Source organism: Trachemys scripta, chromosome 8 (assembly GCF_013100865.1).
Source record: "Trachemys scripta elegans isolate TJP31775 chromosome 8, CAS_Tse_1.0, whole genome shotgun sequence".
Taxonomy (NCBI): Eukaryota; Metazoa; Chordata; order Testudines; family Emydidae; genus Trachemys; species Trachemys scripta.
The window spans coordinates 14,859,358-14,931,446 of NC_048305.1; the positions used below are offsets into that span (position 1 = coordinate 14,859,358).

A 72,089-nucleotide genomic window follows, 5' to 3' on the forward strand; every position below is an offset into this window, starting at 1 on the left:
ATCTAAACCAAAAATAAGATTTTCATTACAAAATAATTTAAAGGAGTGTCTATAATCCACACCATAATCAAAGAATCTTTGCTCTGCTTTCTTAAATTACACACTACATACTTTTTTTTGGCCTGGTCCCCACTAAGTCCCCACTTCGGACTAAGGTACGCAAATTCAGCTACGTTAATAACGTAGCTGAATTTGAAGTACCTTAGTCCGAACTTACCGCGGGTCCAGACGCGGCAGGGAGGCTCCCCCGTCGATGCTGCATACTCCTCTCGCCGAGCTGGAGTACCGGCATCGACGGCGGCACTTCCGGGATCGATCCCAGAACATCGATTGCCTGCCACCGGACCCTCCGGTAAGTGTAGACGTACCCTTTGATAGTACAAGATTTTTGGGGAGAAATGGGATAATGTTTGTTACCTAAATCATCACTGAATGTAACTGTTTATTTTGTAGGCTTTTGAAAATTAATTTTTGAGATTCAGAAAAGAAGAAAAATATCCTGCAGAAATGTCTAAGATTGATAAGATGAGCATCCTTGGAGTGAGGAGTTTCGGGGTAGAGGACAAAGACAAACAAGTCATCACTTTCTTTAGTCCTTTAACCATTTTGGTGGGGCCAAATGGTGCAGGAAAAACGGTAAGACTTTTGTACAGTGCAAACAAGCTTCATGTCATTATAAATAATTACAAACCCATACAAATGAGTGATCGTTTATATGAATTTATAATTAATGAAATTATAAAACCTTAAACAGTTTGCATTTTGTGACACTTGCATAATTTGTGCTCCACTTTCAGGCTTGCATTCTGCAACGAGCTCTGTGTAGGCCCAGGATTCTGCCTGCATTGTGCTCCTTGCAAGATCAGACCCTTAGTTGTTTTACAAATACCTGTTTATGCACTAGGTATTAGAGCCATAGAAGTTAGAGATGAGAAAGATCTGTTTAGTGTTTCTCAATGGCCAGTCTGTGGACCAGTGCCAGTCCCTGAGATCTCCCTGACACAGTTTATGAAGGCAGCAAGTCAGTCCCTGGTATCCAAAAGGTTGAGAAACACTACATTAGATCATCTAATCGATCTCCTTGCCAATGCAGAATTATGCCATGTTGTACATGTACTAGTGTTTTGTCAAATCTAATTTTTATCCTCTTATTGATTGGACTATCTCCACTTGAGGGGCTGTTCCACAAGCTAAGTAGAGCTATTGTCATGAAGCTTTTCCCAATACTCAGAAAGAATACTTAGCTTGATTTCATCCCATTATGTCTCTCCTTTCTTGGTTCTCCGGTATTTACAGACTGTTACTCTCTTCCCTCTTTAGTTCATCTTTTTACTTGCTCTAAATTGATATTACTGATACCTATTTATTTCCATTTCTGTAGACTATCATTGAATGCCTTAAATATATTTCCACTGGAGATTTCCCTCCAGGCACCAAAGGACACTCATTTGTTCATGATCCAAAGGTACGAGTCATGATGGCTAGCTTGTATGTCTAACTGGTAGTTGATACGACAAAATATTTAATGAACACTGGAGTGTGCCAGAAATGGGGGGAGTCCAATAAAAGTTAATTATTTAAATCACCCATTTTAATGTAATACAAAAGCAAGGATTGAAGTTGCGAGGGAGAAATTACAAGAAGTGAGTTGTCAACCTTAAATTTCTTGGTTGTCCTTTTTCTCACAATCGTAACATTACAAACTAGATTATTTTGTAGTTAAATTTACCTTTTAATTTAACTTTATGAAAGATTAATTTACCTTTTAATTTTACTTTATGTACAGTATCTGATATGCTAAATTGTTTAAATCTTTCAAAAAAAAAAAAAAGCCTAATTCATGTTAGCAACTGTATTTAGTTTCAGTGTGAAAAATATCTGTTTCATTATTCTCTGGCTATATGTTTTATAAGTTTTAGTTGCCAGAAATACTTATACAAGAATAAGTAACATGTGACCTGATCACTTTTTATATTGTCTTTTGGTACAGAAAGTCTGTTAAATAGCTGTTTGGTATTTGGTATTTTCTTAGTCAGTATTGGTAAATTGATAGTTTTAACTGAAATGTATTGAACATGGACTATTTCTTCCCAGTTACTGATACACTAAATAACTAAGATTTTATGGGAGTAAAATGTGGACATGTTGCATATGAGTTAACCTACAGTATAGAGCACTGCTCTCTGCATGATTTAGGCCCGGATCCTACAATGATTTGCACACTATGAGTAGTCCCATTGACAGAAATGAATGTTTGGTGTCAGACTTTGAGGAGATTATTTTTCTGTTCTGTTTACTTGAGGGAAAGCTCTCTGATGATAACCATTTATCAGATGGGTGTGGGGGATAGCCAAAGTGCGAGGTATGCATAAGAATCCTGGATAATAACCTCTAGGCCAAAAAAGATTTTGGGTGAGATTCTAGCCTCATTGAAGTCAATGGCAAAACTCCTATTGATTTCAGTGGAGCCAAGATTTCACTTATGGCTTTGGAACATATGTTTGGATGACAACAAAAGTTTTCTTTGTTAAATAAGTTTTCATATTTTTTTTTCCTGCCAAAGGTTGCTAATGAAACAGATGTCAGAGCTCAGATTCGACTGCAGTTTCGTGATGTTACTGGAGAGCTTATAGCTGTCCAGCGATCCATGGTTTGTACTCAGAAAGGCAAGAAAACAGAATTTAAAACTCTTGAAGGTATCATTACCAGAACAAAGTAAGTTGTATGTTTTTAAATATTGCCTCTTAGTTTGAGTGTCCATTTGTTTTGTCTGTATCTTTTCATGTAAGAAAAGAGATAAGTGGACAATTTATTCATTCAAACCTCTACCTACTCTTTCAGATTAAACTAAGTCTAACAAAAAGTTACATGTAGTCCCACTGCATTGTCTATTTGTTTTATATGTTACAAGAAATCCCTAGATTTAATGGGAAAAACCTTCAAAATGGCCAGAGTCTCATTGGTTTTCCGTGGACATAGGCACCTGAGTCACTCAGTGATAGTTTAGTTCTGATGGTGGTGTTTATGCATTCACTTTATGTCCTGTTGGCACTGAAAAAGTCAAAGTAATTTGGTGGGGAAATAGTCCCATTGCAACTCATTCCAAGTATCTATCTGTTTATTTGACTCTCATCTCTGACTTTTTTTTTTAAAAAGAGCATTTGTTTTGCACTGATCACTATGATTTTTGCTCCCTCTGCTGGCTATGCAGTCATAGTTAGCAAATTGATACTGTATACATGGCTAACATGACATTAAGTTACAGAAAGATGGCTTGAAATCAGAGGAGTGCTGTATCAAAATCCATTTAGTTGGAAATGAGGTATTCGGAGTTAAAGAGGAAGAGGAGTGAGAGAAGAATGAGGGGCAAAAAACATATACTGTTGTAAAAATAATAATTTGTGACTTAGCATCAAAACAGGTTGAGTTAAAATGTTGGAATTATACAGAATGTTATTTACTTTAGAAAAAAATAACTGTACAGCAACCAATAGTCATCTTATTGTTATGCATTTTCTTAATCTATGTACACAGGCATGGGGAAAAGGTCAGTCTCAGTTCCAAGTGTGCAGAAATTGATCGAGAAATGATCAGCGCCCTTGGTGTTTCCAAATCTGTGATTAACAATGTCATTTTCTGTCATCAAGAAGAATCCAACTGGCCCTTAAGTGAGGGAAGGGCCCTGAAACAAAAATTTGATGAGATCTTCTCAGCAACAAGGTTTATTTCTTTCCATACCTAACATAATTACAGTAAAGTACTCCTTTCATTTAATTATAATTGTTTAGATGCTCACTAAAAATGTTCATTCATAAAGCTGCATGTGCCAATAGAATTTGAAATTTACACATGGTTTTCTTTTTGGAAGGTATATTAAAGCATTGGAAACTCTTCGTCAGGTACGTCAGAAGCAAAGCTTGCGGGTAAAAGAGTGTCAGACGGAATTGAAATATCTAAAACAGAATAAAGAAAAAGCACGTGAAATTCAAGATCATCTTAGTAATAGGGAAGCCCAACTGGCTGCTTCTAAGGAAAATGTAAAATCTATTGAGAATCAACTTGATCCTCTAAAGGTAATTTTGTTTGTATGATCATGTAATTCAAAATTTTATTGTAATACTGTACATATTCACTAGGAGAGGGAGAGTAAAGGTTGCTTACTATGGGAATTTCCTGACTTTTGTGCGATTAAAATCTCTCCAGTTTAATGTTGTATTATCAGGGGGATTTTTTTTTTTTTTTGTTTAACCATAAAATTCGGAGCAGAATTTAAAGGCCATTTTCATCATGACAAATAATGAAATTGTATGAGTAGAATTTATATTCAAAGATGTGGTGGAAATTATCTTATCTTTACACCATCTTGGACCAATTTATTTTTTCTTATATTTAAATTAATTTACCTCCAATTGGGGATTTTCAGGCCAAACCTTGAAAGCCACGTGTATCTTTCCTCTCTTAAGCTGTCTGGTTTAATTAGAAAACTTTTGGGAAAATGCAATTTTCAGCATTTATTCAACAGCTGATTTTGGAAGATTGATTATACAACCTGCTTAGTTTCACAGGGTGGCATATTTTCTTATCTATTACCTTCCCCTCAGATAATATATTAATACTTGAATATATTGTCAGCAAAGCGGAGAAAAGCACCTATACAAAACCCTCTCCCTGCCTTTAAGTAAATAATACCTTGAGCCTGTATTTACCATGATGACATGACACATTCCAGAGTTACAACCAATATAGATAAATGATAGCAATTCTTGTCTCTGTACCTCTTCCATTAGTAGTACTGGGCATGTTTTTCTGGGATACCCTAGTGCAGAAGTTTTTAACCACAGTATGCAGAGAACTGAGTGCTAGCTATCTTTAAAATAAGTTAAAATACATTGTTTATCTATTGTGTTGATTCTACATAGACAGTCAAGTCAAGTGTGTTTGTCTAAGCACCTTAACCATTCAATAGCTGAGGGAAGGTCGTTATTTTCTTACGCAAATCCATGAGGGAACCAAGTATCCCTTGCCAATGGGTGCAGCCTGTAAGTATGTGGCCTACATATTCTAACTGGTCACAGAAGCAAAGGAGGGAGTTACAGAAGCCTTACTTATCGTCATTAGCAGCACATCTGATCACTCCACATCTAAAGTGATTGAGCTTTATCCAAAGATGGTGTAGAAGGTCAAAACTAGATGGCTGGTCTGTTGGATGTGTCATAAGATAGTCATTGGCTATGTTTGAGGCTTGTTCTTACCCCCAGTATGCCACCTGGATGTGATATTGAGGATCCTTAGGGGAATTGTCCAAGCAGGGTGCCAGGAGCTGAGATGGTGGCTCGGTGGATTAAACAAATCTTTAAATGGGTAGATATGGCATGTCTTGCACCTTAGGGAGCAGATTCTGCAAGGCTACTTGTTGCCTGATGTTAGGAGGACAATGTTGTCTTATGGTGCTTGTTATATGCATGGTTTCATTCAGCTGAGTGTCTTGTAGTCCTGTGTGAAGTGAGATGAGACACACCAGGGAGCAATACTCTGTTACAGAATAGCACAAGGTAAGCCCAGGGTTTCTGAGTGTTTTACTTCTGGGGGAATTCTGTACCAAAAATCCAAAAATCTGCACCAAAAAATGTACAATTCTGCATATTTTATTTGTCAAAATAATGCAAAATAATTACACCAGTTTCACTTATTTTGGTAATTTTTTTTAAACTACCATGCAGAAAAAAATCACAATAACTGTTCAGTATTTCCTAAGCACATGAAAGTTAAATTACAAATACTTGGTAATCAATACCTTGCATTCCAGTTATAATCCTGAATTTTCATTTAAATTACATTACTTTTATTTTGATGTTCTGTAAAGTAGAATGTCGCTTTAAATTGCTCACTTTCACACTTGAAAGTCCATACAGTTTTGCTAACCATTGTCCTGCTTTTTTTTTTTTTAAATGGATAAGTAAAATAGATCCTGAGCTGTAATCTTACCCCGTTATGCCTCTCTGGCCAGTAGACCAGCCCTTAGTTGTTACATTTATGCTCTGCCTCAGGGACAGAGCCTGCTTCACACAGCCCTACGCCTCCAAGCCCGGGACGCAGCAACAGTGAGCAAGAGGGACAGAGTGAGTCTCTCTCACTCGTTCGCATGCAGGCACGCACCCAGCCCCACCCCCTTAATGTCTCTCCCAAGCACACGCACACCAGCCTCCGTCCTTCCCCCTCCACAGTAATCTGCCCTCTTCTGCTGGCTGCTCCCAGCAGACGCGCCTGGGCTGCCACGGAAGGGGCATGTGTTCCCCACAGATTTTTTTGCTTCCCCATTTTTCTGTGGGGGAGTCAAGAAATCAGCAGAAGTTATGAATTCTGCGCCCCTCCAGGAGTAGTGTTTGTGCATTGGGTTCCCAGGTAGAACCAGCTAATTTTCTGATCAGTCTGTTGTCTTTATTTTCAGCAATGTTTTGGTAAGGTGTTCCTTGAAAATCAATGTACAGCCCAGTGTAACAGCTAGATATACAGGCTTTGGGTCATAGTCCAGCCTTTATCCATTCAGGAGGCTGTTGAGCAGTTTGTTGGCTTTTATGTGGTATAGATGGTAGGAGCTGGAAACTGTCTTTTCGGTACTAGGTTTAAGTCTCCATCTTTTACAATAGTAGGCCATCTCTTTCATGTCAACATTCAGCACTTCTAGGTGGCTGGAATCTGGCACTGTACTACCAGACGTGTCATGGCATAGATAAAATGCTTGGCAGTGGTATTGGGAAAGTCATTTGTGAAGAGATTGAAAAGTGTTGGTGTTAGAATTGAGCCATAAGGTAAAACATTGTTTTGGGACCTCTAGGAGCATAATTTGAAATTAGCAACTTCTCGGCAACAGTTCAACAGCCATGACAGCCCGCTTCGGTGGGACCAGTGACAGTTTGTATAATAGGCCTGTATACCAGATCATGTCATATGCAACAGTAATGTCTAGGAATACTGAACCTGTCTTTGGCCTTCAGAGCAGGCAGTTCCCAGTGTGGGTGGTGAGTGCAGCACTTGATCACAGGCACTGAGGTTTGGTCTGAAACCTGCATGATCTGCACTCAGGATATCATCAACGGTGGGGGAAATTCTCTGAAGAATAAGCTTTCAAATAGTTTGCTAATATTACTTTTCCATTTAAGTAATTACTGTAGTTGCTGCAGGGATGTTGTTTAATCAGGAAGGGGAGGTGATCCGCAAGGTGGTGTCTTGATTAATATGTGGGCATGAAAAGATTTGAGAACCCTTGTGTTAGTGTCTAAAACGCCTTATGAACTTGTAGGTGCTGGAAATGACCCATTTTTAAAATGCAATATATTTAAATAGCAAATTTGATTATAAGATCCATAAAATGTAGTGAAGCCAATTTACTTAAGCATTCTTTCCTTTTCAGAACCGTCTCGCAGAAATTGAACAGAATCTTGCAAAAGTAGTGAGACTTGACAACGAGATTAAAGCTCTGGACAGCAGGAAAAGGCAGATGGAAAAAGATAACCAGGATTTGCAACAGAAGATGGAGAAGGTTTGCTTTTTTAAATTCTATGTGTCACCATCCTTCATCCTAAAAAATCAGAAGCAATCGTATATTTACTATAGAATGAACCATAAATTTTAAAAAACTTGTGTACCCATAGCCAGAACAGTGTATTTTTGTTCTGTTGGTTTTATTTTCCAAGCTTTTTTGGCCACAATTGTTGTAAAACTGAATGCAGAAAGGTGTGAATGTTTTTAGTGTACTCAATGAAGTATTCTTCAGTAAATACATAATATAATTTTTTTTTAAATCCCCCCCACTAGTAAAGTCTCAATCCAGGAAAATGCTTAAAAATATGAACAGTCCCATTCAGTTCAGTGGGACTACTCACATTCATAAGTGTTTTTTCTGGATCGTGGGCAAAGTTTATAAAAACTCAGTAAAATAAAGTGCAAAGAAACTATGAAAGATGGTGGCTGTGGTTTTAAAATATACAGTTTGCTAGGAGTATTAAGTGGTTAAGTGTGGCTGACCTTCCTAATCAGTACTGTTTTTATTATCAGTCACCAGCATTGGTTGATGTCTTCAAGCATGCAAGATGCAATAGGTTGTTGTATAATGTAGTTAGGTTGTAATACAGATATCCATAAATATTATTCTGCGTGTATGATTTCTGAGCAATTTACAATGGCACTACAAAGTGAATTTTCAGTATGCTGTGGCTCTCACAGTGAAGAGCAACCAGACAGCCACGAGTATTAAGGAGTGGCCACTATCAGCAAAATAGCCCCTAAAATAAATGGTTTAAATATCACAAATAGCTGGTAGGATACAGTGTCATGAAGATGTATTTCTTTTTGATTTAGTAGGGAGAGGGGGATTAAAACTTATTACCTTTCCCTCCAAGATCTATGGAGTAGAATGAACTGCTCAGTGTGGTGAACAATGGAGTCAGCGATTTTATAGAGTAGTAATGACTTGTCATGACCATATGTAAATGGCATTAACTGGCAATGGACAGCAGAGCAACCCAAACTTGACCTATAAGTACAAGGACATCTCTTCTCATTAACATCACAAATCTTCTTGTTTTCTCTCCCCTTTAAAATAGCCAGTAAAAAAGTTAGTGGTTTTCGTTATGTGTGTGCTGAATATATGAAATTATTTTGACAACTAGAAAGAATTTGTCCAGGGCATGTATCACAAAAAATATGTATCATATTGTTTTATCAGTATGAAAAAGGGGAATCCCTTTATTGGACCCAAATAATTTTACTTAGTTCTTGTGGCTTAACTCCTGCAATAAGAAGTTTATTCAAGCTAACCCAAAATACCTTTTACCACTCCCGTTTGAGTGGTCTTATGGTAAAAATTACAAATCGGATGATATTTTATCTTTTTTTATTTTATTCTGTGTTTAACTTTTGGAAAACGCATTATATAGTTTATAAGCATGGGCAAAGTATTTTGTTATAAATCAGTTTAAAAAGCTAACTTTTTAATGCTGCAGTATACTCTGACTGCATAGGTTTTTCAAGGAACAGATGACCAACTAAGAGATATGTACCAGAACCATCAGAGAACAGTAAAAGAGAAGGAAAGGAGATTAACAGACTGTCAACGTGAGCTGGATAGAGCAAGCAAAGAGTGTCAGAGATTCAACAGAGAGAAATCAGAATTGCTTGTTGAACAAGGTATAATAGGCTGATTTTTTAAAAAAAAATTAATGCAGAAATGATCATAGAATATAATATAGACACTTATAAAAGGATGAGTGACACAATTTCAATGTTTGAGCCAGATGAGAATCTTGAAATGTGATATACTTATTCAGTTGGCTGCTTGTACAGGGGGTCAAAGTCTCATATTTGAACTTTGACCTTCACTATCAGAGATAACCAAAAGGTCACTAGTCTTCTCCATGGGATTTCAATTGTACAATTGCCCTTTTGCCCAATGTTGACACTGGTGCATTCATTCATTTATGGACTTTTTACGGAAAACGAGGCACCTTTGGCATTTCTGTTCTAGGTCACCAAGAAGTCATCAGTCTAACAATTTACAAAGCATATGTTTGGTCTGTGAGCTGGTTGCGTTAGCATGAGTCCTCCAGTTTGGAGGAATTGAGATCTGTCACCAATTATAGTTAATGGATTGTAGCCAAGAAAATTGTTGGGAGGGAAGTGAGTGCACCATATGTACCCAAAGGGTTGACTTCAGGAAAGTTGTATTTCATGTGATTTCTTTAAAATTCCCTAAATACCATGCATCTTGTTCTGTATAGCTTATTAATTATTTCAAGATACGTACATTACAAGTTTTATGAAAATATCTATAAACAGAAAGTGTTTGTTGTCATAAGTACAGTTATAATATTATCAATATGGAATAGTATAGGTAATAATGATTTTTGGAAAGATTATAAAATGGAACAGGTTTACTCAGGTAGTAAGAGCATGACCTTTAAGCGATGGACATTCCTTCTTGGTGTTGTGGTAATTAGCTCCTTAGCTCCTGTGTTCTTGGTTCAGACAACTACCAAAATTCCTTAATAGGACAAATTAATGTAATACACATGGTATGGAGGGAGGTTATTGCTTTTCTACTGAAAACAACTTTAAAACCTATATTCTGAATTTTATGTGGATTTAGAAAGAGAAGAAAGTAAATGTGAACTGGCAATTTTAGTGCAATTTTTAGAATTCTGTAATTTGAATTGGCTGAATGATTAAGGCCACAAAATTGGCACTTAGAAAAGTAAAAAATAATTTTAAATATTGGTGGCATCTTATCTCCTGCTGATCTGCCACTGCATTCTTTTGCCCTGCCAACTAGAATCACTGCATTAGAATAAAGGCCTTTTTGTTGAATTGGTCAAAGAAAACTTTTTGCTTTTAGATTTTTTTTTAAATCTGTACAAAATACAGACTGAGAACTCCAATGCCTTGTTTCATTGCAAAGCAAGTAAAAGCTGTGATCTGCTGTTAATATTTACTAGTGAAAACTCTTCTGCCTTCATGGAATCCAAATGTAGGTGTTGTTGAAGTCTACAAATGGGGCCTAAAATAGGGGAATGATAAAATGTTGCAAAATGTGGGAAGCTTATTTTTGTGTGCGTGTGTGTACAAACATATTTGTGAAGGTCGTCTTCAGCTACAAGCAGATCGTCACCAGCAGGACATCAGAACCAGGGATTCATTAATCCAGACTTTGGCAGCACTGTTGGAATTAGATGGTTTTGAACGAACACCTTTTAATGAAAGGCAAATTAACAGTTTTCACAAGCTTGTGAAAGAGAGACAAGAAAGAGAAGCCGAAACTGCCAGTCAGTTAATGGTAAGAGTTCGTCACCTTGCTTAATGCAGTCTCATAATATCTGTTTTCATAATGCATGTGACTTGACAGCAGTAGAGTCATCAGAAGTTATGTTCTTTATTTCCTAGTGAAATGTTCACAAGGGACCTACATTACCATTATGTGCTTCCTTATCTCACAATTCTAATATTATACACACAGTTGTCAACAGTTTTTAGAATATGCTTGGTATTAGAAGATGCTTCTGCCAGGAAGACCTTGCAAGGACATTTTATATTGTTCGGGGGTTGTTGTTTTTTTTTTAAATTACGCATAGTGTAACTTATCATAAGCTCTAATGTAGTGAAAAAGCATTTAATACTTGGATTGTAAGTTCCTTGGGGAAGGCACCATCTTTTTGTTCTGTGTTTGTACTGTGCCTAGCACAGTGGGGTTCTGACCCATGACTGGGGCTCCTACGTAGCACCGCCGACTTTTCATTGCGCTGGCAGGTGCTCAACCCCTGGCTGTGCCCCAGGCCCCACCCCCACTCCATCCCTTCCATCAATGCCACAGCCCCGCCTCTTCCCACCCCTGTTTCACCCCCGCCCTGTCTCTTTCCACCCCCAAGCGCACCGCATCCTCGCTGCTCCCTGCTCTCCCCCCAGCCTCCTGCATGCCACGAAACAGCTGATTGCGGTGGATGGGAGGCACGAGGAGGGATGGAGAGGCTCTGATCGGCGGGGCCCGCCAGCAGACAGGACGATGGAGGGGTGGACAGGTGCTGTATCCCACATCAGGAGAATCTAAATGGAATTTTTCAGTTTGTTCAGAGGACTGTCCAACTTCTGTTAGGATGGCTGACTCCCCAAACACATGGCTCCTTGGGCTGCCCGGCTTAGGAAGCTTGGTCCTCAGGCATTAAGGCATCTGCAGCTCCCAAGCTCTCTGCCAGGTGAACTGCTGATAGGCTAGGGAAGTGGGTAGATGAGCTGGCGAGAAACCAGGCAAGTTTTTGTTGGAAACCTGCTTGGTTTCTGTCAAAAGATTTGTCAAAATCAACACTTTCCTGCAAAATAATTTGATTTCAACGACTCGGTATTTTCCAACAGAAAAACGTTTTGGTGGAAAATTTGTTCCAAAATATTTCAGCATGTTGCATTAGACAGGTGCCAATATGGTCATTGTGATTTGCTTATAAAAAAAAAAAAGTCTGTAGGGGGCTCTGTATAAATTAATTCAGCTGTAGATAATTGCTTAGTAACTGTTTTGAATGGTTTTTTTTTTTCCAGAGAGAATTTGCAGAAAAAGAAACAATGAAACAAAAACAGATAGATGAAATAAGAGATAAGAAAACTGGACTGGAAAAAACCATTGACCTGAAGTCAGACATTCAAAATAAGAAACAGGTTGAACTGAAGAATGTGAAATATGAACTGAATCAGTTGGAGGAGTCTTCAGACAGGATTCTGGAACTGGATCAGGAACTCATCAAGGCTGTAAGATTTTATATTTGAATAATTTAAATAAATACACAACAGAAAGCATATCCGGTTGTCTTGATGCTTTTGGTCACATCAAGTATTGCAGATGCGGACAGCAGTGACATAATGAAAAAACCTGATCACCCCGGCCATCCCCAAAAATCCTGAACCTATATCATATTCTGTGAGAGTAAACTATATTTTACTTGTTGGAATCAGGGACCAAGAAAAATAATGACTGAAATGAGCATGGTGCCATGATTTTCAGTTATAAACTTATAACAAGCCATCCCCATTCAAGGGCAAGTTGTCTAATTGCTGCCTCCTTACTTGTGCCTTTTTAGCCAAATGTTTATACTTTGCTTATAGCTGAAGAATTTAATGCAGTGTGGAATTTCTCCACGTAGTCTTTCCCTTAAGGCAGGGGTGGGCAAACTACGACCCAGCCCGGCCCAGGGGATTGCCCCCTGTGGCGCCGCAGGCCCCGTGCCGTTCTCAGCAGCGGCCAGCCTGATGTCCTTGTGGCTCCTGGGTCTTTGCCTCCAGGCACTGCCCCCCGCAGCTCCCATTGGCCAGGAATGGGGAACCGCGGCCAATGGGAGCTTCGGGGGAGGTATCTGGAGGCGCGGCAAGGGCAGCGCACGCGGAGCCCTTTGCCCCCCCTCCCCCCCCCGGGGGCTGCAGCGCTTCCTGGAGTGGCCTGGGACTGGGGACAGGGCAGGCAGCCTGCCCTGGCCCCGGTGCGCGCTGCTGCCACCCCAGAGCCCAAATCCCTCCTGCACCCCGCCCCCCAACTCCCTGCCCTAAGCCCCTGCCTGCACCTCGCACTCCTCCTGCACCCCAACCCCCTTCCCTGAGCCCCCTCGTATGCCCTGCACCCCAACTCCCTGCCCTGAGCTCCCTGCTTCACCCCACACCCCTCCTGCACCCCAACCCCCTGCCCTGATCCATCTCCCGCAGTCCACACCCCTCCTGCACCCCTGTCCTGAGCCCCCTCCCGCACTCCTCCTGCACCCCAACCCCCTTCCCTGAGCCCCCTCATACACCCGCATCCCTCCTCTGCCCCAATCCCTTGCCCTGAGCCCCTTCCTGCACACTGCAGCCCCTCCCACACCCCGCACTCCCTCCCACACCCCAACCCCCTGCCCCGGCTCTGCATACAATTTCCTCACCCAGATGTGGCCCTTGGCCCAAAAAGTTTGCCCATCCCTGCCTTAAGGAAAACTCTTAAGTATAGTTTATCATTCAATGGATGCCAAAGAGCAAACAGGATGTGAATGAGGCACATTGAAGCCATGTTCTATCTATCTAGCACCTTAACAGGGGAATGAAAACTCATTTTTCTTCTCTTATATTAGCACCCATCAGGGTAGTAGATGAGCAGTTGGGGAGGCTGTGCAACCTTGTTGGAGTCTTAACATCCATGTCTTCTTTTCTTTGTTTTACATCCCTTGTTAACAGCCCCATTTCACAGTCTTCATCCTTCTGTATGGAGTCCTTTCAGATCACGTAATTGTCATTCCTTTATCCATCAGAGTTATATTGCTATCTCATTATCAGTCTGACTTCATTAGTCTTATTCTCTAATTGGCATAATTATAAATCACATTTTAAAAATAAATCTTTGGTTGGTTTTATTTTTCTGTTTAGGAACGTGAACTAGATAAGGCTGAGAAGAACAGCAATGTGGAAGCTCTTGAATTGGAGGTACAAAAACTTCAGAATGAGAAAGCAAACCTGGACAAGGTTCTTCAGAAATTGGATCAGGAGATGGAACAGCTAAACTTGCATACCAAGACAATCACCCAAATGGATATGTTGAGGAAAGACAAAGTAGCGTATTCCTTTTTATTTTCCTAGTATCTTCTTGTTAAGAAATGTACATGAATTTAATACCTTTCATTGAGGCTTTATGAGGAGCAGTTATTTCTCAGAATCTTACATCATTAGTTGCATAAAAAATTCTTTGTGCCTTTGAAAAAAGATTTAACTTTATAAGTACACTGAATAAAATAACAGTTTGTGAATATAGAATAGTATATTTTAAGACTATTTTGTTCCCCAAGGTGGACAAAGAGGAGAAGATCAGAAAAATAAAATCTAGACATACTGATGAATTGACCTTATTGCTGGGATATTTTCCAAACAAAAAACAGCTCGAGGATTGGCTTCATGCTAAAACTAGAGAGATTAATCAGACAAGAGACAAGCTTGCCCAACTTAAGTAAGTATTCATTTGCTCGATTCTGGCTTCAGAATTAATTTCTGAAGTTAGTTCATTTTGAAGTTGGACAGTTTAATCCATTGTTTCTGTTCCCTTACTACAGTTTATTATTGTTGTTATTTATTGTTGCATCTTAAAATTAATGCATATTTAAGGTCAGAAGGCACTGTTACGCTAATCTAGTCTGACCTTCTGCATAACACAGGCTAAAAAATCTCACCCAGAAATCTCTATATCAAGCCCATAATTTCTATTTGTAAAATTATTGAGGCCCCAGTCCTGCAGTGGGATACATATTGGCAGACCCCTTATAGCTGTGCAGAATCCAGTTGAAGTTCATGAGACTCCATTTGGATCTGGTTACAAGATTTGGGACTCAATGATACTGCATGATTCAGAAACATGAAATATAATGATCTGTCAAGAAATATACTTTTCTTAAAGAATAGAATGACAATATGATTTGGGTTTCTTCCCCTTATGGTTGTAGAATAATGTTTTATTCAATAATATAGGTCTGATTTTTTTATATTGGAAATATCCACGTACCAGGTACATTCTGTAATAAACTTTGCTTATAACTGTTAGGAAGCGATCTAATTTTAGAACTCCTAACAAATATAATTTTCCTTATGTAACTTAGCCCCCTTTCACACGGATACTTAAGCCAAAAGACAGCTCAAAATATTTTCAGAAAACGGGTTAGTATTAGGGCTGTCAATTAATCGCAGTTAACTCACGCGATGAACTCAAAAAAATTAATCGCGGTTAAAAAAATTAATCGCGATTAATCGTACTGTTAAACAATAGAATACAATTGAAATTTATTAAATATTTTTGGATGTTTTCTACATTTTCAAATATACTGATTTCAATTACAACACAGAATATGATGTGTACAGTGCTCACTTTATATTTATTTTTATTACAAATATTTGCACTGTAAAAAACAAAAGAAATAGTATTTTTCAATTCACCTAATACAAGTAATGTAATGCAATCTTTTTATCATGAAGGTTGAACTTACAAGTGTAGAATTATGTACAAAAATAACTGTATTCAAAAATAAAACAGTATAAAACTTGAGAGGCTATAAGTCCACTCAATCCTACTTCAGCCAATCGCTCATACAAACAAGTTTGGTTACAATTTGCAAGAGATAATGCTGCCCACTTCTTGTTTAAAATGTCACCTGAAAGTGAGAACAGGCGTTCACATGGCACCATTGTAGCTGGCGCCGCAAAATATTTACGTGCCAGATGCGCTAAAGATTCATATGTCCCTTCATGCTTCAACCACCATTCCAGAGGACATGGTTCCATGCTGATGATGCTCGTTAAAAAAATAATGCATTAACTAAATTTGTGACTGAACTCCTTGGGGGGAGAATTGTATGTCTCCTGTTCTGTTTTACCTGCCTTCTGCCATCTATTTCATGTTATAGCAGTCTCGGGTTATAACCCAGCACGTTCATTTTAAGAACACTTATATTTCACAGCATATTTGACAAAACGCAAAGAAGGTACCAATGTGAGATTTCTAAAAATAGCTACAGCGCTCAACCCAAGGTTTAAAATCTGAAGTGCCGTCCAAAATCTGAGAGGGACGAGGTATGGAGAATGCTTTCAGAAGACAAAAAAGAGCAACACTCAGATGCAGAAACTACAGAACCTGAACCACCGAAAAAGGAAATCAACCTTCTGGCTGGTGGCATCTGACTCAGATGATGAAAATTATCATGTGTCAGTCCGCTCTGCTTTGGATAATTATCAATCAGAACCCGTCATCATCATGGACACATGTCCTCTGGAATGGTGGTTGAAGCATGAAGGGACATATGAATCTTTAGCGCATCTGGCACGTAAATATCTTGCGGCGCCAACTACAATGGTGCCATGTGAACGCCTGTTCTCACTTTCAGGTGACATTTTAAACAAGAAGTGGGCAGCATTATCTCTAGCAAATAGTAATCAAACTTGTTGTCTGAGCGATTGGCTGAAGTAGGACTGAGTGGACTTGCAGGAATGAAAATTGTACATTGTTTTATTTTTGAATGCGGGTTTTTTTGTACATAATTCTACATTTGTAAGTTCAACTTTCATGATAGAGATTCCACTACAGTACTTGTATTAGGTGAATTGAAAAATACTATTTCTTTTTTTTACAGTGCAAATACTTGTAATAAAAAATAAATATAAAGTGAGCACTGTACTTTTTGTATTCTGTGTTGTAATTGAAATCATATATTTGAAAATGTAGAAAACATCCAAAAATATTTAAATAAATGGTATTCTATTATTGTTTAACAGTGTGATTAATCACGATTAATTTTTTTAATCGCTTGACAGCTCTAGTTAGTATATAAGTGGAGTAAACAACAATAAAAATGAAATTCAGATTTCATTTCTAGGAAGTTATGGCCATGGATATATAATTTAGAAATGGACTCCGGGAATAAGCTAGAAAACAAAAATAATGTCTTGTCATAAGAACATAAGAACGGCCATACTGGGTGAGACCAAAGGTCCATCTAGCCCAGTATCCTGTCTTCCGACAGTGGCCAATGCCAGGTGCCCCAGAGGGAATGAAAAGAACAGGGAATCATCGAGTGATCCATCCCCTTTCGCCCATTCCCAGCTTCTGGCAAACAGGCTGGTAGACTTTGGAAATGCAACATATTATCCCAGTCTTCAAAGTAGCAAATAAGAAGTGTTATCCAATGCTTATAGTATTGAAAGTATTCCTCGTAGATGAGTTTTTCAGCCAGAACTGACAGGAATTTGTCCAATGTGAATTTGAGATTCAAACTAACCTAATAGTTTCTGGGCTATAATGGTTTATAAACTTGTTTTGGTGCCCTTCTTTAATATAAGAATTCACACATTCCTGTTTCAGCAAAGAACTAGCTTCAGCAGAACAAAATAAAAATCATATCAGTATTGAGCTAAGAAAAAAAGAAGAGCAGTTGTCCAATTATGAAGACAAACTTTTTGATGTTTGTGGAAGCCAAGATTTTGATAGTGATCTATACAAACTTCAGGATGAAATTGAAAAGACTTCAAAGCAGCGCGGTAAGTTTACGTATTTCTTCACTTTCTTCTAATGCTCTTTTTAAACTTAAATTCCAAATCTTAAGACAGTAATACTGCCTGTTATATGGAGTAGTGGGTCCTTGTGAGATGATCAATAGTTAATATAAAATTTGATATAAGGCCCAACCTGAAGGTGCCATATTTAAGAATAAAATTAAAATAATTTTTCCTTAGTTTTATTCTTTTACTTCTATATTGCATGTAAACCGCCATGAAAATATTTTCGTTCTCTCAATGAATTTGCTACCTTATTACTTCATTCTTATAAATTTACTAGTAACTGCTTTGACTTAGTAAATATTTAGGTCCTGATCCTCGATTGTGTCAAAGCTGGGAGAATATTCCGCTACCTGGATCTGCCAGCTATACAAACAGTGCAAATGAGCAGCTCCAGCGTGGCCACAGATGTGGCTCGTTGTGCCTAATGTTAGCAGAAGAGTCTGGTAGTATTCAAAGAAAATTACAGTCACTTTCACAATTCATTTATTTAAGAGAGAGCAATTTAAGCTAAAATATTCCCTTGTTCTGTTAATTTCACAGGTATCAAATTTGTTTCCTTTTGTAGTGCAACAAATTATTGTTGCAGATTTGATTATCCACTGCTTGCATTGACAAACTTTAATTTATTCTTTTAAAAACAGCTATGCTTGCTGGAGCCACAGCAGTTTATTCACAGTTTATTACACAACTGACAGATGAGAAACAGTCATGTTGCCCAGTTTGTCAGAGGGTCTTTCAAACAGAGTCAGAACTGGAAGATGTAATTAGCGATCTGCAGTCCAAGTTACGTCTTGCTCCAGATAAACTGAAGTCAACAGAGTCTGAGCTTAAAAGAAGAGAAAAGAAGCGTGATGAAATGATGGGGCTTAAACCAATAAGGTAAGGTATCACGCAGAGAATACTATGCCTCTTGTTACACACTTTTAAAAGGAATCAGATTATTCCAAATGATGATAGTTTCTGTGTGTTACAAAGCACAAGAATAAACGTGAGGAAAATATTTTGGAAGTAGATAATTCAACTCTCAAAACACTAACCCTAGAAAGTGTCATTACGTCAATACATAATAACTAAGAGCTTTGTCCTCTACTCAGTTTAGACTGTACTATATGTTTGACAATTCCAGTACTTTCACATTTCTGTTGAGGGCTAGGCAGAGGAATTGGTTAAGTGTTGCTTCTTCAGTGGTCATGTCCAGTATAAAATTTCCTCCTTTTTTTTTTCACTTTTTAACCTCTATGTAATTAAAATGGTGAAATTATTTATGCTGTTACTAAAATGTCTTCATTCTACTTCATGTTAAATATGTTTGCTGAAGCGGAGACTATGTTGCTAAAAACAAACTGTGAAACAAGCTCACCATTTTACAAACATTTTGTTACAGGTGATATAAATCAATTATTTTTATTAATCTCTTTCTGTTTCTGAGAAGGTTGTGTGAATTCAGACCTTCTGGAGCAGAAACTCTGAACTTGGGATCTGCAGGAACTTCCTAGTGGGTCCACAGTACCTCCTAGAGAGAGAGAGAGAGTGTGTGTGTGTGTGTGTGCGCGCTCGCGCTCCTGCCTTTTGTGGAATCCATCCTTGTCTCTGTATACTGCTAATCCATCCCTGCATGGATTGAATTTTATTCCTTGACATTAGATCTTTCTAAGGAGCAGTTTAATTGTTGTTTTTGAAATTTACCAGATGGCACCAGATAGCAGTTAATGTTTAAAAAAAAAAAATCACCAGAAGGATCCCTGCAGATCTCTCTACAAAAATTAATTATCCTTGCTTCAAAATTGTCTGCATCTTTTAAACTGGGGAAAATGTATCACACAAGGCACTTTGAATTACTCTCCTTTTCTTCTCTCCCCACCACTCCCCCAAAACAAAACTGAAAAAAAGTTTATAATTCATGTCAGTACCAACAAGATTTGGGGTTGGGGTGGAAAACGCATGCATTTTGCAGAGATGAAGGGTCTCCAGGCTCAAGAAGTTTTGGAAGCCTGTTTTCTAGTAGTCTGGTTAGCTCAGGGTTGCATGGGACTTAGTGTGTAAGAGAGAAAAAAAATACACAATATAAAAACTTTTTATGCTTTTCCTTCACAAGGTGGTAGTATTGTATAGTGGTTTTCTGTAAGATCTGAGGCTAGTATGAGCACATTGCTTTGATAAGTTTTCTTGGCTTTGAACTGATCTTAGCTGACTGAAAGGATAGGATCTGTTACCATAGGTTGATGAAATGAGATGACCAGATGGGCAGATTTCAGTAACTGATAATTTCTGTAAAATAGTTCCATCTGCTCCAATTTTAAATCATAGCACAAATTACCCATTATTTTGAACTTAAGCTACTATTTTTAAATGAGCAAGTGTTATTATGGATTTATATTTTATATTAAGGCAGACCATAGCTGAACTTAAAGAAAAGGACATACCAGACTTAAGAAACAAGCTACAGAATGTAAACCGAGATATTCAGCGCCTAAAGAGTGATGTAGAAGAACAGGAAACTCTCTTAGGTACAGTTATGCCTGAGGAGGAAAGTGCCAAAGCATGTTTACAAGATATAACACTTATGGAAAGGTACCAGGTAAGTTTACTGGACTTATTAATGAATAAAATAACACTCCATTAGTGCTACCTTGGTATGCAGTCCATCACAGTGCCTCGAAATGTTGAAGGATCTCAAAGACAATAGAGGAAAAAGAGGATTTTAAAAAAAGAATACCAAAATTATCACAAGTGGTTATGGGTGATAATAATAATATATACTTGTATAGTGCCCTTAATTTCAGAGGATCCTAAAGTGCTTTACAAACAATTCACAAGCATCGTTGGGTTTTGTAGAACACCATGGTGGAAGTAGGGGAGAAATCTTTTTCCTGTGTTCTCCAGGCCTTCAAATGGGAACACAATCACTTTGGAAGCTACTCCTAATTAGGGACTGAACTGTCCTTTACAGCCCTAACCTTCTACCACTCTATTCCAACTCTTCCTGCATCTGGGCTTCATACTGTGTGCCTCTCCAAATGTGCCCATTTGCTATAGCACCATCCACATACATGTGGGGACAGCATTTGCCCCATAATTAAGTGAAAATATTCATGCAACACTGAATAAGAGAAGATAAATTCAAGAATGTTCCTAATTCTGACTGACTTTTTTTTTAAAAAAACAAAACAATAGCTGACATAGTTTCAGCTGTGTCAAACCATGGCACAGTGTTTAAAGGTGTCAAATGGGCAGGAAATAAAGTATATAGTTCTGCACCTTGTATGATTTGAAGTCAGTCATGTTGATCATACTGATTTAAAATGCCCTTAATTCTGAATGCATCATTATATATTTATTACTCTGGCTACATTTTTCCTTCCTTTGTTTCAACGGATCTTAAGTGTAAGCTTTTACAATTGTGCCTAATTTAATAACATGGACTACCAAATTACATCATCAATTTTGCACACCTGAATTTTTCAGCTCGAAACCGTTGTGTGAATGCTGTTTTCCCATGCACATCTGAAGTTCTGAATTTGCAAATTTTGTCTATAATATAAACTCAATTGCAAATAACCTCATCCATTTGTACATTTGTTTTAAAAATAAATAGTTTGTTTTAGATTAAAACACATTTTTTAGTATAAGCTGCTCTGAATTCGAAGTAGGGTGAGTGCAAGATTGTTTTCTTAAAGTTATTAAATACAGCAATCAACACTACAAAAATTTTAACGTTTTTTCCTGTTATTTTCAGACTGATCTAAGGGATGTTGAACGAAAAATTGCCCAGCAGGCCAATAAGCTGCAAGGGGTAGACTTAGATCGAACTCTTATACAAGTAAGCCAGGAAAAACAAGAAAAAAAACACCTGTGGGATACAGGTAAATCATACAAGTAAACTGATAGTTTCCTAGCCTCTGTGCATTTTGAATATTGAAAGTAACTTTTTAAAACTTCTTTTATGAAAGTTTCTATTGTAAAGTATATGCTTATTTATATTTTTAATTTTTTAAAGCGATAGTTGATTATTTAATATCTTTTAATGAAGTCTTATTTCAGGCATACTGCTTCTCATTTTTCATTGGAATGTTTTGTATGTTATGATCCATCATCTGATACTAAGAGTAAGATTTCAGTTAGTGCAGAGTAAAAGGTTTTGGTTAATGTAATTAATTTGATTAAATGCGGGGGGGGGGGTATTTATTTTTCTGCAGTTACTGGTAAAATTGAGTTAAATCAAAAACTTAAACAGGACCAGCAGACTCAGATCCAGCAGCTAAAGAGTACAGTGAATGAACTTAAAGCAGAGAAGCTACAAATTTCCAGTAATATGCAGCGTCGACAACAACTGGAGGATCAGACTGTGGAATTGTCCACTGGGGTTCAGTCTTTATACAGAGAGATCAAAGTAAGAAAGTCCAATAGTGGTTTCTTTACTTATGTGGAAATACTGTTAAATATTGAATTTAACTAGGGTACATTAGGATTAACTTTGTCCTATTTTAACATTATCAGTTATCATGGAAATTAAGATTTATTTTTTAATTCCTCCTGTTTATTTTGCCACCGTATAAGTTTGGCACCCTATTGCACTTGCTTTATCTGCATATTCACAATTTCATTAACACTGAAAAAATAAACATACTTCCTTTAAAAAACTTCCAGATCACAGAAAAACCAGGTGTGTTCACATGCATGCCTGTGTTTTTTTCACAATTTTACAAGCAATAACAGGAAACAATCTCTAAGGCACTGAGAAGATAAGGATGGATTTCTAATGGAAATTAGGCAACTTGGCTGTTTTTTTCCCCTAGGAGGCGAAGGATCAGCTATTTCCTTTGGAAGCAACTTTAGAAAAACTTCAGCGAGAGAGAGTAGATCTAATCAACAAAAAGAACACAAGTAACAAAGTAACACAAGAGAAGGTTAGACTACTTATCACGTTAGTAAAATGTATTTTGCTTAGGTTGGGATAGTAGAAATTCAGTCAATTAAAATGATACACTTTTTAGACAAAGGTGCAGGGCCTTTGTCATAAAGAAGTTTCCCTTGTTGAGAATTGTCATGGATTTACATAGTAGAAGATTAATGTGAAGCAAACTATTAGATGTGTGAGATTGTTTAGAATTTATATTGGTACTCATTGCCAAAGCATCTGGTTGCTTTACAATTCTGACAACAATTAATTAAAAATCAATAAAATGTAGTAATATAAATAGCCTTGTTTGGGGGGGAAAGCTCTGTGTAACAACACTCAGTAAAAATAATTATGCATCTATCTGCTAAAAAATATAACATTTAAATGTGTTTTGAAAAGTATGGTAATGTGAGATAAACTGGATTATACCTGGCTTTTAAAAACTAAATGGTTTCACAGGTAAGTAAGCTTTAGCTATGATAATGATCTGCACTTTGAAAATGTTCTGTACTTAAAGTTTATGCAGTTCTGTGAAGTATATATATATTTTAGACATAAATCTATATTACATTAGATATTTTTTCCCCACAGATAAATGAGATCAAAGAGAAAGTTAAAAATATCCATGACTATGTGAAAGAAATTGAAAAATATATTCAGGGAGGAAAAGAAGACTATAAAAAGGTAATTTTATAATAGAGAATAAAAATACTCAAACTTTATTTTTCGTTAAACTAACAAAATTTCCTTTCTATATAGCAAAAAGAGTCTGAACTTGATGAAGTAAAAACTCAACTAGCTGATTGTGAGAAACAGAAAGAAAAAATAAGTAAAGAAATGGGAACAATTAGACAAGACATTGATACTCAGAAGGTAAGTTCCTACTTGTCTTGGTTTATGATAGAGCATATACTGAGTGGTTAGGCCTTGATCCTGTAGGTGGGTCCCAGCAAGTGGTCCCTAGCACCCAGGCAGAACTGCGGTGACTCAGGAGTGACCTACGCTGGCACAAGGGTCTTCCCACATAGATCAGTTTGACTGATCAGAACCTTAGTGAGAATAATTACCATGTATCAGCCCCAAAAGTGCAAGATTTACACATTCTAAAGTAGATGCATTCTTGAAAAGTTGGGTCTATAATGTTCAGCTTACATAGTAGTCCAAAAGAGATAAGTATATAGTGTAATTATCAGCCTAAATTTTCAGAAGTGACTAGTAATTTTGCATGTAGAGCCTTCTGAGTAGGAGGGCCCTTTAAGGATACCCAGAAATCAAGCAAAAAGAACGAAGAGTACTTGTGGCATCTTAGAGACTAACAAATTTATTTGAGCATAAGCTTTCATGGGCTAAAACCCACTTCATCGGATGCATCCAGTGGAAAAAACAGTAGGAAGATATATATTCACAGAGAACATGAAAAAATGGGTGTTGCTATACCAACTATAATGAGAGGTAATAAATTAAGGTGGCCTATTATCAGCAGGAGAAAAAAAAACGTTTGTAGTGATAATCAGGATGGCCATTTCCAACAGTTGACAAGAAAGTGTGAGTAACAGTAGGGGGAAAAATTAGCATGGGGAAATAGTTTTTCCTTTTTGTAATGACCCATCCACTCCCAGTCTGTATTCAAGCCTAATTTAATGGTGTCCACTTTGCAAATTAATTCCAATTTTGCAGTTTCTTGTTGGAGTCTGTTTTTGAAGTATTTTTGTTGGAGTATGGCAACTTTGAGGTCTGTAATTGAGTGACCAGGGAGATTGAAGTGTTCTCCCACTGGTTTTTGAATGTTATAATTCTTGACATCATGATGGCATACATCACATTGGTAGATGCGCAGGTGAACGAGCCTCTGATAGTGTGGCTGATGTGATTAGGTCCTATGATGGTGTCCCCTGAATAGATATGTGGACAGAGTTGGCAACAGGCTTTGTTGCAAGGATAGGTTCCTGGGTTAGTGTTTTTGTTGTGTGGTTACTGGTGAGTATTTTCTTCAGGTTGGGGGATGTCTGTAAGAGAGGACTGGCCTGTCTCCCAAGACCTGTGAGAGTGAGGGATCGGCCTTCAGGATAGGTTGTAGATCCTTGATGATGCGCTGGAGAGGTTTTAGTTGGGGGCTGAAGGTGACAGCTAGTGGCGTTCTGTTACTTTCTTTGTTGGGCCTGTCCTGTAGTAGGTGACTTGTGGGTACTCCTCTGGATCTGTCAATCTGTTTCTTCAAGTCACCAACTACAGGACAGGAAACCATCACAGAACCTAATCACATCAGCTACACTATCAGAGGCTCGTTCACCTGCACATCTACCAATGTGATATATGCCATCAGCTACCAGCAATGCCCCTCTGCCATGTACATTGGCCAAACCGGACAGTCTCTAAGCAAAAGAATAAATGGACACAAATCAGACGTCAAGAATTATAACATTCAAAAACCAGTGGGAGAACACTTCAACCTCCCTGGTCACTCAATTACAGACCTCAAAGTCGCCATTTTTCCCCATACTGTTGTTCACACCTTCTTGTCAACTGTTGGAAATGGGCCATCCTGATTATCACTACAAAAGTTTTTTTTCTCCTGCTGATAATAGCCCACCTTAATTGATTACTCTTGTTATAGTTGGTATAGCAGCACCCATTTTTTCATGTTCTCTGTGTGTATATATATCTTCCTACTGTATTTTCCACTGGATGCATCCGATGAAGTGGGTTTTAGCCCACGAAAGCTTATGCTCAAATAAATTTGTTAGTCTCTAAGGTGCCATAAGTACTCCTTGTTCTTTTTGCTGATACAGACTAACATGGCTACCACTCTGAAACCAGAAATCAAGGCATCAGAAGCAACTAGTCACTCTTGAACATGTTTATTAGCTTGTACTTGTTCTTTTTCAATACTTGAAATTCTTTGGTAGTGTATTTAATAAACACTACTTATATTCTCAAGCATTAGACTGGATTTATCCCATTTTTTTCACTATACTATGTGTTTAATCAGAATAAAGTATTATTGTGACACCTAAATTTTATTTATTTACAAGCAAAAATCCAACTGGCATGTTTGATATTTTATTATTAATAATATTCGTTGTAATGCCTAAAGGCATTTTGAGGCATACATGGTTCATGGAAAATTTCATCTCCAATGACTTATCTATCCAGAGCCATTGATTAAAATAATCAAAAGCTTTCATTTAGATGTGGAAAGTTATGTAATTTTGTAAAAACATATGGAATTTGAAAAATGCATTAGTCTGTTAAACCGCTTGACTTTATTTGACTTTAGATCCAGGAAAGATGGCTAGAGGATAACCTTACATTAAGAAAAAGAAATGACGACCTAAAAGAAGTTGAAGAAGAACGAAAACAACATTTGAAGGAGATGGGGGAAATGAAAGTTCCACAACTGAAAAAGTAGGGTTACCTTATCTTTTTAAAAAAAAATAACTTCTTAAATGTTAAGCAGGAGTTTTCAAGAAGTTGACCACATCTTAACAGAGAATTGTTTCATGGACCACCTTTCCTTCCACTCACACAGACCACTTCCCCTCCAAGTTCATGCATGCGTAAAATCCCTGTGTCAACTTTAACATAAGCTAATTGCTTAAATTAAAAAGTGGTGCTAATTAAAAGTACATTAAATATTTTCTTGTCTTTTTGAGTGTCATTTAGTAGTGGGAATTAAGAGGAAGGCCAGCAAATTTTTGTTATTTTGATCAGCAAATATTCCAGAAACCATAGTTTTGAGGACTGCTGCTTTACAAAATCTCCAAAGGTCCAATCCTACAAACACTTCTTACATGAGTGAAGTTACACATGTGCATAAGTCCATTTGATGTTTGTGGGACTCCTTATGCAAGTAGTCACTCACATGTGTGTTCGCAGGATCAAACCCCAATGTAATCGTATATATTTTGCGACTACTGTGGCAACCAATCCTGCAAGTAGCATTTCAAATAGAATTATAAAATAACAATATTACCACTTTTATTTTCTTTTATATACCACATCTAATACAGCTTAATATTTTATGAGCAGTGTATCTTTTCTGATAGTTTTGTAATATGAAATTTAAAATGTCATGTATGATTGTCGAATTTTAAAAAATGTAGCTTGAAGAGTATCTTTGCCCTCTTTCTTGTTTCTGCACATTGAATGTTTTCAATGATTTTTCCATCATAATTCCAAACCATGTGTGGGGAATTAATTCCTTTCTCCAAACAAGAATATCGTGTCTTCATGTCTTTTTTTCAATGCTCAATCCTGCTTGCATTAAAGCCAATGGCATATCTTCCATTGATTTCAGAAATTTTGGTATTAATCCCTTGGATTTGTAAATTCTTTGGGGCAGTAGCTATTTTTTATATTTGTTTGTACAGTGCCAAATACAGTATTGGCACCTAACAAATTATCAAAATAATAATCTTGTTGCTGAGCAGCAGCATGAATAATTAGGTCCCTAATGTCAGACTAGTTATTTTATAGCATTCCAGCCTCCAACATTGGTCATTTGTTTTCTCTAACTAGATAGTGGCTTTAAGTTTATTCTGTAAACAAATTTTATCAAAAATGTTTTCTCACTTTTTGCCAATAGTAAATATATTTTCATAGTACACTTCCAACTTTCAGACCAATAAACATACTCTAGGCCTTGTGGATTAATTTCTAGTACTTAAGTTTGTATACAAAGTGTTACTTTCTGGCATAACTAGGGAAGTAGGGCTGTTTTTTAAAGACTTCATTGTATATGAAGCCTTAAATGCAGAACACTTTATATACCTTGATTCTTCTCTTACTTGACAGTGAACGACAATGTCTGGTGGAGAAATTAGAGGATTTTAAAAGAAATCACAGTTTGGCATTAGGTCGGCAGCATGGATTTGAGGAAGAGATCATTCGGTTTAAGAAAGAGCTTCGAGAATCTCAGTTCAAAGATGCTGAGGAAAAGTACAGAGAAATGATGATTGTTATGAGAACAACAGAGCTGGTAAACAGGGATCTAGACATGTACTACAAGGCACTTGATAAGTGAGTATTTTAATATGACGACGCTCCCTAAACATTTAGAGACTGTTTTACATTTAGTAACATCACACACCTCTCTTATTGAGCCTAAAACTAAAATAATTTTTGAAATGCAATATTATCTTTTGCAGTGCAAACCATGCCACCAAAGCTGACTTATCATGTGTAGCTATTGGGAAAAAAAGTCTGATCAATATTCTTTTCTCCCAAGATATAATTTTAAAAAGACATTGTCAAGCCCAAGGTTAATTGGGTCAAAATTGGTTAGGTTTTGATCAAAGCAAATTCTTCAGTGTTATAAAAATAAATTATTCATATAGTAGCCCAACACTTAGGAACAACAGTAAATAACAAACCATTGGGTGAACACAACTTAAAGGGAGGAGTTTTGGTATGGAAACAGCTTTCAATTTCAAGCTTTCTAGGATAAATTCAAAATAGTGAGTAAATTCATTCTTAAAAATTCTTGACATTCTTGAAAAATATCATGGTTCTTTCCCTGATATAAAATCAGTTATTTAAGTTTAAAGTTCCTATAGAAATGTGGGGTATTTCTTTTTAAATGGTTCTATAATATTTATCCTGAAAGCTTGCAACCAGAACTTCTTTATATCTAGAAGATAGGATGAAGATAGCTGCATTTTCTTAAAACAAATTTTATTAATGAAGAAAATAATTCAGCACATTGCACAAGATTGGAACCATAAACATGTCCCCAGAAGTTAAGGTATATCAGTCATCATGTCATCCACTCCATTTTCATGTATGCAATACAACTGAACCAGTTAAGTCATAAATCAGTAACAAAATTGTCTCCGCAAAAAGAAGAACAGGAGTACTTGTGGCACCTTAGAGACTAACAAATTTATTAGAGCATAAGCTTTCGTGGACTACATCTTCGGATGCATAACATCATGGCTGTAGTCCACGAAAGCTTATGCTCTAATAAATTTGTTAGTCTCTAAGGTGCCACAAGTACTCCTGTTCTTCTTTTTGCGGATACAGACTAGCACAGCTGCTACTCTGAAACCTGAAAATTGTCTTCCTAATCCTCTCAAACCCATTTCATTTCCAGTTCTTTGGAGAAACTCTTTGGGTCTAGATGTACAAGTTAGGAGGTATGAGAGAAGATTCATATAGTTATATTCAGCAAAACTGTCCAGTGAATGAACCTAAATGATAACACAGGATCATTCTGTTGGCCTTTTGTGTAGAATCCTCTCCATGCTATGAAACCCCCTTTCATGGGGTTCTCCAGGGCAGCTACTGGCAGAGGAAACCCAGGCAGCACAGTTCCCTAGCAGCAGAGTTGTCTGGAAACCAGAGGAGGATCCAAAGGTGGTGTGGAAACACAGGGTCTCCATGCAGATTGTCCTGTTCTCCTATGGATCCTTTCCCCCATAAAGGAATTTTTAGGAAACTGTATAAGGAGAGTCACACACCGTTTTCATTTTCTTATCACTCCCTCTGATCATTGGCATGCCTCCAGGTTTTTTTTTGGGGGGGGAGGGGGAAAGGGACTCTTGACTCAGTACAGATACACAAGATATAACTCTGTCTTATGGATATTCAGGAATTTCTTTCTGCAGTTTTTCTCTCGTGTAGCCGCAAAAGACAAAAAGTCCAAAATAACAGTTATGAGCACGGTGGAATTTATTTAGGTATTTGGATACCAAACCCATTTTGCTCTTCTTTTCTATACAAGTTCCTGTACTACCCTCATTACCATAGTATCTTAGCACTAAGCAATATGATTAGCATTTGTCACAAGTGGTTTGCTCTCTCTAACTCTCATATCAAGTGGAGAAGTGTGTGTGCAGTGTAGTGTTTTGACTTGGAGGGGTTTGAGGTTTTTTTAATGTACGTGCTGTGTTTTCTGTTAGAGAAGAAAAGATTGAACAAGTGTTCCTTAGAGTAGAATGTGATGGGGTCTGTGACGGTCCTTACTTCTTGTGGGAGCTCATTCTAGTCTCAGACTGACCTCAAGAAAGCCTTTTCTCTTGCACAGAAGATCTTTGCCTTCTGGTAGAATGCTCCATCGTCCCCAAGAAGCAGAACTGTTGACCGCAGGCTTCATTCCAAAGCCTTAGTTGATCTTTTTGATATGCTCAGCTGGCCTAGGCTATTGAGCACCTTGCAGATAAGGATTGAGAACTTTGTATTGATATTCTATGGGAAACCAGCATAGAGAGTGGAGAACAGGTTACATATGCTTGTGCTAGCCCATACTTCTGAAGAGATGTGATGAAGCATTCTGTACTAGTTGGAATTTCCTAAGGGCTGATGGCTTCATGCCCAGGGTCTGTGTTAAATGAATGGTAAAGATAAAGTAAGCTGTTGGTGACAGTTTTTCCTCCATAATTTTTTTTTAAAAGCAGTAAACTAATTTTCCTTTCTACTGGGCTTACAATTTTTCATCAGTAAAGGTATTCTGCATTTTTATTTTACGATGGATTTTAAACTACAACAAATATTCTTTAGTGTCTTTTGTATTTTACAAAGATTTAGAGAGACAGCACAGTTTGGGGCTGATGGCATGCTACTTAACATATTATAGCAAATTGTCACAATCATAATAGTCTTTTATTGATGCACTGCAGACATATAAACATTAGTCTTCCATTGATAATGATTTATTCATCACAATCTATAAGCAGTTCTGGTTAAGGATTAAAATTTAAATTTATTACAGTTGCATTCAGGACATTTTACCTTGTGTTTTTCTGCAGTGTTCAAAGGTTGAGTTTCAGTGAAAGTATACTTTCTTTACATGTAGATTTTTTTCAGAATACTAAATTAGTATAATAGAAATAATTTTATTACTAAAAAAATTAATTTCAGTTAAAGATTTGTTAATATTCCACTGTAAGCTTCTCCAAAATTCATGAAATAGTGAGTGTTGAAATTTAGCGTGCAACCTTGCACACTATTAACCCTTCAACCTAAATGGACGTGCTCTCCAGGAATTCCCCTGCAGTTTTCCCTTTTAGAGTTCAGAACTCACTTGCATAGTGTAGATTCTATTGTGTGTCTTTTTAAGGCAATACAGGAAATCCAGTCATGTAATTTCAAGAAAAAACAGATAAGCATCACTTATTGGTAATCTACAATAATCAGTGAGAAGAAATGTTGCCTCTAATGGTCAGAGTTTGAAATCTCTACATGTAGGCTGGGAAAACCAGCGTTTTGTATGCACTTTTGTGCTGTCAAGGTTTCGCTTGAGATTAATTCTTCTTTATATAGTTTTATTGTTTTGAAATTTGAAGATTGGTAATAAATATTGATGAGTAACAAATTCCTAAGTCCTTGAGAATGTTTTGATGTTTTTTTCCTTCATTCATGCTTAGCAATTCCTATTAATGGCATTGGGAATTTGGTATATCCCAACAAGAGGTAGGGAAAGAATGTTCCTCTTGATGGGCAGGTGGGAAAAATATTTTTTTAAAACAGTGCATTTTATTGCCCCAGTTTAAAAAAGGAAAAAAGAAACTTTCATGCAAATGATGTAAGCCAGCAATCTACTTCTATTTCCATGTTCTTATCTGATATTATAGCAAAACACCAGGTTGAGCACCGCTTTCTGTTTAAAGGTCAACTCAAAAATGCATCTTTCCTTTAGTGCATACTTCTTGCAGGTCTTTGGTTCAATGTCAAAAAAAGAGAAGATTCAACATAAAAAACATACGTTCAATATTATTAGGTGGAGGATTAAAATAAAATATAGGATTAATAAAGTCCTTATGTTCGTTTTACTACTGTAGGACAAGGTGGGTGGAATTTATTACTAGAATTAAGCATTTCCAAATGATTGAAACAGTATTCTTGGTAGAGTCAGAAGGGAGGGAAGAGTCCCCTGCACTTTGTAATCAAGAAGATACTACTCCATCTCCCCTCAGTGCTTGTTACCTTCAAAGCCCAACATGTATTGACTTGACTTCTTGACTGCAGAGTGGGTGCCTGAATTGACTTTTCAAGCCTAACCCCTTCAAAATACTGATGGGGCAAAAACGTTTCTTTTTTTAGCTAAAAGGGAGAAAAAGAACTCACCTTTCTATATAAATGTCAACCAAAGACCCAAGTTTATTTTTTATCCTTTTTGACTATTAATACGAAAAGCCTTCCCACCATAAGAATGATGCTCACTTATCCGACGTTCCCATCCACCCAATAAACTCCTACCAACAACAATAATATCTAAAAAAACAAAGGAAAAAATCCACCCACCTACTCCAAGCAGAGGTTTTACCTTGAAAAGGGAACCATGCCAGAGATTACATTAAATCTTCTAGTGACTTTGCTTTTGCCATTGGTTTTACTTTGTAGGTACTCAGATACTATGCTGATGGGCAACAGTGTAAAACACCAAGATAGATAGATACTTGCAAAATCTCTTAAATTACTTCAGGTTTTAAAATACACTATAAGACAACACAAAGATAAGAAAAAATAAATAATAGTGTGAATTAAGAAATCTTTGACACAAAAGACTGTTGTTTGGTCAAAAGAGTTGCCACAGGGAAGTATTGCACTACAACTTTTCTCTGTGAGGAAAATTATTAGAATTTATAAGAGATTGTACATTAAATCTACTGTTTAGTTTAGGGGAAGGTTCAGTGCTCTGGGAGCCAAAAGATCAGGAGTTCAGATCTTACCTCTTCCATATCCTGCTGTTTAAATGTCTGGGCATTTCATAGCCTTACTAGTAACATCAGACTAGATTATCGTAATGGTCCAACATGGCCTTAACATTTATGAATGTATGAAACATATATCTAAATTGAACCTCTCTCTTTTAGAAAAAAGTATGTGCTGCCAAGATTTGCTTCTCCATCCTTATGAGATAGAAACCAAAACAATCAAGTATCTATCCAGTTTTAAATATTTTTCTAGGCCCCCTAACATTAGTGATTTTCCAGACTTGTCCAAAAGAATGAGAATTTGTCAAAATAAAAGGAGATGACTGAGTTAACATTTTTTGCTTCTATTGCAACCATGTTTTCATATTTATTTTAATTTGCATGTTTTTACAGATTTTAATATACACTTCGGCTGGGCTAAGAGGCAGGGATGGTGAACCAACCATCATGTGCTGGTATAGGGTTGTTTTCTCATTCCATTGTAGTCAGTGCCTACAAGTTTGCCTAGTTTCAGAGTAGCAGCCATGTTAGTCTGTATCCATAAAAAGAAAAGGAGTACTTGTGGCACCTTAGAGACTAACAAATTTATTTGAGCATAAGCTTTTGTGGGCTTCAGCCCACTTCATCGGATGCATAGAATGGAACATATAATAAGATATATATATATATATATATACACACACACACACACGCAGAGAAGATGCCATACCAGCTCTAAGAGGCTAATTAATTAAGATGGCCTATTATCATCAGGAAAAAGCAACAGAGGGTCCTGTGGCACCTTTGAGACTAACAGAAGTACTGGGAGCATAAGCTTTCGTGGGTAAGCACCTCACTTCTTCAGATGCAAGTCTTGCATCTGAAGAAGTGAGGTGCTTACCCACGAAAGCTTATGTTAGTCTCAAAGGTGCCACAGGACCCTCTGTTGCTTTTTACAGATTCAGACTAACACGGCTACCCCTCTGATACTTATCATCAGGAAAAAACTTTTGTAGTGATAATCAAGATGGTCAATTACAGGCAGTTAACAAGAGGTGTAAGGATAGTTATCATAAGGAAATAGATTCAAGTAGTGTAATGATTCAGCCATTCCCAGTCTCTAAGAGTCTTCTCTGTATATGTGTGTGTGTGTGTGTGTGTGTGTGTGTGTGTATATATATATATATATATATATATATATATATACTCCTATTATATGTTCCATTTTATGCATCCGATGAAGTGGGCTGTAGCCCACGAAAGCTTATGCTCAAATAAATTTGTTAGTCTCTAAGGTGCCACAAGTACTCCTGTTCTTTTTTCAAGTTTGCCTAGTGACTGAGCCATAATTTTAAACTCTACAGTGCATACTAAATGTAGCCCAAGCTTCAAATGTTCTTAGATTGTGGTAAGTTACATGATGTCCATTAGTCTCTTGCCAGATCTTGTTCACTTCTAAACGAATTCTATTTTATTTGTGTTTTTTAAAATGAAGGCATATTTGTGCTTTTAAATTTGATAAAGATGGACATTTTTAGTGAAGGAAGACAAAATTATTACAAGGTTCACTTGCAAGACTGACAAATCCCTAAATGTGACTTGTTTGTACATGGTGTCATTCCCCGCTCTGCAAGTCTGCTTTGTTTTTGTATATAGGCAAGCTGTCAAAATATATAAAATTTCTCTGAGTGCGTCAAAAGAAGGACTCTGGTAAATTTCAGTACCTGGAATAAATGGATAGAATGGGGCAGGAGGTATGACGACATGTATATGCACACTGTCACATGCATATGTGTGCCTGCGAAGCAAGACATGGCTCAGAAGTCTTTCTGGGAGTTTCTAAGCCCGCCATCCTTGATGATATCCCTTTTCCTTCCTGTTGTGCCTAAGTATTGCCTACGTTTGCAAATCAGTGCATAAGAATTACCTGTGTGCTTCAATATTTTGAAATATTGATTGAGATTTTCAAAGTCCAAGATACTTAGCCACACATCTCTATTCATTTTAAATGAATAGCTAAATTCCCTGAACTTCTTTGAAAATCTAAACCATTATGTAGAATCAGTCATAAAGGTGAAAGGCAATACTATTTTTTTTTTGTATTGTTAACATTCTGTTCCTTTAATAAAAAAAAAGTAAATACAAATTAAATGTTAGCAACATATGAAAAGAACAAAAAAGTTTGTCTGTTTAATAAAATTGTAATTAGCACCATCCTTTTAAAAAACTACCCCTCTAAGAATCTGAGCTGTAGACATGGTATGTCTGCCAGAATGACAGACATCAAGCACTATAACCAAAAGGTAATGCAACTAGAAATTTAGAATAGACAGTTTCTTTCAAATCTCTGTTTATGATAGTTGTGATCTCATTTTTCTGAAGGAGAAACCAAGAAAGACCAGTTCTGCAAACGTGTATGCACTTGAGTAACTTCATATATTGAACTCAGTGAGGATACTTACATATGTAAAGATAGTCACCAGCATAAGTGTTTCCAGGATCAGGGCCTAAGTCTACAGTTCATAACTTTCAGAATCTTAAACAGGTGTCATTTTTGTGAAAGTTCTCTGTGATTTTTTTTTTTTAAATGTGGTGCACCCATAACTCTGAATTTGTTTTTGCCACTTTAATGTTAAACATAACTTTACTAACCCTAATATAAGTTAATCATAATTGCTTCGTATTCACTGCAGATTTGGGGAAACTTTAATTTTTTTGGTAAAGATTTGAAAAGCAGATTTTACATGTGAATTATGATTCCATTACAAGTTCGTAACCCTGTTCTTCAGTGAATGATTGCACATCTAAGAGTCTGCCTACATGGGAAGTTACTGTGCTTCAAGTGAGGGTGTGAAGCTACAGTATTGCTAGTTTGCCATGTGGTACCATCTCATGCGAACAAAACCACAGCGCAGTAAAAGTCCCGGAATGTGGTGGCTTAGTGTACCACTGCGTGGCAAGCTGGTGCGCTATAGATTTACATCCTGGATTGCCATGCAGTAAATTGTCATGTAGACAAGCCCTAAGAAGAGCAGACAAAGAATTTTGTTTCCATTGCTCCAACATCTCTCAAGATGAAAATATGTTAATATTAAAAAATAAAAAGGGTGCGTAAGAGAGGGAATATTTACTTGTTTGTAATGTATTTGTTGTATAAATATTTCTAATACACTCACCACTATAAATTACTATTTTAAAGAGCATTTGAGTGCCAACTGTTTGCTTAGAAGACATAGAAGGAAAAGTGGTGCTTGCTCCAAGGAGCTTGCAGTCAGCTGCAGTGCACAGTTACACCCAAAGCAAATGGACTGTTTTTCCTCCCCCTTTCTTAGAGCAATAATGACATTTCACAGCATGAAAATGGAAGAAATCAACAAAATCATTCGTGATCTTTGGCGAAGCACCTACAGAGGGCAAGGTACATTATTTTTTTGTAGTTTCATTTTATCAGTCTCCAGTGCTGTCTAATAGGTATAGAATGATCTATAATAAAAACTGTACTCAAAATATAAAAACCTAAGATATCAAAATAGAGAGAGTGCCATTCTTCAAAATCTGCATCTGTCCCCCTTTAAAATGTGAGCAGATTGTAGTAGTAATAAAGAATTATGTGGTTACCCATGATTTGGTTTAACCAGAAGTAATTCATTCTCTTCCCATGTTTTCCAAAGTTCAGACATCCTTCCAAAGAAAAAACTTGTGCCAATTAAGCATACTTCTTTAGTTTTGCCTATTTGGATAAATTAACCTGCCAATGTCAAAAATTCATCTGTTGGCACGAGTGTTCTCAATATTGTTTTTATAATTATAATGCCTACAGTAACACTCTCTCTCCTTTTCCAGCTCTGTGTAACTATTGCACATTTTACCATCTCACTGTCTCAATCCATTGTTTTAAAACATGTTTTTATAATGAAATTGCATTTTCTTCCCATATTAGATATTGAATATGTAGAAATTCGTTCTGATGCAGATGAAAATGTTTCAGCGTCTGATAAAAGGAGGAACTACAATTATAGAGTAGTAATGATAAAAGGAGATACTGCTCTGGACATGCGAGGGAGATGCAGTGCTGGGCAAAAGGTACATTACAGCATTTTATTTAAATACACATTTGAGGGACAAGAAGTCTGGGAGGTTTGGGGGGTTGGGAGAATAGGCATACTCTGGATCTTTAGAAGTGAAGATAAGGAAAGGAAAAAAAATGGCCCCAAAATTAAAATGAGTGATGCAAAATACGTCTAGCTGCTCCATGGCACTGATGCATTGAAAGGATATTCTATGAATAGATGCATACAGTGTTATCACGCTGGTGTGGGAAATGCTCTCAAATTAATCTCTTGCTGAAAGCAATTCTATCCTTTTTTTTTTTTTTTAATAAAAATTCCACACATTACTTTTTGAGGAAAATCTAAGACTTTTGCCAGACAGCAGTGTAAAGATAAAACAAAAATACTGTTGCAGTAGCCTAGGATGTTCCATGAGAGCCCTTTATAAATGAGAGTGAAACATGTTCATTTCTTCTTCTTCTTAGTCATTTTCTGAGAACTAGTTCATCAGGAAATATGCCTGCATATATAGTCACTGGAAAGTATCCTTTAGCAGAGTATACCCCTGCTACAGTTCCCATGATGTGTTTATAATTTTTACTTGGTCATAAGGTCACATGAGAACCTAATCAGTCAGGCTTAGTAACATAGTATCAGGGGCCGGGTCCACTAAGATATGCACATAGATCTCAACCATCCAGTGTCAAAAGATGTGAGAATGGATCAAAATAAATGTGATCACCTAATTAAAGACTGTATCGTAATACATTCTTATACAGATGTGGAATTAAGGTTCCCGAGACATACTTAATTCTGTTATTTCCTAAGTTTCAAGTACTCCACTTTCCAACCTTCACAACCTTCTTTTAGCATAGCTTTTTTTAAATTAATTGTTTAATTTAAATTAGAATTTTTTCATTTAGTTCTGTCTGTTAACAGTGAATGGATCTGTTAATGGACATTTACAAACATCTGGCATGTTGTCTTTTAACTCTAAAGCCTGCTGCTGCTTTTTTGGGGGGCACGGCTACACTTGCAGATGTAGAGCACTGTGAGGTAAACCAGCCGTCGGAGATCACAGCAGGGAAAGCACTGCCATGTGTTCACACTGTCAGCTGCAAGCGCAGTGGCATGGCCACATTTGCGGCATTTGCAGTGGCAGTGGGAGCGGTGCATTATGGGCAGCTATCCCACAGAGCACCTCTTCCCATTGTAGTGCTGTGGTTTGTGGGAAGGGGGCAGAGACAGGGCATTCTGAGTCCTGTCCCAATGCCCCATGATGCATCACTTCGCATCCCAGCAATCCCTATGCTTCTGTCCACATTTGGCACCATCTTTCAACATTTTTTGTATTGAGCGCTCTGTCTTCCGTTTTGGTCTGCGGGAATGGATCCTGAACTTGTGAGGAATATGCTGATGGGTCTCGCCAGCATGTCTCGAATTGCAGTTGAGTTACTCCTTAAGCTACAAAGTGACAGTGAGGAGTCCAACAATGATGTCGACTCATGTAACGCATACAGCATGAGATTGCTTGTGGCATTCACGGACATGCTCACCACAGTGGAACGCCACTTTTGGGCTCGGGAAACAAGCACTGAGTGGTGGGATCACATTGTCATGCAATTCTGGGATGACGGGCAGTGGCTGCAGAACTTTCAGATGAGGAAAGCCACTTTCATGGGATTGTGTGATGAGCTCGTTCCCACCCTGCGGCGCAAGGACACAAGATTGAGAGCTGCCCTGCTGGTGGAGAAGCGGGTGGCTATTGCAATCTGGAAGCTGGCAACTCCAGACAGCTACTGGTTGATCACTAAAGAGTTTGGAATGGGAAAGTCGACCATTGGAATTGTGTTGATGCAAGTTTGCAGGGCCATTAATCACATCCTGCTCAGAAGAACCTGACTCTGGGCAATGTGCGTGACATTGTGGCTGGCTTTGCACAAATGGGTTTCCCTAACTGCGGAGGGGTGATAGATGGGACGCATGTTCCAATTCTGGCACTAGACCACCTAGCCTCCGAGTACATAAATCAGAAGGGGTATTTCTCTATGGTTCTCTTGTGGATCACCGTGAGCATTTCATGGACATTAAGGCAGGCTGGTCCGGAAAGGTGCAAGACGCACGCGTCTTTTGGAACACAGGCCTGTTCAGGAAGCTGCAAGCCGGGACTTTCTTCCCAGACCAGAAGATCACCGTAGGGGAAGTTGAAATGCCCATTGTGATCCTTGGAGACCCCGCTTACCCTTTAATGCCATGGCTCATGAAACCCTACACAGGGAGCCTTGACAGCAGCAAGGAGCGGTTCAACAACAGGCTGAGTTGGTGCAGAATGACTGTTGAGTGCCCTTTTGGCTGTTTAAAGGGCCACTGGCACTGTCTGTATGTGAAGCTAGACCTGGCCGATAACAGCATCCCCACGGTTATACCCGCGTGCTGTACCCTCCATAACATTTGTGAAAGGAAGAGTGAAAGTTTCACTCAGGCCTGGACCTCGGAGGTTCAACACCTGGAGGCCAAATTTGAACAGCCAGAGAATCAGGGCTATTACAGGCGCCCAGTGCGAGGCTGTAAGGATTAGGGATCCCTTGAGGGAGCAATTTGATGCTGAAAGCCACCAGTAATGTTCGGTGCCCTGTATGGGAGTAAAGTGCAGTGGTTCCAATGCTAGTAGGCATCTGTGTTTGCTACGTATGATGCACTGACTTGCAGTGCCTATTGCTTTCCTGGGCTACAGTATCTTTTACTTAGTGCAATAAAGAATGTCTTCAAAGCCAAATTGAAAAGAAACACAACTGCTTGGGAAACAGAAAGGGCATGACACAACCTGTACTGTGTGGGAGGAGGGAAAGTGGCGGGGTGGGGAAAGGGACAATCACAGATTTGTGTATGTCCTGTTATCATACTCAGCCTTCCTGTCTGGAGTGCCATGCAATGAGTGCTGCACTTCAGGCTGGCTAAAATGCATGGTGATGGGGGTTGAGTACAGTGGTTAAGGGTTGTAGTTTGTAGGGCTGGGTGCTGAAGCTACAGGTGTTGGAGGCAGCTGGTAGTGATAAGATACCAGATGTTGGGGAAAGTGGGTTGGCGGTAGGGTGACCAGAGAGCAAGTGTGAAAAATCGGGATGGGGGTGGGGATAATTGGAGCTTATATAAGAAAAAGACCCAAAAATCGGGACTGTCCCTATAAAATCAGGACAACTGGTCAACATAGTTGACAGTGACATGGGAGCACAAGGGAAAGAGTTTTGGGAAAAGGGCTGTGGCCGGGGGGGGGGAGGGGGAAATGTGCTCCATCTGCATTGCTACAAGCGCCTGTATCGAGTCCGCTTGGCGCTCCATGATGCTTAGCTGGCGCTCCGTGCTTTGGTGCCGGCGATCTGCATTCTGCTGGCAGAGCCTCCTTTCAGTCTCCCGCCACTCCTGCACTTTTTGATTTTCATTAAGGGACTGCTGCATGTCCTCTTTGCTTCTTCGCGGACACTTCCTGTTTCTTTGAAGTCTTTCGTCTGTTGATAACAAGGACGGCTGGGATCTCCAGGTTGCATCTGTAAAGCCAAAATGCAACACTTAACAGAGGCAGCATTGTTCACACCAGACAGAGCAATGATTAAGCCGTACTTAAAGACTAGTACAGTGTACACAATAGCAGAAATTGCCCCTCCCAATGCGAGCTCACAGGAGCCCCAAAATGGTGAGTAAGCACAGGGGTAAGGGGGACTGATTCTTTCATGGCCGTACTGTCCTCTGGAGTTCTGTGCCTTGGGGAGAGCCAACAGCTGCAGGTGGCCCCTATAATGAACACTGTCCACACATTTTCCACAGGATGAGTTCGTCCTGGAAGAGATCTCACTGCTGAGGGTGACCTGGGAAGCAAGGGAGGGTCTTCTACTACAATGCAGCTTCCGCCCTGGCCCTTATGCAGCTTGCCTATGTGCAGCAATGGTCCCCCCGCCCGTCATGGCACAGTGGCGTGGACGTGTTAGCCTTCCTGGGACAAGGAGCACAGTTTGGGCGCTGCCAGGGCGCAGCAAGCGTTATGCTTCTCGTGGAGGTGGATTACCAGGGTACTCCAGCCGCAGAGTCCGGACGCTCTATGTGCCTTGCCAGTGTGGACACCTCAGGAGTTAGGGCGGCCGGGGATGACTTAATGCGCTCTAACTTGCAAGTGTAGCCAAGTCCTTGGTGTTATAAATTGAACAGTTATGTACATCGGTGCTTTCTAATAACATACTGAAGAGTGAGTTTTTATTTTCTTTCAGGTGCTTGCTTCCCTCATTATTCGTCTTGCTCTGGCAGAAACGTTCTGTCTCAACTGTGGCATTCTTGCACTGGATGAGCCTACCACCAACCTTGATCGAGAGAACATTGAGTCTCTTGCACATGCTCTGGTGGAGTAAGTGACTTCGGCTTTCATTGGGAGTCTTTTGGGATGGGTGTCTTCTGAGTTTTAATAGACTTGAGAAAGGTGGATTCTTTGTTATAAATAGATTTGGTTTTACACTACTGTGTCTTCATTGACATATACAGTTTTAAGTGAGAACAGAATCAGGTCCAGCATTTGCAGTAGTTTTGCCACTGGTTTTTTAATTTTGCCCAGTGGCTTGCTAATTCTGTACACCTCTTACCATATTTTGGCCAGGAAGAGATTTAGATTCCTGCTGCTTTGTTGAGAAGAGAAGCATTGAATCAGTTTTCTTTCATTTTACACATAGCCAAGAAGTAACATGAACGTTAGCTGTTAGATTGTTTGACAGTTTATGCTCCTTGTCTTGGTGCATCCACATTAGGGCTACCACAGGAACAATGAAGAGCTTTTTAGTCAAGCAGTTAATATGGGTCACAGCTCTTTATTCTTTTATCTTTGCTAAGAGTTCACTACATCTTTGATACTCAGAGCCTAAGAGTATGAACTGTGAAGCATTTTACTAATGGACAGATTCATTAGATGACAGAAGGAGAGTCTGGATTTGTTTCCAATACATTCCTGTTTTTGCCAAAGTAGTTAATCTCATTTTCTTATACATGAAAAATTAAATTAAAAATGAAGAGATAATAATTAGGAAGATACCTTTTTTTATTGAATACAGTATTTATTAGAATATTGCATTAATGTTGTTTTAGAGTTTTTTATTTTGTGTATTTGCAAGTTATGTAAAGTTAGCATTCAACTTCCATAAAAGTGTCCTAAACTTCAACTCTTTCATAGGATAATAAAAAGCCGCTCACAACAGCGCAACTTTCAGCTTCTTGTCATAACACATGATGAAGATTTTGTGGAGCTTTTGGGCCGTTCTGAATACGTGGAGAAATTCTACAGGATAAAGAAGAACATTGACCAATGTTCTGAGATTGTGAAGTGCAGTGTCAGTTCCTTAGGATCCTATGCTCATTAGCACTTTCAAATAATTTTGTATTGTAGGATGACTCAGTAACACAGCAAAAATTAAGATACTGGATATGAAGAAAGGAACTATATTTTCTGACACTGAAAAATAATATAGCTTAATGTTTAAATTCTAGTTAAGTAGTATCAAACTATTGTATTGTTAAACTCTGCATCTTCAAAAAAAATCTAAAAGATACACATTTCTGTGCTTGTTTTAAATATAAATACAAAAATATGGAGGATTTTGAATTATTACAAAATGCTTAGATAGCACTATAAATGTACCTGGTGCTTTAAAAATATAAATAAAGGCATGTTCTTCGAGTATGTGTCAGCATGATTCCACTGTAGGTGCACATGTGTCTCATGCATGCAAGGTCAGATTCTTTTAAATAGCAGTGTCTGTTAGTGCTGTGTACGTGCCCTGTGCTGCATAAAGGGCAGAGTGTCTCACCATCCCTCAGTTCCTTCTAACTGCCTATGGTAGCAAGATGGAACCCAGCAAGATCTTCTACTTTTCAGAGCTTCAGACTTGTCTTTTTTCAGTTAAATTGCTGAAGAAAATTTATTTTCACCCTTCTTCCATGTTTTCTTTGTTTGGATGTCCCCCATTCCTCCCCAAAAGGGAGACTGGGGGGAGAGAGAGACACACACCCTTGAACAGCAGGGCAAGATTCTGTATGCCAACATGGTTGACTCTAAACCATCAGAGTTCAAATCCTGCCCGACCTGTGATGGACTCATCCCCCTCAGTGATTGATACACTCTGTGACTCTTCTGCCTGGAGAGAGCCACATTCTGGACAGGTGTTTGGTGTGCAGGTTCTTTTTCTCCAGAAACTGCATGTCAGGGACATTCAACTGAAGTTACACGTGCTGAAGGAACCAATGTGGGCATGCTTGAGCAGATGTCCATTTCAGACCCAAAGGAAATGTCAACTAAGGTGGAGCCAAAAGAGCAAGCATCAGTCAGTACTCCCCCAAGCAAACACTATATACTGGGATCAGGCAGTGAAATCAAGGAAACAAAGAGGACATAGTCAAAACCTGCATCATCAGTGTCAACCCTGACAACCTCGGCGCCAGTGTCCTCAACACTAATCACCTTGACCCAGACAACCTCAATAATGGAGCTAGCACCTATGCTGCTGATACAGAAAGGCAGTGCGAGAGACAAACATGCACAGACCATAAAGGTAGCTCCAAACAGCACATGGGATCATCCCACAAGGAAGATGTAAAATATAACTCCTTCAAGGACTGAGCCTCCCAAGTCCTCTAGCAAGGAGAGTGTAGCACAGGATGAAGGAGGCCTGGCACTGATACTAGTGCTGATGACTGAGCCAATAACAGGCCCAATTATCCCCCTCAGAGGCTCCAGCATCCCCCACTCCAGAGTGGCAACCAGTTCCAGAATTGGTGCAGATGCCACATTACTCTATGGCACTGTCATTTGAAGTGATGTACTACTTGTCCTCACTCTCACTAGCTTACGCCTTCCTGGCATTGAGCAGGGATGCCTTTCCCCTGCCTTCAGAGAGCAACCCCAAGGACAGTGCCACAAGTCCCTTGCTAAGATCCCCGTCCCAGGCAGGGCATAAGTGACACTGGGCCAACCAGCCTCAAGCAAATCAGTACCCCATGTCACCTTAGCTATAACTGACTTAACTGGGGACTGTCATTGCACCTGTCCTGGAGCAGATCCCCCTTTCACGCATCCAGGAAGAGGAGGTGATCCCATTCTCCAGCAGCATCACTGTCCAGGCCTCGTCACCTGATGAGGCAGTGACAACAGCTCCTCTCCTAGGAGCTGATGACTTCAAAGCATTCTCCTGTCTGACATTGCAGAGACTCTGGACATTGAAATAGTAGCAATATGACTGAAGTCCCACATGCTTTTGGGGATGGTTTTTAAGTCTGACAACTCCAGCCAGGATTTCCCGCCCCATCAGTGAGGCATACTGGAGCCAGCTAAGGGACTCTGTCAGAATCCGTCCACTCTCCTCCTCTATCTAAACAGGTGGGAAAAAATTACCAGATGTCTCTGAAGGGGTTTGAACATTTTTCCATACACCAACTCCAGGATCTTCAGTGGTGTTCACAGTCCAGTAGAAAATACATGTCATCACAGGGTACACCTATGGACAGAGTTGCAAAGAAATTAGACCTGTATTGGTACAAAGTCTGCCTGACTCCAGCTCCAGGTATAGAACTATCAAGCCCTGTTAGCAAAATATAACATTTCTCACCTGGGAGAGGGTCACTCCCTTCCTGTTAGAGATCTCTGACAGGAGAACAACAGGGAGGAGTTGCAAGAAATCGTAAGAATGCCAAATGGTTGCTAGAATGTTACCACAGGCGGCCATGGACTTATCCAGCACAGTCACAGAGTTGATGGCTGTGGCCATCATGATGAGATGGATCTCTTAGTTGTTAGCATCTGGGTTACCCAAAGAGGTACAAGTCACCTGCCCTTTGAGAGGTTGTAGCTCCTTAGCCAAAGAACCGATGGTGCTCTCCATTCTCTGAAGGTCTCAAGGAGTATGTTACTGCTGTTAGGGATTTACATACCATCTCCCTACCAGAAACCAGAAAGGTACCAACCTTGGCAGAGGATGCCATTTTGCTCACAAGGCGGACAACCTGCCATTTTACTCGCAAAGCTGAAAACTTTTTGCCTCAGAAGGTATCTCAGTTTTCCAGGAGACATCTATCCTCCATCATTCACCTGATGCCATCACAAAGGCAGCAAGTGTGACGGGAGGGTTGAGAGCCACACTGGAGCCAACCCAAAGCCTGCCACTACCTTTGGGAGCTGCCTTTCCCATTTCAACCAACCTTGATCCATTGTCCTATTGGATAAATGGGTGTTAGCATGGCCACCCTATTCATTTCCACCAATCGAGCTGCAGAGAAAAGAAAAAGTACCTTTCTCCCCAAACCTTTTCCCCATTTCCAGTGGTAACAAGGTCTCTAATATTCACTCAGGTTCTCAAGTAAACATTAACCTCTTTGAAGGAAGCATGCATTCCCTAACCACCTTGCTCTACAACCTCCTGAAATGGTTTGACCTAAGTCCTATCCAAGAGTTCCTTGCATCTCCTCTCCAAGTCCCTTATGGACAGAGAAGAAGAACCCGCTCTTTCTTAAAAGAGTGGGGGAATGCCTTTGAATCTCTAAAGAGAGCTTCTCATCATGAAAAAGCAGTAGTTTCACCCACAAATCTAAAGCTGTTTGGGGGAGGGAAGCAGAAAACCCAACAAAAACAACTCCCCAGACATACAAATACAAGGAAAATGTCCTTGGCAGGATGGGGCAGGAGGCAGAGAGTCTGGGCCATCGGCGCCGACTCTGTGGGTGCTTCGGGGCTCAAGAACCCATGGGAAAAAAATAGTGGGTGCTCAGCACCCACCTGCCAGAGCTGTTTGGCCGTGCCACAGGGAAAACTAAAAGTAAGTGCCTGTTGTCAGGGCCCCTGGCATAACTTGGAATATGTAGAGATCACCAGCAGCAGTGCATCATGCTTAAGCTCTGCTACCTCCCCACCCTCCACCTCACAATACGCACGCCCTATGTCTCCGGAAAAGGCGAGTGGGTGCTGTTAAAACCAGAACAACTAGCCATCCCCATGGTTACTTTTATGTTGGAGCTACTTGTCAGATTTCCCCTACGATTTCATATCTTGATGCAGGGAGCTCAGGACTGTCTTATCCAGTAAGAACAGTGTTTGTCTCAGGCCACTAGGTGCAGTTCATTTCTACAACCCAACATCTCCCACAGTTCTGTGATGTATGTACTGTTCCCCGTCTCTCTGCATTTCTGGAGATGATTCGGTGTTGCAGCATAGCCTGTGTTGGGCATGTCCCTTTCTCCAGCTTCCCTCCAGAACTTCTGCTTCTAGGGCTTTTCTCCCAACCATTTCCTATGGCAACGTTTAGTTTTTAGGAATTAGCAAGCAGTTTATAACTTGTTTTCTTCCTTTTCTCCTGGATTTGGTAATTGGCAGTGTGGTGGCTTCATCCACCTGCATCTGCCACTCTTCTGCCTCCCACTCCAATTCACCAAACAGATGCCATATTTGGTTCTGGCCTTGGACTGCAGAAATCCACTCCAAACAGTTCTACTATACAGCTTCTCTCCTCATTCATCACGAATTTGGAGCCAGTCCAGTGTCGTCGTTTGAGACTGCAGATCCTAAGCCTTACTTTTCAGCTCAGGGCAACAGAAGAGTTCTTCAAAAATTGTCAGAACACTCCAGCACCTCATTAAGATAGTTTATATGATAATATATTAATTAACCTTAATGCAATTAGAGATTAATAAATGACAAGGCTAGAACGGATCATTGTGATCATCTAATCTGACTTTCTGTATTATACAGGCCATAGGAGTTCCCCGAATTAAATCCTGTTCGAACTTGAGAATATTGTTTAGAAAAACATCCAATCTTGATTTAAATTTCCAGTGATGGAGAATCCACCACAACCTTTGCTCAATTATTCCAATGTTAATTACCCTCACTGTTAAAAATTTGCACCTTATTTCTAGTCAAAATGTATCTAGCTTTAGCTTCCAGACACTATATCATATTATATGTTTGTCTGCAAGATTGAAGAGCCCTCTACTATCATATTTCCATTCCTCACATATGGGACTATGACCCAAGTCACCCCTTTAATCTTCTCTTTGATAAGCTAAATAGATTGAGTTATTCAAGTCCTTCACTATAAGACATGTTTTCCAATGTCTCAGTCAATCTTGTCTGACTCTTATCTGAACCTTCTCTAATTTTTCAAAATCCTTCTTGAATTGTGGACACCAGAACTGGACACACTATTCTAGTAGTAGTTGTACCAGTGCCAAAATACAGGTAAAATTCTCTCTCTACTCCTACTTGAGATTCCCTTGTTTATGCCTCGAAGGATCACATTAGCCCTTTTGGCCTAAACATCTCACTGGGAGCTCATGTTTATCTGATTATTCACCATGGCAGTCCTTTTCAGAGTCACAGCTTCCCAGGATAAAGTCCCCCATCCTAGCCTGCGTTTCTTGTTCCTACATATATAACTTTACATTTGGCCTTATTGAAATGCATGTTGTTTGCTTGCACCCATTTTACCAAGTGATCCAGACCACTCTGTATCCGTGACCTCTCCTCTTTATTACTTACCTCTCCCCCAATCTTTGTGTCGTACACAGACTTTATCAGTAATGATTTTATGTTTTCTTCCAAGTCACTGATAAATCTCAAATAATGTAGGGCCATGAACTGAACCCCCTGGAACCCCACCTGTTTGATGATATTTCCCCATTTACGATTACATTTTGAGACCTCTTAGTTCGTCTGGTTTTAATACATTTATGTTTGATGTTGATTTTGTATTGTTCTAATTTCTTAATCAAAATATCATGCAGTACCAAGTCTAATGCTTTGCAGAAATCTAAGTAGATTACATCAGCACTCTACCATTATCACCCAAACTTGTAATCTCATCAAAAAGATGTCCAGTTAGTGTGACAAGACCAGTTTCTATAAACCTGTGTTGATTGACATTAATTGTATTACCTGCCTTTAATTCGTTATTAATTGAATCTTATATTAGTCGTTAGTTATTTTGCCCAGGATCATTGTCAAGCTGAGTCCATTTACTTTTTTAAAATATTTGCACATTAGTTTTGTTCCAGTCCTCTGGAACTTCTCTGGTGTTCCAGATTTACTGAAACTCATTATTGGTCCAGAGAGCTCGTCTGCCAGCTCTTTTTAAATTCTTGGCTGGAAGTTATCCAGAGCTGCCTATTTTAAAGTGTCTAACTCAGTGGTTTTCAACCTTTGGTCCACGGACCCTGGGTCTAACTTTAATAGCTGCTGTTTAACAGCCTCCTGAGTTACTGTTGGAATGAAAAGTGTTTCTTAATCATCATCATGATATGAATACATCATCTGTTTTCCCCCTAACTACAGAACAGAAATATTTATTTAACATTTCTTCCTTTTCTGCATTACTATTGACAATTCTACCATTTCCAAATAGTAATGAACCGATTCCTTTAGTTCTCAATATACTTTAAAAACTTCCTCATTATCCTTAACTTTGCTATTCATAGATTTTTTCCTTTTGCCTTTTTGTTTCCCTTATCAACTGCTACAGTTCCTAGCTTCTAATTTATATCCGTTGCTATCAACTTTCCCCTTTTTCCATTAGAATCAGTGAAGTCTTCTTTCTCAGTTGTGTTATTGTAGCTTTATGGGCATCTAGCAAAATGTTCTTAAACACTTCCCAATTGTTATTCACATTACTCTATTTAAATGCTTTCACCCAGATGCTTTGGTCATAATTGTTTTCAGGTTTTGAGAAATTGGCTCTTTTAAAGCACGAAGTATATGTATTACTGGTTTGGGCTTTATCCTGTTTGCACATAACAAATGTGATCAAATCATAATCACTTACATGTAAGTAACCATGTATACAGTGTTATTGTAGCCATGTTGGGGTCCCAGGATAATAGAGAGATGAGGTGGGTGAGGTAATATCTTTTATTGGACCAACTTCTGTTGGTCAGAGCGACAAGCTTTTAAGCCATACAGAGCTCTTCTTCCAGTCTAAGTGGCTCAAAAGCTTGTCTCTCTCACCAACAGAAGTCAGTCCAATAAAAGATACCATCTTGTCTCTCACATAAGTAACCACTCATTTTAATTCTTTGATTAATTTCCCTTTATCAGTCAGAATAAGGTCTAGTGTAGAATTCCTCCATATTGGAGGCAATGCTCTTTCAGTGAGGAAATTGTCATCTATAATTTTTAGAAATTCCAAGGATGTTTTAATACTGGCAGCATGAGACCGTCAGTATATGTCAGATTGAAGTCCCCTAAGATAACGCAGCTTTTTTCCCTACATATTGAAGATAGGTGCCTAAGAAGCTGGTCATCCTGTCCTCCAACTAGTCCCTCATCTTGTGCTTTATCTGTTAAAATGTTATGTCTAAATCTCCCTTTAGAGAAAATTGTCAATTTGTTACAGATTGTGTTCTGGTTGTGTCACAGCTACGGGGTGAACGCGCCTTTGACCGCTTTAGTTCCGCTTGAGTGCACCCTTTAGGAGACAGGCTTGGCTTCCTGCACCTCACTGTGGTGAACCTCCATAGTCCAAACACACTTAGACTGGATTTCTGGGCTACAGCCCAGCACACCTAGTTCCCAACTGTGTTAACTAGACTGGCCCAACTTAGTTGTGGCACTGATAAGAATTTCCCTTTGGGAGCCTGTGACCATCTACATTTGCAGTGACACAGAAACAGCATCTTCAGAAAAAAGCACTATTTATTTATCCTTCAAATGCACAAAGCAAGTAGAGCAAAGGGTAAAAGCAAGAAAAGAACTACATGCATGGGAGTCACTGACATCTTAAACTTTCCTTGCTAGCTATTAAGTTCCCTCCAGCCTTGTTAAATCCATCATTGACAGGGAGAAGCAGCCTGTCCTGCTCACAGTATCTGTGGCTCTGTCTCTGTGTATCTCGTTGCCAGTCTGTCGGTTTTCATTAGCAGTCTCTGGCTCCTACCTCCTTTACTAGCATTTGAGGTTACTAGCCCTGGGAAAAGTAAACCATTCTAGCTTGTATGGAGCCAGATTGATAGCTTCATGTTGGCCAAGGAAAGAATGGGTTTTAGACCTGGCAGACTAGGTGTTGAAATCCCCACTGCATCTAACGGTGAGCCTTGACATCCTTCACTGAGATCCTAAGGATCATGGAATTCCAGCTGTTCTGGTTTCTCTTTAGGATGGTGTGGGCAAGGGACTTCAGCCCAGTACCATAGTGCATCAGATGTTGGCCACAAGGTAATCCCTGCCTATCTTACAAATAGGGTCCTTGGGAGTTCTAATCACAATCCTTTAAGTCTCAAGATTTCTCAGCTTGCTCAGACTGGCTAGACTTGTAGTCAGATCAATCTTTCCAAAGTGGGATCTACCACTCATACTAGCAGCCCTGACCACCCACCCCTTTGAACCATGAACAACGGTCACACCATTCTATCTATCTATCTATCAACACCTGCTACTTGGTCACTATCACATCTGCTAGACAAGTCTTGGAATTAGCAGCTCTATCCATGCAAGAACCCTATTGTGGGTTCCATGATGACAAGATGGTTCTTAAGGACTCCAGAATTTTTCTTACCAAAGATAAGTGGTCCTCCCATTGTTCTGTCCAAATCCACAGCATTCTATTGAAAAGTTATCACATGATCTGGATGTATGTAGAGCATTAAAGATCTACCTCAAGCACACTGAATCGACTAGAAGATCTGGCTCTTTCTTTGTGTCCTTTCACCCAATGTGCCCAGGTTTTCAGGCATCCAAACTATGCTGGCCAGATGAATTAAGTTGTACATTGTGGAGGCACACAAAGCACCAAGTGAACCTATTCCTGAAGGTATTGAGGTGCACTGTACATGATCTCAGGTGACTTGGGCAGAAGCACCTTGTGCTTCAGCTGAGGAAATCTGCAGTGCAGCAGCTTGGTCTTATATCAACACCTTTTATTAAACATTGGTGGATTTTCTGTCTTCTACACCAGCTTCCTTTGGAAGGAAGGTGGTGCCTCCACTGATCCAAAAATAACTTGCCAATCAGGCATTTACCGGTACTTTCAAGGAAAGTCTTCTCTATTTGTCTGTTTCGTTCTCCATCCCTATTTAATGTTCAATGCTTTTGCTGTTTCCCGTATATCACAGAATTGTGGCATCTGGGCTGCAGAATGGAAAATTTCGTATTCAGTCATTTCCTTTCTGATAGCAGCGTCTCCCAAAATTCTTCCCTCCCCGGTGTGGCTTCGTTAGCCAAGGGACATTTAATTTTTTATGTCTACAGTATGTGGACCAGTGAGCCTACTGCATAAATTCACTGATTAGCATTAAGTTTATTGATTCCAATCATGCTCTAGGAGCTCTGGAATAATGCTTCTGAAGGGAAGGTAGAGCAGGAGACATGGCAAGCATGGGCTCCACTACAACACAACCACCTCCAGAACTGCAGAGAAAAGTGAAAACAGCTTTTACGTCACAGAATTATGGGAGATGCTACTAGCAAAAAGGTAAATATTAGGTAAGAAATTTCCCATTTCCTTGGGTCAAGGAGCTATGGGCTTTCTTTTAACAGTGTTGCTAGCTCTTCTGAAGTTATCATGTGTCTTGTGGTATTTTACTTAAAGCCACAGCTGCTGGAGAATCTCAGGGTTTGCTTGTGTTTTTTGTCTTGTTTTAAGTAAGTTTCTAGCCCTCATATTGGCAGAGAAAAGCTGGAAACCAGAAGGGAAATAAAAAAAATCAAAATATATTATTTTTTAAAATATCCCAGGATTTTTAAGCCAATGTCATGATTTTGGGGGTCCTGACATAATTTTTGAACACTTGACTTTGGCAATACTGTTAGTTACATAGACTCATACTTCAAGGCCAGAAAGGACAATCACGATCATGATCATCTGGTCTGACTCCTGCACATGATGGAAGTCCTCAAATCATGATTTAAAGACTTCGTGTTACAGAGAGTCCACCATTTACTCTAATTTAAACCTGCAAGTGACCTGTGTCCCATGCTGCAGAGAAAAGCAAAAAACTCCCAGAGTCCAATCCGACCTGGGAGAAAATGCCTTCCGGACCCCAAAAATGGTGGTCAGTTAGACCCTGAACATGTCAGCAAGACCCACCAGCCGGACACTTGAGAAAGAATTATCTGTAGTAACTCAGAGCCCTCCCCATCTAGTGTCCCATCACCAGCCATTGGGGATATGTGCTATTAGCAGTCACAAATCTACTACATTGCATTGTAGGTAGTCTCGTCATACCATCATCTCCATAAACTTACCAAGCTCAGTCATGCAGCTAGTTAGGTTTTTGCCCCCACTGCTCCCCTTGGAAGGCTGTTCCAGAACTTCACTCCTCTGATGGTTAGAAACCTCCATTTAATTTCAAACCTCAACTTGGCCAGTTTTATATCTATTTGTTCTTGTGTGCTTAACTGGCACTTCTGTGTTTCTCTCAGTTACACTGTGGAGTTAATTGGCTCTCCTCCCCCATTCTTTGGTGGCAGGTTTCCCTCCAATTTTCTTTTGGCATCTTCTCTGTTGGACAGGCTGTCACAACATTGGCCTGCAATCTCCTATAGGGCCTACCATGTCTGTTGGGCTCTCTTATTGCAGCACGATGAATATCTCTGAGGACATCTTGGTTCCCTTTCTGATTCCATTTCAATGCCTATGAACTCCCAGCTGTCCAGTCAGACTTGTGTTCTGTCTCCCTCCTGAAGAGAGGAGAGAATGCTTCTTGTGAGAACAAGGGAAACATAAACATCAGGTAACATGGTCTAAAACTGGCTTGTTTCCATTATATCCATCATTTATGTTTTCTAAAATATTGATGATTTGTGGCTGCTACTTGTGCTATGCCCTATGTCTACATGAATTCTCCACGTGTAATAAACAAAGTGCTACTCCAATACTACAGTAACGAATGCTATAGAAATGCCAATAAATAAATTGAATACGTTCATGTTCACACAAAATAGTAAAATAAGTAACAGTATTCCCCTACTAATGCAAAAGCAGATTAGAAAAAAAATACACAAGTCATGACTAATTTTATTATTTATTATGTAGCAAAAATAGTGTGCTAAGCTCTTTCAGACAGATATGAAGACAAGGTCCATGCTTAGAAAAGATTTCAATCTTTATTTTAGAGTTCTTCAGTTAGGGAAGTTGGAAATTCTCCCTTTGCTCCCAAAACTGTGTTCTCTGACACTTGAAATAAAATAATGACTTAAGGAAAAGAAAAGAAAAAAAATGATTCTTCTCTAACTTGGAAGTTCAGTTTTTTTTCATGCATAATTATAGCCACTAAAGTTTTTGCATGCCCTAAAACTAGGAATTGCATATTCAAATTAGATAACTAGATGGCTAAACTACTCCATTTGTGTGTAAGCAAAAACAACTTTGCAAAAACTCAAAAGTTGGATACATAAAAATAGATGATGCTTTTAAATGTTTGACCTTTTAATATCTGCTTGTAACTGTGTAAGAGTTTATTATTTAAACAACACTTAAATATCTGTCCTAAGCTATTTCAGTATGACAATTCTGTGCTAACTACTTGGCCAAGATGTATCTAACCAATATTTTATCATCTACTTGTACATGACAGCTGAAAGGTTTCAACTTCGGCAAACTTGATACAATTTACAGTTCTCCTTAGTCTCTCATTCCATCAAAATTGACCTATCTAAAATAATAAATAGCTATTTAGATTTTTCTGCATCAATCATTTACATTTGCTTATGTAGCCAAATGATTTGCTTACTAAAAATGTGACTGTAGTATATTTCCAATATACTTATCGAAATGGCATTAAAATCAACCACTGATTAAGAGATAGTACACATGCTGACATGAGATATATTGTGACTCATGTCTAGTGCTATTCAGGTTATAAAAAAATTCATTTAACTCCTACATCATCTTCTAAAAGTAAAGATCAGTGCAACAATCAAGAACTCTAGAAAAATCCTTCCTTCTGTGAGGATCTATAGTCTCTCTGAGGGCTTGTCAGCGCAGGAAAGTTATACTTGTATTGCATACTCAGAAAAGTGATAAAATAATGTTATTAAAGTCACAAAATCAAGCATTCAAAAGTTATGGAATGATGTCTGCATTCATAGATTCCAAGGCCAAAAGGGACCATTGTGATCATCTAGCCAATCTTCTGTATTACACAGGCCATAACACTTCCCCAAAATAATTCCTTTTGAAGTAGAGCAGCTCTTTTAGAAAAAATTGCAGTCTTGATTTAACAATTGCCACTGCTGAGAATCCTCTACAACCCTTGGTAAATTGTTCCAATGGTTCACGACCCTCAGTGTTAAAAATTTGCACTTTATTTTGTGTCTGAATTGTCTAGCTTCATCTTACAGCCATTGGACTGTGTTATACCTTTGTTTGCTAGATTGAAGAGCACATTACTAATTTTTTGTTCCCCATGTAGGGATGTGTAGATGGTAACCAAGTCACTCCTTAACCTTCTCTTTGTTAAACTGCATAGATTGAGGTCCTGGAGCAGCGGTTGCACCAGTGCCACATATAGAGGTAAATAACCCCTCTACTCATCTCAAGATTCCCCTGTTTATGCATCCAAGGCTTTCATTAGCCCTTTTGGCTACAGCATCGCACTGGGAGCTCATGGTCATTATGATACAGTCTTTAACTACACGATCGCATGCTATTTCTTCCAAAAGACTCATTCAGTGCACAGAAGGACAGTACTCAGTCAATATTTTGTTTTATCTTCATTGTGTGGACACATGACTTATTTGCTACAACCTAGTCAAAACTTGCAATGAAGACAAAATTATTTCCTTATGGGCTTCACCAACAGTAATTAATATTTCTTCCCAAAACCCCTGTGAGGTGAAAAACATTTCACATGAAAATTTCACCTAGCTTAAGTTCTGGGTGCTCTGAGCTTCTGTAAGTCATGCCCCAGGCTCTCAGGTGGGGGCACCCAGAAAATGAGGAATATACAGTTAGCAACCACCCGAAAGGGCTTGCTCAGCATCTCATAGTAACACTGTGGCAGAGACAGGGATAGAATCCAGTTCTGCAGGGAAGCACTGATCTGCCTTTACCATGGGACTCTCTTATCTCTTCCTGCAGTCCCTTGCCTCATTCAATACACACATTCCAACTTCTGCTGGGGTCATACAGACAACAGCATCTTTTACTGCATTACTCTGATTCATCACCAGCGCAGGTCCAGCCTGTGCACGGCATGAGGCAGAGGACCTGTGGAGAAAAATAGCATGTGATCATGTAATTAAAGACTGTTCTAATTCTCGCAAAGCCCCAGAGCTCCCAGTCCTCCCCACCACAACCCATCTTCATGTCTAAGCTCAGTGTTTCCCTTAGCCCCACTCGAACTGGCTTCCAGTCCCTCCATAATTTCCATCACCATCTTCCAGTCTCTGTTTCCCTGGCTCCCCCTCCCAGTTCCAGTTGTTCCCCCTCCACACTCCTGTTCCAGTGTCACCAGACTCTTTGTCACAGTCTATTCCTTTCCCTACCCACTGATCCAGATTTTGTCTTCTCTGCATTCAAATCAAACAGCTTCCTCCTCCCTGTGGACATGTGCCAGGCGGGGGGCACAATCTGGCCCAGAGTAGCAATTATGGAGAAAGTCCTGAGCCCCTGTAGCCCTGGGCTTGGAGGATGCTTGGTTGCTCTGTGGGGATCGGTCATGTGCAGGCTGGTCACACGTAGGAGCTGTGAGAGGATAGACCATGTTCAGTCAGTCTGGGCCAGTGCATGCAGTATCCAGCTACACATAGGCACTCTGAAGAGATGGATCCTGCACAGTCCAATCCGTACTAGGAGTGTGAGAACCTCTAACAGGCTCAGAGAGGACAGATTTTTGGAGATTTTTAGTTGTTAAGCTCTAGCAAGCCTCCATTGAGCAAATGCAAACAGAGAGTTTTTAAAAGGCTTGTAATAGGGCCAGATTTGGGGATGGCAAAAGGCACATCCCTGAAACAAAGATCGACCCCTTGCCAAATTTCAAGTCCCTCCTCCAAGGCATGGGAGCACTAGAGCATTTCAAAGAAAATGTCTCAAGAATTTTTTAATATGAACCCAAGAACATATGTTTCCTTAGCTTCATTCTCCAAAATGACTGAACTGTTCTGGCTGAAATTTTTAGAAATAAATTCAGTCTGAGGCCGATATCCAGCATGGAAAACTTCAGCCCAAATGTTTTGAAGTTTGGCAAAGTTGTAAGCAACCGTTAACAGGGTCTTATATTGGGAAGTGGTGAACATCCTTAATAATAGGCAATAAGTAATCCCAGCCCTGCGTATAATAAGGTAGTATGTGAAGTTATGTTGATATAACTCCCCAGGTGGGCACGCTTATTCTGATTCTAGTAGGAGTCCTTTTTCCAGGCTTAGTTTATAAGAATCCACACTGGGAGTTATACTGGTATATCTGTAGTGCTTTAACTACCCCTGTGTCATCATATTGGTATAACTGGGAAATTTTCCTATGTAGACAACCCCCATATCAAAAAAGAGTCAAGAAAAAGTGCATGGAAAAAGCAAGTCTTCATCAATCAGTGGAGAAGAGTGAGGTGCTAAGTGACAGCACGGTAAAACTTTGACTATCATGCAGAAGGAAAACCAAAGCTCACTATCAGTGTAATTGCTTACCACATCCAGCTGCCTTGTGCCAGCTTTCCATGCACTGTAACGTAACTTAAGCAGTAAGATATGACTATGGGTTATTTAAACAGTAAAGGTTCATTTCAACTAAAGATAGTTTCATTGCTGTAAGGTTGTCTGGTGTGCTTAAGGGGAAGGGAGGAGTTGTCTGTCTTCAGTTGGAATGGAGACCTTATTAGGCATTCAAAGGTATCCCTTTATTTTCACCAGTGTCACCATCCAGAAGCACAAATGTTGAAACACTCAGCAGTAATTGGGAGCCCCCAAAGGCCCTGTGTGCAAATTCAAAGGGTGTAGAGTGGCTTCAGCTTCAACTTTAGTGCTACGCACCTTTCAGAAGGCCTTCACTGTAGGTACAGTTTAATTTTCCAGTAGCTTTCAATGGGGCTTCATGCCCTCACAAGCAGCTGCCTCTCTTGGGCAGAGAAAAAGAGGCAAAGTTGGTCAATGTTATTATTTATTAAGCTCTGACAATGTGCTTGGCACTATGCAGGACACAAACAAAGACAGTGTGTCCCAGAAGAGCAGACAATCTAAAACAACAAATTATCTGATATTTGTTAGTGGGCAGAGAGAATACAGCAGTTTTGCACCAGTGTATAACAGGGTTCGGGGCTTATTACAAGCAATGGTGCTTTCAGGCAAATCCTTAGTCCCTCTGACATATCACAGCTGGTTACTGTGAATTGAGGGACAATGGTGCTTTGCGGTTGGGGAAAAAGCAGGAGCAAGTGTCCACTTCAGAAGCAAAGATCCTGCTTTCACATCACTGCGTTTAGGAGTAAAGTGGCAATGAAATATACATCACATTAGTAGATATGGTTCTGAACAGTGCACTAAATTGAAAGCTTTTTCGCACTTCCCAGAGCCACTTTTAATGGACTTGAACTCCAAAGTTTGGGTCCAGATCAGAACCTCTTCAGATTGCAGGCGTGTTTGGATTTTGGCTCAACCCATTGTAGAGATTCAGTATGGACCAGCCCTGAAGTTTAATCAGGCTTCACATTTTCCCCAGATTTGGGGATTATATTGGTTTAGACCTCTCTCTGCTTTTAAAAAAAATAAGCTAATTTTTTGCACTGCTTTAAATTAAATTGATCATGCTCTCACCCACTTACTTCCAGCAGCAACAGAAAGCAAATGTTTTCTTTCTGACCCTTCTTCCCTGTTAGTGAACATGGCCTAAGTTTTGGGGGGTTTTCATGAAAGCCAAATCCATGTGAAATTTGCTTAGTTTCATTTCAAAAGTTTTTCACCCACTCTGCCAATGAGCAAAAACCCAGATCGACCATCCCAGGCCATATTTTAACAAGAAAGAGCCTATCTGCGTGCACAAAAATGCACACACATTCGTGCACTTATCTTTGCGTACACAAATTGGTATTTAACGTTTAAATACCTAAATTTGCATGAAAATCCTGGGAAATGAAGCTTGGAATAAAGACGGACCTCAGTTCACCTTCACTGGAAGTGACTCTCTGTGACATTCCCAGGAGAGCATAACATTAAGCTTTATAGAGTCAAAGGTAAAAGCAAAAAGAATAGACACTTCTCACTCCATCAAACAAAAATAGAATTGTAAATTGTTGCACAAATTCAAGATGGGTGGGAGTTTATGCTGTATCATTTTCTTTGGGGGTATGGCTATATTGCAGTCAGTATTGTAGCAGTGAAGTTATACAGGATGGTCTTCAGTTCAGGCTAGCAATCGGAGTAATTACCCAGGGTTAGAGGCAGCTTCTAGAGGCCATATTGAGGCCTATGCTGCCATGGCTTCACTGTTTGAGCACCTGAAGTAGCTAGATTAAATTACACCCCGTGATTGCAGTGTAGACATACCCTTAGTTGCTGAATTTGCTTTAGTACTTTCAGTAATCAGAGACTTTTATCTGTAGAACGAAGTTGTGTCTTCCTTTTCCCCCCATCACACCACCATACTGGGTCAACTGATAAGCCCGCTTTTCTTCCACCTTGAGTATTTTGGTAACTAAACCTATAGATTAGTGTTGTTTCTTAGAATCTCTCTCCGCAGGCTCCCCTGTTGCATTCCACCCACACTGGCTGATCTGACATAAGTATGGTAGGCTTTCCCCGGCTCTTTAACTGTTACAGTATCTAGAATCAGATTCTGTCATCTGTCTGGTAAAAGATTTTATCTCCCTCCTGGGTGATAGACCCATATTTACCATAGTTAGTTGTAGTGCTTTTAGTACTCCAAATGCTTTGGAGACATTCTCCTAACAACCCCAATTCACTCACTTTCCAGTCACAAATGCGGGCAAATATGACAGGCACCTTTCCAGAGCTGGCACCAACAAACTCCCTGAGATCATGGAATCTCCAGAATGGGGAGTCTCCAGTAGGAATACACCTAACCTAGCCAATCCCTAAATCTCTAGCCCTGTGACCTCTGGCTGAGAAGGTGGGGCGGGCAGGGCCACCGAGAGCGAGTTCACGCCCCGATGAAAAAAAAATTTTGCTGCCCCCCGCCCGCAAGGGCGGACCGGCTAAACAGGGCTGATGGGTGGGGGGAGCTGGGCCCCCTTCTTGAATTTTTTTGGGCCCCCCAGCAAGGGTGAATCAGCTAAACAGGGCTGACGAAAGGGGGGAGAAGCCGGGCCCCAGCCCCCTTCGGGACTGCCGAGCCCTGATAATTTGTACCGGCTTTCCCCCCCTCTCGTCGGACCTGGGGGTGGGCAGGTAGAGGAGTGACCCAGTCCCTGACTGGGTCTGAGCTAGAGCTGGGTGGGAAGTGGATTTTCCGTTTTGCGGGCAATTCCACAGTTTTTTAATTTTTTTCCATTCCAAAATGGAATGAAAACAGAAATTTCTCAATTTCCCTCAAAACATCATTCCAGTAATAATTTAGTTTTAGGTCAATCAAAACATTAGACAAAAATCAAAATGTTTCATTCCAATTTTGACTATTTTATACAATGCAATTAACATACAGACATTAACTAACAATTGTTTCAAAATGGCAAATCAAACCATTGCATTCCTAAAAGGTCAAACCAGAACATTTCAATGTTAATAAAATGCCTTTTGTTCAGTTTTTTTTCCAAAATAACATTTAATCAAAACCGACCTGTTTCCACAAAGCATTTAATTTTCACCAACGCAGCATTTTCTGACAGCAGAATATTTTCTCAGATAATTTCCGACCAGCTTCCACAGTCTAACCTGGGTTTCAGCCTAGGGTTGGGCAAAGAACTAGGTAGTGTACTCAGCTCCCGAACCCACAATCCTCCTTTTTTTATATGCCTAGCATTAAGCCAGATGTGGCAGAGGATATGCCATAATTAAGGCTACGAGATCTCTCTGACATTTTCTGCCCCGGGGCTGGAGCTGTCACTGACAGGCTGCGTAGCTCTCAACTGCTGCTGGCGGCAAGCCCCCAGCAGCTCCTATCCCCTAGGAGCAGGGGGACCCCACAGCTCTCAGCCACTGAGGATGATGGGGGACCCCTCCCCCCCACAGCTCCAGCCGCTGCAGCCAACGAGAGGACCCCCACAGCGGCTCAGCCCCTAGCTGGCGGCCAGGGGAGCCCCTTCCTTCCCCATTTTGTCAGGGATATTTTTAGTAAAAATCATAGACAGCATAGGCTGCCGTGAATTTTTATTGCCCTTGCCTTGTCCGTGATTGTTACTAAAAATATCCCTGACAAAATCTGAGCCTTAGCCATAATGCTTCAGGTGTAAAAATGAAGCAAAAGTTCCTATTGAGTAACAAAACACATGTGCATTTTGTAGACTTGTTTTTCTAAAACTCTGTTAGAAAGCATGTAATGACTTACGTCGTTCCTGAAAAAGTTTCATGTTATGGAATAACTTGGCTTATCCTAGAATAATGTGTCCACCAAATACTAGTCTATAATATTCAAAGTTCAGGCTGAAAGGGAAATACCATGCTGCGACTTTAGTCTAGTACATATTAGCCACCACAGAACTCATGTTGCTGAAAAGAGTTGTGGATGCCCCTAGTTTAGCTGTTGAAGGTATTGTGATAGACTTGTATTATGTGCCCAAGTCACAGAATACAGAACAATTGGGGGGAAAAAGAACATTTCATGTGTTAGACCAATTTCTAGGTCATTGCAGATGTTTAACATCTTGATAAGTGTTGAGGGTTTCTTTCAAATCCAATTTAGGCTTTAAAAATAAAAAGCATAGCTTGTAACCACCTGGTTAAAACAATACAACTGTTTAAATATGTTTCATATATTAGACAGATAAAACTGCACCTTTTAAACAGAAATGCTTGGGAAGGAATTTAAAATTAATATGAACTGTTGGTTAAGTCTTCAGAAGTGCCCAGTCCCCCTGTGTGCCCAGTCCACAGAAGTTATGTCTGTTACAGTCCCAGCTAGAAAGCTACGTTCAAGCTATAGTAGTGCATGCTTTTGAGCTTCGCGGAGTTCTTCTTCAGGTCTCCTGCAAGCTAATTATAGGAGATCCAAAGAAGAATCTTTATTGGAGCCGGGGTGGGGGTGGGAGGGATTTTAGCCAAAACTTTTTTTTTTTTTTTTCCCCAAAAAAATAAAGAGCTGACAATGCTGACATATTTTGAGAATTCACACCACACAGTTTTGGTTAAAAAAAATTCATTTTGACATTTATGAAATTAAACATTTTTATTTTTTGGTTCAAAATGACTTTTTGGTTCAAAATTTCCTTGAATTGTATTTGAAAAGCAATACAAAACATTAAAAAAATCTTCAAAATCAAAATGTAACCAGTTTTTCCCATCTCATTTTGGTTTGACTGAAACTTTTTTCCTAGATTCTTTTGACATTGCTAGCACACCAAAAAATCTGTTATTGGCACAGCTGTAATCTTTATTACTGGCGATGAGGCGTGGTCCCAAAAGAACTCAGGGTTGATTTTTCAGCTCCTAGGTTGAGTTTGCAATGCTGCCAGTTACAACAAACAACTTTTCATCTGTAAGCTAAGTAAAGCAGTGACAATAAACACAGAACCCCAAATGGACACGAAGAAGAGCTCTGTGTAAGTTTGAAAGCTTGTCTCTCTCACCAACAGAAATTGGTCCAATCAAAGATATTACCTCACTCACCTTGTCTCGCTAATAGAACCCTCCCAGGTCACTTTGCAGAGTAAAACAGCAGCTAGGCATTTCAAAGTAGTGCCGCTTTGGGGATTATTTGATGTTAGAATTTTATTACTTTGTAACAAAAATGTTAAGGCTTGTACAGACATTACTCAAACCTGTATAGTGATATTGGTTATCCTCATGATGATGGAGGGACAGCTGGGCCAAATCTCAGTAAGTGGTGTTGCAACCTGGTGTACTGGGTCACAGCGCTGCTCAGGTTTGGCCTGTCGCCTTTCCACCATCATGTGCAATGGGCATCCAGGCCAAACCTGAACAGCCTTACGACCTCATGTGTGAAGGTGCAACAAATAGAGCAGGGAACTGGCCCAGCCTTGCCAGCCAAGAGCTCTAGGAGCTACTGCTGCAGGGTCAGTTTTTTGTTTTATACCTTCTTTTTCCATTTTATTTTGTGTTATTTCACATGGGGCTCTACCTGCGGCTTATATTGCCGCGTTAATTCCCTCTGGATGGCTTCAGCCTAGATGACGGTAACCTTTTCTTGCACAGCCCCAAAAGTGAGACCAGTGAGGGAGACTGGCTTTGAAAATGTAAAAAAACATAGATGACTGGCTTTGAAAATGCATCTATCGAGAGAATACATTGAAATGGTTCTTGTGAGATTGTTACAATGACTTTAATCAAATTTTATTTCATTTATATTTCCTCGATGTGTGACCGTTGTCTTGGCCAACACCCCATGTTTATTGGACCAAAAAAAGCTGGTCCAATAAAAGATTTTGCCTCACCCACCTTGTCTCTTTCATTTGAGACTTTAACACATGCCTTAATAATGCTCTAAGCTGAGGGGGAAAGCTGACATCCTCATCTCAAGGATTAAATTGGTAGAAATGTTGGAAAAATAAAAAACAAAAGTTTGGAATAGTGTAATTCTAGTGACATGGACTAACGGGGCGAAATACTGACAGCATTTGTAATTTGTTTTGTGTGCATGTATTTTAAGAGGGTGGTTATGTTTTTGTTATATTTGTTTTTATTTTGCTGTACAGAACTCTGAGCACATTGGAGGGAATCTTTTCTGTAGTTAACATTATTATAAATAATACAACAGAGCACATGCATATTAATAGATTATATTGCTGTATAGTAATGCACTTGCTTTTTAACTATCTAACATAAAAGTAAGGTACATATTATATGTATATTAATAATGGGTGTGATCCACAACATTTTGGTCACTGGCAATTTATTGTGTGTACGCAATTTAAGAGTTTGGGTTTTTATTAAATGTTATTTGTTTTTATTTAATGGGAGATGACACAAAATTATTTTAAACAATAAAAAATCAAGGATTTGTGTATTGCTAAGAGTAAATTATTACATACAATAATGGACATGGTTTGTCATATAATGTTTGCTATATGTAGGCTGTACTGTATATGTATGTTGCTATGCATATTAATAGATATGTATATTGTATCACAGAGTCTAAGTTTACAGACAGGAATAATTATTCACTAGATCTGATAAAAGCAAAAATGATTTTGTGGTTTGGAAGTGGACACCGAGCAAATGTGCCAAATCATGAGTTCCCCATCAAGGTCTACCTGGTAGATGATTTGGAAAAAATGATTAAGAGGAAAACACTTTTTTTTTTACATGTAAATACGTGTAACAAATAGCAAACTATTGTTTTCACTTAGTATTCAGCGATGTTGTAACTATGTTGTGATGCTTAATCTTTATCAGATAAAGTGACGTGGGTTTGTTTAAAAATAAATGTTTTTTGCGTGTCATCAAAATCCATAGAGCAGAATAAGTTAGTTTACGTCATCATCGTTTCCTCTTATACACTATAAAATAATTAGGTTGCAAGGTGCATAAACACTGAGAGCGCCTCAAACAGTTCTAACCAGGCAATACAAAGAGTTGTGACCAGGCAATCCAGGATGTTCATTCTGTTAAAGGCAACTTTTGCTCTTTTCTGTCTGATAGATTATATTTCTTCCCGACCAATGATTAATACCGCTATCAAGACTAGTCACCAGGAATCCAGCATGAAAGAAATGGTCAAGAGAATCACCAACATAAGTTCAGGAGCTCAGGTAAATATGACTAAATTATGTCTTTCGTAAATGATACCTAAGGAAATGTATCAGCATTTTGTAATTATTGGTATCCAATGCATAATATATATTCGATAATTATAGGCCAGATTCTGCCACATATTTTCTTCCTTGGAGCTGTTAACAGAAGGCCTCATTCTTGCAAACAACTATACTTTACTTCAAGCACATAACTAGAGCCATTGATTTCAGTTGGATGACTTGTGTCCTTACAGTTAAGTACGTGCCTAAATATTTGGGCCTAAGGCAAAATTCATTGTGAATACAGGCAGCAGAATCTGTCTATCTCTCCTTTGTAATTACATAGCTGATACTTTGTGTACTATGTAGATATATTTTTTCTCTTTTGCTCTAGCAAACAATAGTAACAACTGTTACAATATTAACCTATGCATATATGTAGTATCTATATTTTGAAAATGGGCAGGACTGAAGGAGTAATCTGATTGGCTAATCAAGGTTGTGATGATATCCTGAAATACAGTTTCAATCTTTTGCCTGCTAGCTGCTTTTTGTTTGTTTGTTTTGTTTGATCACTCAAAGTCAAATTCAAGATGAAGTCATACACTCCAATAAGGAGAGAGGTGTTTAAATTTACCACACTTGGGTCACTCTTCTGCTTTGTCAGACACCCGAGGCGTGTTCTTATCACACAACAACTGCACCCCATGCTTTGTTCTACTGGAACTTTTGAAAATTCCTTCCTTAATGCTTAACATATAGGAGTTAATTTTAGATCCACTTGAGTCCATAGGAGCTACACCCATATGACTGAGGACAGGACTTTCCTCATAGCAATAATATCAAGCCGCTATGAGACTAGAACAACTAACTGGGGGGTTCTGGTGTAAGAAATAATATGCAACATGGTATGGTATGTTATGTGCTAGGCAAGGTGCCCAGAGCACCTGGCACCCAAGAAGTCTGTTGGACTCGGAAAAAATGCGCTGCCTAGACCACTAACTGAGACAAAATGGTGATGTGACTAATTAGACAATAGATGAGAACTTTGTCAAAAGAACTTTGTGGTGATTATGTAAAGTTGAAAAATATTCAGTTTATTTAAGACTCTAGTTTTAACTTATTTCTTTGGTTTGGTTTTTTTCTCCCAAAGGAAATGATAAGGAAATACTTTACACATAGATTGTTCACCAAGCTTTGCTTGATTGTACTGGGAGCGGGATTACACTAAAACCACAGGGCTGCTGAAAAATGCCAGATAAACACTCAGTTTTGCTTTGAATCACTCTAAGTTCTTATTCTGATGGCTATCATTTGTGTTCCATTTCCAGATACCCTGCAATAATACCAGAGTGATGAGGGTCAAATTCACTGATCCAAAGGTAAGAGTTGATATATATGTATAAAGAAAAAAATATTTAAGACACAGATAGAAATAACTAAAGGTTTAATTTTATATAAAAACAGTATTTGTAGTAGTGAGCAAACAGAAATTAAACAAGTACATACCACTAGCTTTTCTTCACACAAACTTGCACTGGTTTACTAATTCGGTTTAAAAATACAACATTAGTGAAATGTCTACACACAAATCTGCAGCAAAGACTTGTTTTACGTGAGCCAATATGGAGACCTCAGTTATTAACACAGCTAAAACATGTACCAGTTGGTAGATGATATGCAATTTCTGCTAAGTTTTCATATAGCACAGGGATGATTTAAGCACAGGCCATGTTTACAATAATACCTAGGCCTGACAATTCATAAATGCTCATCGAAAGCAACTTGTTAGCATGTCATGACTGGCTTGTGTAGCCACTTCATGTCAGTGGAATTGTTCTGTGGCTACATATAAAGACTACACAGAATATATGTGCATAACCAAGGTCATTTATCATATAGGAAGGATATAGATGAGATTAAAAAGACCCTGCAAAGGGCAACTAAAAGGATTCTGGTTTAGGGAGTCAATGGCTAATTTCCCATTGATTTCAATGGGAGGAGATACCCAGAAACCATTAGCTGGGTGTGACTATTTATAGCAATTGCAAATATTTTAATCTTTTTTTCCTGCTATCTTCTTTATAATAGGTGCCTGAGTCTGAAAAGTTGTGCCAAGCCTCGGAGGCTCTGAAGAGCGTCACTAAATGTAAAGATGATTACGAACCAATCCTAAGCAATTTGCTCAGTCTGCACGAAAGGAATGTAAGTATCTGTTGAAAGCCTATAGTATAGTTCAGAATGTGTTTGCCAGGCATTTCTGATTATATTCTCATTTCTGATTATAGTCTCTATTTGTTATACAGCAAATTTGTATTTTAAACCTGTGTTTTTTGCAACTTAATTGCACTCGGAGTCGGAGAGTGAACCTCAAACATTCTCACAACAAGCTTGTCCAGATCTTAAGAGTCAGTTTCAGGCCCATACAAGATTTTCTGAGGATGGTAATAATCAGGAATGCATAGCAAATCCAGTGCTGTTAGTGTCGTGGAAATAAATGTTGCTCAGAGCATTTAAAGAAAGTTTCCTACCTATCTTAGAATGGCTCAGATTTGTAGTAGCTGTGAGCCATTCAGCTATGGATTAGAAACTAATGCAAGTAAAGCAATGAAATAATAGTCTGCTTCCTTCCCCAAAACACAAATAAAAACAACCTTTGAATCTTTATCAGATTGCAGAAAAACATATTCAGTAGCCTATAAAGGGCAGGTGCTATCAGTAAAGCACCTGGCACATTGGGGATGTTATATAAATGCTAATAATAACCCTAATATAATAAATAGCATAGGGGCTCCATTGTTTCTGAATTTCAAGGTCTTCTCTCATCATCCTTTCCTAGAAAGGCAAAATTCCTGAACTCCAGGTTCATAGTACACACCTCCTTTAATTGAACAGAACATACTAGTATTATTTATTATCTGTAAAGCTCTGTAGACATACTGGTATCTTATTGACATACAGAGAAAATCCATGACCTGGAGAGCTTAACATTTACATTCCAAGTTCAAGTCATTGTCTCCACAGTCAGTAGGGGCAGCTTTGCCCCCAGGCAGTTATTTCATAGAACTGATTTTGCTTACATATTTGGCTCATAAAACAAACAGACGGCCATTGCTGCTGGTTTTGTTTAACCATTTCTGACCTGTTTTCTTTAGCAGAACTGCTCCTTGGAAAACGGAGATGAGATTTATCTGAGAAACTTCTTGCCTCAGCTGGGAAACTACACCCAAGGACTCATCAGAAACTTAAGAGTCAACTAAATGAAACCAACGTTTGATTGGGGTGCAGGCTGCAGCTGATGTTTTAAAACCAACTGCCCATTAATCTCTGTTCTAATCGCTCTTAAAATAAGTTGTAACATAGATAAATGCAACATGCGCTTCCTCAGCTTTGGACAGGTTAGCGTCCATTCACTGGTATGCTAACCCACTCGATGCCAATGCTCAATTTAATTGTAAAGGGGTCAGCACTAAAATTAATTCGCACTGTCTGTCAAACATGAAGCTGCCCCTTCTGCACATGTGCCTCAGTTCAACAAGGTACTTAGCATATCATGCCTAACTGTAAGCATGTGATTTGTTCCATTGACTTTAGTGGAACTGCTCACGTGCTCAGGGTCAGGCATGTGCTTAAGTACCTTGTTGAATGGGGATCATACAAGTGAAGTAATTGTGGACCTGCTCCTCAAGGTACACTGGAATGGTTAGTTTTGTCACTCTGTGCCCGGAGACATTCTGCTGAGGCACAGTATATATATTTATTTATATATATATTTATTTTAGGTACACACACACACACACACACACACACATATATATATATATATAGGCTTAGATCCCAAGGAGACAGATGTATTAGAAATACTTCAGTTATGCTGGTTGGAAAGCTAAAACTAGAAAGTGAAATTGATTATAATCAGATCATTTTAGTTTCATTCTCTAAGCTGAGACAAGTGGAAGTGTTGAACAAAATATCAAACAATCAAGGTGTGGGAATTCTTTCAGATGTAATAATCCAAGTATTGTTAGTACAAAAGATAAATAATGTTTAATGTATGCCTTTGATATTAACAGTGTCCTTTTAAATCATTAATAGTAAAAATCCAGGATTGTGTACAATATTGACAGCTTATTGGACTGTTTTGATGCTTTTAGCACTTCAGTGGTACAATATAGTTTGATTTTATTTATTATTGTATTTTATTTAAAGGTAACTTATTTTATAGTGTATGTTCTAAAAATTATTTGATCAAGACCAAAGTCCTGATTTAGGAACACTTATGCTTAAATTTAACAGCGACCTACAATAAGAGGCCAGGGCTTAGAATTTGCATTTTACATTTTAACTTATATATTTGTAATTCTGTGTATTTAAAATCCTGCTACCTCATTCTCAGGACATTATTTTCCAGTTGCCTCCTCAAGACAGCAAGTGAGCCTGTGCTGAGCCATAATTTATTCTTCTTCCCTATATTTAAACATATGTATTACAAAAGAGTTGTTAATATATTCAAACTGTCATCTATTTGTATTTTATTTTTTATGACAAGTTGCTACTGACAATATTAGGGTTACCATATGTCCGGATTTTCCCGGACATGTCCGGCTTTTGGGGGCTCAAATCCCCGTCCGGGGGGAAATCCCCAAAAGCCGGGCATGTCCGGGAAAATCAGGAGGCTCGGCCGGGGCCTCTTTGTGCGGGGCCGGGGGCATGGTGCCGGGCCGGGCCGGGAGCCGGGGAGCGGGGCGGAGTTGGGGCGTGGGCGGGGCTGGGGGCGGGGCCGGGGCCCCCAGGAGTGTCCTCCATTAGGAGGGACAAAATATGGTAACCCTAGACAATATAAAATATCTCTGTTTCCAAACAAGCAATAAAATATTGAACAAGACATTCTGCAAATGCCGGTATTTTATATTCCTCTTCACGGTATTTTATAAAGTAGCTTGGTTAAAACATGGCAAAAAAGCAGCACCTCCACATTTGTGTGAATGTAAACTTCAGACAGAGGAACGGAAGGGGGCAATCCTGCAATTCTCATATACTGGTTCCAAGTAAGTCATGTGATTAAGGGCTGTTGGGCTTGCCCTTATTATAATGAATGTTTGAGCCGAACTGAAGAAAATATACTGTGGAACAAGGTGAACAAAGTGCAGAACAATGAAGTCTCTGGGCTCCGACCTCTTACTCGTATGGCTTAGTATATGAGAAAGCTAACTTTGTGCACCAAACCCTTAAGCAGCGCTTAATTTGTAATGAAAGAACGCCGGAGCTCAAGCAATTAGGTACTGGGGCTTAAGCAATATTTTTGCTTTCATAACTGATGCGGCAAACCCAGAGGTGCCGGGGCTCAGCCCTGGTAAGCCCCGGCACAAATTAAGCACTGCCCTTAGATGCAAGCAGTTCAGTTGATCTCACTGTAGACTTCGAAGTCCCTTGGAAGGATCGCTGAGGGCATGCAGGAGAGTGTCAGGCAGGACTGTCGGATTGCATAATGGAGACAATCAGGCAGAGAAAGCATGTAAGGGTTATAGATTGTAAACTCTCTGGGGCAGGGACCATCTTTTTGTACCGTGTTTTTGTACAATGTCTCACGTGATGGGGTCCTGGTCTGTGAGTGGGGCTCCTAGGTGATACAGATAATAATAATATACATAAAAGAAAGGAGGCAGGTTTTAGCAATTTAAAGTTATCTTGAGTAGCAGAGCTCTGGACTGCAGCCCACACAGTTACTCTCAACCACACATGGTAATTCTACAAGTTAGCACAGCATGAAAACGGACGAGAATTTTTCTATGCAAGCTCCCATGAACATGTTTACCATAGCTCCTGTTTCCACAACAGAACAAAAAAAAGTCTGCTTTTTGCAAGCCATGTGGGCATTTAAATCTGTCTTTGGTGCAGCACAGCTTATTTTCATTGGACAAAGGGCCCCTTTAAATGACAGGTAAAGTGACCCCATTTTCAAGTTCATAATGAAATGCAAAAAAGCCCTCAAATTCCACATAGTTTTTTTGTCTTTCATTGATATATTTCATGTTCTACTTTGTGGAATCATCATTTTTACCCCGCACTGTAACTCGGCAATTACAGTTGCAAACCAGCAGTTAAAATTACTAAGATGCTATCAAAGAAAGCATCAAAAAAGCAAAGAAAATATACAGCAAGCCACTCTCGAATGGAGAAACACTTCCACAGAAGGCCTTAATAACAGCCCGGCGCAATGCTTGATTTCACGCTGGATGTATTCCTGGATGCCCACAGCCCCAGCATTACTACAACCTGTGTTAAAGGAAGAAGTAACAGAAAAAAAGGAAGACACACAAAAGCCTATTACGAATGACAAACTAAAGACTTCCAAGGACTGCAACCCAGAGACCCTATCGGGATCAAATTATTCCCTTGGGACAAATCACATACTTGGACATAAGCTACATGTGTTGCACAGATAAATCCTCATCCCTAAAATGTAGCAGTGGATGGGCATATATGTCACTGAAACTGCCAGTACATTAACCCACATAAATATGGGTGTGGAGGACGGTAGTTCAGCAGAACAACCTTCATAAATCTGGGCCTTTGTTTCTAGATATATGGCTTTCACTTGGCCATATTGTTTACTTGCACCCAGCTTACCAAGTGCTTCAGCTTGTTCTGTATCAGTGACATGTCCTCTTCATTATTTACCACATTCCCCCCCCCCCAATCTTTGTGTCGCTGGCAACATTTATCAGTGATTATTTTATGTTTTGTTCCAGGTTTTTGATAAAAATGATAAATAGCCAAGAACAAGGACCCCACTAGAAGTACACCTACTCAGTGATGTTTTTCCCCACTTATCATTACATTTTGAGACCTATCAAACTAGCTAGTTTTTAATCCATTTAATGTGTCCCACATTGATTTTGTAACATTTTGTTTTCTTAATCAAAATGTTGTGTGGCACCAAGCCAAATGCCTTACAGAAGTCTATTTCCTCAACACTATTATCTTTTATCAACCAAACTTATAATCTCATCAACAAAAAAAAGCTTGTTAGTTTGACAAGATCTATTTTCCATAAACCCATGTTGATTGGCCTTAATTATATTACCCTCCTTTATTTCTTTATTAACTGACTCCCATCTCAGCTAGTCTATTATTTTGCCCAGGATCTATGTCAGGCTGATTGGCCTATAATTTCACAGGTCTTCACATTTCTCTTTTAAAATACTGATACAACATTAGCTTTCATCCAGTCATCTGGAACTTTCCCAGTGTTCCAAGACTTACTGAAAATCAATATTAGTGGAACAAGATCTCCTTGGCCAGCTCTTTTAAAGTTCTTGGATGGGAGTTTATCCAGATCTGCTGATTAAATATTATGAAGAGACCATTAGCACTAGTGCTAGACATTATGTGCAAGCTATGCATATACAACTCTGCTAGTTCACGTTAATCACTTCAATCCACTCCTTCTTCTAACATACTTCTGGGTCTCCCTGAGCAGCAACTGCCAATCAAGCCGAACTGAAGTTTTCTGGCATGTACAGATAGCAATGAGCCTACCAAACCTCTTTGTCATTGGTAAATTACAAAAATCTAAGATTTTTGGCACTCGGAAGTGAAAAACTAATGTATTAACTGACTGTCACAAAGACCAGGCTAGCCATGTTTGATTCCTGTTATGTTTAAATAAAAGAGGCTTTTGGAATCAGTTTACCTGCTGCCATTGTCCCTTAACTTTCCATTGAAAGCAATGGAATCTTAGGATGTAGCTGATACATTCAACAGCAAACAAGTGTTTAAGTGGTAACCTTTTCATCACAACAAAATACCAAACTGGATGTATTTTAATCTGCCAGAGGGCTAGAATCCAGGGAGACCTAGTCCTGCATAAAACTGGCAACAGTATGCAGAGCTTACTCTGGGCTTTACCCTGGCAAGCGTGAGAGCAGCATTTGGCTTATGTCATTATGTAGAAACAATTCTATCAAAATTGCTACTTGTATTTTCCATAAGGTAGCAATAACTTTCTCCCCCACCCCCAGAATCCTCTTCTCAGCATCATCGTGTATAACTTCTTACACTGTTTACAGGTACTGACTTATCCGGAAAGAAGTAACCAATAATTATGTCATCCAATCGTTGTCAGGGGACACGGTGAGAAATGAAATCACATGTTCCAGCTGGGGCTGCATTGATTTTATTTTTAAACGTCTCACAACTGACCCAAGAATTTATTGATAGGTATTCAGACTGTAGCCATACTATGTAACTATGTACTCTACATGTCTAAGTATAATTAATATTATACATTACATCCTACTCCAAGGAAAGCACGTGGTAATTTTTTATTTTTTTGTATTCTAGCCCAATGATTTTACGACTGCATAAGTGATGCAGATTTCCATAGTGCGTCAATCTCAGGCATTTAAAGGTTATTTTTTTTCTGTCGGTTTAGCGGAGCAGATGATTGAGTCCTGGTTTCGTAGCTTTCCATTATGATTGGTGAGAATCCGTGCTCAGTGATAGTGATCAACTGACATCTTAAAACAATTTTTTTATTTAGCAGTTGGAACGAAGTATCAGATTTTAACGTAACAAAAAGCCTGCATGCATATTTAGGCTCATCTAGTCTCAGGCTTCATACAAGCTAAGTTAGCCAGGCTTTCCTCTTCAGTTTAATGGAACAGAACCACGTTACAGGCTCCTACCAACTCAGATCCTCCTCTGAGTCTGTGGGATTCTTGGTCTTGTTTTCCCCCTTAGCCACCCTGTTCACACTGTCTTTTGATGCTCCCCACTCCAGGACCACAGGCTAGCGCATGAAGGCTGGCTACTGTCTCTGGCATTGTCTCTTTAGTGTAAACTATTGCTGGGAAACTACTAGAAAGTACCTCCACCCTCTTTCCTTATGTTGGGAGATTCTGCTACCCAGACAGACTCCTGGGGTGAACGATCCATCCCTATTTATGGTCCAGACACAGCATGGTAGTGACAGATAACATTAATCATTATTAAAGTGCACCCCCACATTTGTCACGGTACCTCTGGTCAATAGAGATGCTGTGGCCATAGGGTCCTCCCGCTAGACTTCTTTAACTTCTCATTGTAATCTACCGTCGATTAAGGAATAAACACAAAAGA

General features: G+C 39.2%; 1 protein-coding gene across 1 annotated transcript; it reads left to right on the forward strand.

The window, feature by feature from the left end:
* Positions 1 to 426: 426 nt before the first annotated feature.
* Positions 427 to 41,877, forward strand: RAD50 (RAD50 double strand break repair protein). Its single transcript, XM_034779161.1, has 25 exons — positions 427 to 636; positions 1,382 to 1,465; positions 2,564 to 2,715; positions 3,535 to 3,720; positions 3,869 to 4,073; positions 7,412 to 7,540; positions 9,021 to 9,186; positions 10,635 to 10,828; positions 12,079 to 12,285; positions 13,921 to 14,103; positions 14,337 to 14,494; positions 17,390 to 17,565; positions 18,228 to 18,465; positions 19,975 to 20,164; positions 21,323 to 21,449; positions 21,783 to 21,976; positions 22,383 to 22,493; positions 23,078 to 23,170; positions 23,246 to 23,359; positions 25,764 to 25,891; positions 27,281 to 27,505; positions 35,451 to 35,536; positions 36,059 to 36,201; positions 40,427 to 40,560; positions 41,374 to 41,877. Exons 1-25 carry the CDS (start codon positions 508 to 510, stop codon positions 41,558 to 41,560), a joined length of 3,939 nt encoding a protein of 1,312 aa, XP_034635052.1. The 5' UTR covers positions 427 to 507; the 3' UTR covers positions 41,561 to 41,877.
* The last annotated feature ends 30,212 nt before the right edge of the window (positions 41,878 to 72,089 follow it).

Coding starts and splice junctions, on each gene's coding strand:
- RAD50 (XM_034779161.1), top strand. CDS start 508: ATGTCTAAGATTGATAAGATGAGCATCCTTGGAGTGAGGAGTTTCGGG. Junction 637..1,381: donor CAAATGGTGCAGGAAAAACG/GTAAGACTTTTG, acceptor CCATTTCTGTAG/ACTATCATTGAATGCCTTAA. Junction 20,165..21,322: donor CACTTATGGAAAGGTACCAG/GTAAGTTTACTG, acceptor TGTTATTTTCAG/ACTGATCTAAGGGATGTTGA.